Source organism: Nicotiana tomentosiformis, chromosome 8 (genome assembly GCF_000390325.3).
Source record: "Nicotiana tomentosiformis chromosome 8, ASM39032v3, whole genome shotgun sequence".
NCBI classification, from domain to species: Eukaryota; Viridiplantae; Streptophyta; class Magnoliopsida; order Solanales; family Solanaceae; genus Nicotiana; species Nicotiana tomentosiformis.
In genome coordinates this window covers 35898384-35970472 of record NC_090819.1, presented here as the reverse complement: position 1 = coordinate 35970472, position 72089 = coordinate 35898384, and the positions used below count along the sequence as shown (strand labels likewise).

The window sequence follows — 72089 nt, the reverse complement described above, 5'->3', positions numbered from 1 at the left end:
AAAAGAAAGATGGTACTATGCGGATGTACATTGACTATAGGCAGTTGAACAAAGTGACGATCAAGAATAAATATCATTTGTCGCATATTGATGACTTATTTGACCAGCTTCAGGAGTGAGGGTGTTCTCAAAAATTGATTTGAGATCTGGGTATCACCAGTTGAAAATTCGAAATTCAAATATTCTAAAGACGGTATTCAAAACTCGTTATGGCCACTATGAATTTCTTGTGATCTCTTTTGGGCCCAACAATATTTATGCATTTGATGGATAGTGTATTTCAGCTATATCTTGATTTATTTATCGTAGTATTTATTGATGATATTCTGGTGTACTCACGTAGCCAGGAGGAGTATGCACAACTCTTAGGTATTGTATTACAGAGGCCGAGGGATGAGAAACTTTATGCCAAATTCTCTAAGTATGAATTCTGGCTTAGTTCGGAGGCATTCTTGGGACATATAGTGTCTAGTGAAGGAATTAAGGTGGATCCGAAGAAAATAGAGGCAGTTCAGAATTGGCCCAGACCATCCTCAGTTACTAAGATTCGGAGTTTTCTCATCTTGGCCGATTATTATCGTCGTTTCGTGAAGGGTTTCTCGTCTATTGAATCACCTATGACTAAATTGACATAGAAAGGTGCTCCATTCAGGTGGTCGGATGAATGTGAAGAGAGCTTTCAGAAGCTCAAGATAGCTTGACTACAGCTCTAGTATTGGTGTTACCTACAGGTTCAGAGTCTTATACTGTGTATTGTGACGCATGGCATATTGGTCTCGGTGCAGTGCTGATGCAAAACGGTAGGGTGATTGCCTATGCGTCCAGACAGTTAAAGGTACATGAGAAGAATTATCCAGTCCACGATCTTGAGTTAGCAGCTATTGTTCATGCCTTAAAAATTTGGCGGCATTACTTGTACGGTGTCCAGTGTGAGGTATATACCGATCATCGGAGTCTACAATATTTGTTTAAACAAAAGGATCTTAACTTGCGGCAGCGAAGGTGGTTGGAGTTGCTTAAGGATTATGATATCACCATTCTCTATCATCCCGGAAAGGCCAATGTAGTAGCCGATGCCTTGAGTCATAAGGCGGAGAGTTTAGGCAGCTTAGCATACTTACTGGTAGCAGAGAGGCCTTTAGCCTTGGATGTTCAGGCCTTGGCTAATCAGTTTGTTAGATTAGATGTTTCCGAGCCAAATCGAGTTTTGGCCTGTGTGGTTTCTTGGTCTTCTTTGTATGATCGCATCAGAGAGCGTCAGTATGATGATCCATATATGCTTGTCCTTAAGGACACGGTTCAGCATGGTGATGCCAAGTAAGTCACTATTGGAAATGACAGTGTATTGCGGATGCAGGGCAAGCTATGTGTGCCTAATGTAGATGGTTTGCGTGAGCTGATTCTCCAGGAAGCTCACAGTTCGTGGTACTCTATTCATCCAAGCACCGCGAAGATGTATCAGGATTTGAGACAACACTATTGGTGGAGACGGATGAAGAAAGATATAGTTGGGTTTGTATCTCGGTGTTTAAATTATCAACAGGTAAAGTACGAGCATCAGAGACCGGGCGGATTGCTACAGAGACTTAAAATTCCGAAGTGGAAGTGGGAGTGTATTGCCATGGACTTCATAGTTGGACTCCCACGGACTTTGAGAAAGTTTGATGTTGTTTGGGTTATAGTGGATCGGTTGACCAAATCTGCGCATTTTATTTCAGTCGGTACTAATTATTCTTCGGAGCGGTTGGCTGGGATTTATATTTGCGAGATTGTTTGCCTACACGGTGTGCCGGTGTCCATTATTTGAGATCGTGGTACGCAGTTTACCTCACAGTTTTGGAGGGCAGTGCAACCAGAATTGGGCACACAGGTTCAGTTGAGTATAATATTTCACCCTCAGATGGACGGACAGTCCGAGTGCACTATTCATATATTGGAGGATATGCTACGCGCTTGTGTCATTGATTTTGGGGGTTCTTGGGATCAATTTCTGCCACTCGCAGAGTTTGCTTACAATAATAGCTACCAGTCAAGCATTCAGATGGCTCCGTATGAAGCTTTGTATGGGAAACGATGCCGATCTCTAGTTGGTTGGTTTGAGCCGGGTGAGCTTAGGCTATTGGGTACTGACTTAGTTCATGATACTTTAGAGAAGGTCAAAGTGATTCAGGAACCGCTTCGCACGGCACAGTCTAAACAGAAGAGTTATGCCAACAGGAAGGTTCGTGATGTTGTTCACATGGTTGGGGAGAAGGTTTTGCTCAAGATTTCACCCATGAAGGGTGTGTTGAGGTTCGGGAAGAAGGGCAAGTTGAACCCTCGGTATATTGGGCCTTTTGAGATACTTAAGAAAATTGGAGATGTGGCTTATGAACTTGCTTTGCCACCTAGTCTATCAGGTGTTCATCCAATGTTCCATGTATCCATGCTCCGAAAGTATGTCGGGGATCCGTCGCATATTCTGGATTTCAGTACAGTACAGCTGGATGGTAATTTGACTTATGACGTGGAACTGGTGACTATTTTAGACCGGCAGGTTAGAAAGCTTAGGTCAAAGAGCATAGCATCAATAAAGGTGCAGTGGAGAGGCCAGCTAGCCGGAGAAGCTACTTGGGAGATTGAGTAGTATATGTGGAGCAAATATCCACACTTATTTGAGACTTCGGGTATTGTTCTAAACCCGTTCGAGGACGAACGTTTGTTTAAGAGGGGGAGAATGTAACGACCCGGCCGGTCGTTTTGAGTATTATAACCCTGTTCCCCCATTTACTGCTCAATTTATGCTTTATAGTTATTTTATAACTTACCGGGTTAGTGGGTTCGGGTGCGGAAGGAATTCGGAGTGAAATGAGATACTTAGTCTCATAATTGAAAATTTAAGTTAGAAAAATGGACCGGATATGGACCTATATATAAACAACCTCGGATTTGAATTTTTGATGATTTCAATAGCTCTGTATGGTTATTTTGGGCTTAGGAGCATGTCCGGAATATTATTTGGAGGTCCACAGTGGAATAAGGCTTGAAATGCCGAAAGTTAAATTTTTGTGAAGTTAGACCGGGGGGTTGACTTTTTGATATCGGGGTCAAAATCCGATTCTGAAAATTTTACCTCCGTTATGTCATTTATGACTTGTGCGCAAAATTTGAGGTAAATCGGACGTGATTTGATAGGTTCCAGAATTATTTGTAGAAATTAAAAACTTCAAAGTTCATTAGGCTTGAATTGGGGTATAAATCATGATTTTGCACTGTTTTAGGTGCTTTGAGGGTTCGACTAAGTTTGTATGATATTTTAGGACTTGTTGGTATATTTGGTTGAGGTCCCGAGGGGCTTGGGTGAGTTTTGGATGGTTAACGGATCTTTTGTGGCCTTGGTGAGATTGCTGATATATGTTGCTGCATTTTTTTGGATTTTCTCTTTCGCGTTTGCGAGTGGGCCCTCGCGTTCGCGAAGAGGAATTTCAAGCAGGCACGATTTACTCCTCGCATTCGCGAGGAGGTCTCGCTTTCGCGAAGAGGAGCTGGGTTGTGCGTCGCGTTCACATTTGGGGTATCGCGTTCACGAAGGGAAAAATAGTGGGCATGGATTTTTGCCTTCGCGTTCGCGAAGGGGAGCTCACGTTCGCGAAGAAGGGCTCCGTAAAGCATCGCGTTCGCGAGCAGTGTCTCGCGTTCGCGAAGAGCAAATGTTGGGAAGCACATTTTGTGCTTCGCGAACGCGAGGGTCTTGTCGCGTTCTCGAAGAAGAGAGGTCTGGACAAAGAGTTTAAGTTTTGAAAATGGGACTTCGTCCCATTTTCAGTTTTTGACGGATTGGAGCTCGGGAAAAGGCTATTTTCAAGAGTTTTTCAAGGAAAACAACGGAGTAAGTGTTCTTAACTCAGTATTGGTTAAATTACCCGAATCCATGGTTTTTTTTATCATATAATTGGTGAATTAAGTTAGAAAAGTATGAAAACCCTCTTAGTTTAAATTAAAGATTTGAGGGTCGAGTTGGGGTCGGATTTTGATAAAATTGATATGGTTAGACTCGTGGTTGAATGTGCTTTCGGATTTTGTAACTTTTGTCGAGTTCCGAGATGTGGGCCCCACAGGCGATTTTTGAGCTAAAATTTGGATTTTAATGGAAAATTAGCATTTTCTTATGAAGTTAATTCCAATAAATTTTATTGACTAAAACGAATTATTTGTGGCTAGATTCGAGGCATTCGGAGGCCGATTTGCGAGGCAAGGCATAGTAGAGTAAAGAATTTTATGCTCTGAGGTAAGTAACAGTTTTAAATCTGGTCCTGAGGGTATGAAACCCCGGAATTTTATGTCATGTGATTATTTTGGATGTGACGCACATGCTAGGTGATGGGCGTGTAGGTGTGCACTAAGGGAATTGTGACTTGGTCCGTCCCGTGAAACTGTAAAGTTGAATAATTTGTTGTTAGCTATATGCTCTCTATGTGTTGAAGAAATTTGACTATAAATCATGTTAGAAATCATGCTTAGGCTATGTGATAGTACTATTGGGACCCATAGAGGGCACGTACTTATTGAATTAATTGCTAATTTCTATCTTGTGCTCAATCATGATTTTACTTGTGTATCATACCTCAGTCTTTCTTGATATTTGTCGATGCATTATGTTATCTTTGTTTGGGCTGATCTTTGTGATTTCTGAGAGCCCGAGAGACTAGAGAGGTTGAGGACTGAGTAAGGTTGAGGGCCTGTCGGTGAGGTAAGGATATTATGGCACGTGAGTTGTCCGTGCAAGATATTATAGCATGTGAGTTTTACGTGCAACACGTGAGTTGTCTTTGCAGATTATGGCGCTTGGGCTGTAGGAGCCCCTCCGGAGTCTGTACACCCCCAGTGAGCGCGGGTACCTATTGAGTGTGAGTGCTGAGGGTTGAGAGCCGAGTGATGAGTTGAGTGACTGTTTCCTGATAGGCTGTACTTGTTTTGCATTTGTTATTGCACTTGATTGCTATCTGTCATTGTTGTGAAATCTCTGAAAGATTTTATATCCGGATTGCATGAAATTGAACTATATAAAATTGATTTGACTTAAACTGCCAGATTTGAAAGCATGTCTATTCTTTGCTAGAATAAATGAAGGTGAACAGTAACTGTGTAGCTCGTCATTATCTTCAGTTCCTTAGTTATTATTGTTACTTGCTGAGTTGGTTGTACTCATAATACACCCTACAGTTCGTGTGCAGATCCAGGTATTCTCGTACATAGCGGGTGTTGATCATTTCGTGCAGTTGATTTTTAGGAGATTCAGAGGTAGCTGTCGTATTTCGCATACCTTGTCTCTCTTTCCCTATCTCATTGTTTATTGTATTTTGGTCTTAGACTATTATAGACCTTATGTTCCAAATTTGTATTCATATTAGATGCTTATGTACTCAGTGACACCAGGTTTTGGGGAGTGTTCGTGTCAGTATTTATGGGATTTTGTATTGTATTAAATTATTGTATTTTCAAACTTAAGAGAAATTATGGTTTATCGAGATTATCGGCTTGTCTAATATCGAGATAGGCCATCACGATATGTTGGGATTTTGGGTCGTGACAGAAGGAGCTGAAAATTGAAGATGATAATAAAAAGACTGAGAAGAAGAAAGGCAAGAAGGGAGCTGAGAAAAAGAAAAAGGAGGAAACTTCAAGAAGGGAGGAATCTAATGAAGACAGCAAGTATATGTCTGCTTTACCTTTTCCCCAAAAGCTGGATAAGTAGTTTGAGAGATTTCTAGATATGCTGAGACATGTTAATGTAAATTTGCCATTAACAGAAGTTCTCTCACAAATGTCAGCTTATGCAAAAATCTTGAAGGAGATCATTACAAAGAAAAGGAAGGTCGAGGAGACATCAGTGGTCAAACTCACAGAGCATTGTAGTGCTATCTTGCAAAATAAACTCTCACAAAAATGTGAAGATCCAGGGAGTTTTACTATACCTCGCTCTTTAGGCTCTATTAAATTTGATAAATCTTTATGTGATTCTGGTGTCTCAATTAATCTAATGCCTTTGTCTATTTACAAAAAGTTTTATAATGAGATTGGAGAGATAAGGTCGGTACCAATATCTTTGTAGCTGGCTGACCAAACAACTCTGATACCCGAGGGGTAGTGGAAGATGTTTTAGTATGGGTAGATAAATTTGCATTTCCTGTGGATTTTATTGTAGTAAATATGGAGGAGAATAAGAAGGTCCCTCTCATTTTAAGAAGACTATTCTTAGCAACGGGTAGAGCAATATTAGACATACATAATAGAAAACTCATGCTTAGAGTGGGTGAGGGGGGGGGGAGACTGTAACTTTTGAAATGAATGTAGAAACGGGGGTTAAAAAGGAGAAGCCAGTTGCAAGTGTTCAATGGAAAGTGAAGAGTTCGAAAGAAAAGGCTACAACGAGTGGAAAATATAAGGGTGGGGTGTACCCCAAAAAGGCTGAGAAGAAGCTATCTGCATGGATGTGTACACTGGTTCGGGCGTGTGGAATGGAGCCCGACTTCGACTCAGACCCCGACTAGATATTCAGGGAAGTTTTCTCTATATTATGCTTTTTAATTGTATGTCATGGGGACATGCCGCAACTTTTAAAATGAATGTAGAAACGGGGGTTAAAAAGGAGAAGCCAGTTGCAAGTGTTGAATGGAAAGTGAAGAGTTCGAAAGAAAAGGCTACAACGAGTGGAAAAGATAAGTGTGGGGTGCAGGGGCGGATCTACCTTATGAGGTAGGGGTACCACGGCACCCGCTCGCTTCGCTAAAATGCTTACGGTGTACATAATATCTCTGTGAAGAAATGTATAACTGTATAGAGTGGCACCCAGAAGTCACAAAGTGAAAGCGGGTGCCATTGGTTCAGCTTTCCCTTTGAAGGTTTTCCTTGGCCTCATGAATGCAAGTTCAATTCCTTGTTGTAGCAGCTCCTTTGATTTTTCCTTTTTTCTACTTATTTAAGTTTTCCTTTATTTTCAGTTGAGGCCCAAGGCCTCACCTCTTTTCCTTCTTTTTTGGTTCTTCCCCTCCTTTTATTACTTGCTAAGTCTCTCCTCTTCATTTTTTAAACTTTCAGTTCTCATTTTGTTTCTATCATTATACCTTACTTTATGAATAATTATTTTCTATAGGTAATTTGAATTGATTTAAATTAGAATATAATTTCTTTATTTTAAATGAAACGATATTAATTTATATAGTGGAATATAATTATATAATTTGAGCAATATCTTCTATTGGATTTTGAAAAAATATTAAATGGCTTGATTGATAGTCGTTTTGAGTCGAATATCATAGGTTGAATGTTGAAGGTTTTTCTTTGAAAATAATTGTCATATAAGTCAACAATTAGGATGGAAAAATAAACAAAGAACAATACAAGTAAATTAATCTAGTCAAACAAAGAATATATAGTGTAGTTAAGGCACTCTTTAAGCAAATATTTATATTGGAGGCGCTCTTTTATGAAATATTATTTTTCTTTTGCATTTTTATTTAGAATGTGTTTAAACTAAGTGTTAAAATTTTGAACTAAAATCGAACTTATTTGCTCTGTGAATGAAAGGCCTATTCAAATTAACCAAAAACTAACCGAACCGACCTATTATTCCTAATCTGTCTTTGTAGCTACTGACATGTATATTGTATGCATAACATGGTGGCACCCGCAACCTTCGAATCTTGGATCTGCTTCTGGTGGGGTAAACCCCAAAAGGGCTGAGAAGAAGCTGTCTACATGGATGTGTGCACTGGTTCGGGCGCGTGAAATGGAGCCCGACTTCGACTCAGACCCTGACTAGATATTCAGGAAAGTTTCCTCTACCTTATGCTTTTTAATTGTGTGTCATGGGGACATGCCACAACTTAAAGTGTGGGGTAGGGGGATAATTATATGTTGTATGTATGTTAGTTTTAGTTTTTTTTGGTAAAATTAAAAAAAAACATAATTGTTTTTAAAATTTTTGACTTTTCCCGATGATGGATATCATTCGACAGGTTTCTTGAGGGATTTAAGTCGAAAGGAAAAGACAAAAAGATTTTTTTTGTTAGGTAGTGTAATAATTCCCTCTTGGTTTTTCTTTGTGCCGCGGTTCTTTTCCAAGGGTTTTGTTTGGACCGGGTGTAGTTAGTTTTTATTTTTAGAAGTAGGAAACCTTGTGCTATGATTTGAATTGGAACCAATGTCTCTTGACTTTATTATGCCTTGAGAATAGTGAGTGCTTCAGTTGTGACGCTTAGGCTCAGTTTTTGACTCTTGCATAAGCACCTTAAATTGTATAAGTTTAACTTTGCTTAACTGATTTGACTAGAGAGTCTTGACCATCCAATCTTGAGTGAGTTATGTGCCATGTTTGTGAGAGATTTTTGTGTTATTCTATGCATTGACTTTGATGTCTAGAACTTGCCCCGTATGTTTGCAAAGTGAAATAGTAATTTTGTTCAGTCTGGTAAGTGATATAAGCATTTCTTTATTGAGCCAGTTATATGCTTTTACCCACCTAATTGTTATGTATCTTAGTTAACCCCGTTGAGCCTGCAATCCTGTTTCTTTTGGCAACCACATTACAAGCCTTACCCATTTTGTTTGAATTGACCATCTATTTGAACCGTTTACCTCTTGTGAGCACTTGAATTTGGTATGAATTTTGTAAAAGTTAAAGTGTGGGGTGTTGGTTGAGCTTTCGAGTGGAACTATTAAAATAATGAAAAAGGTGCACTGTTTTAAAAAAGTAAGAGCCACTTGAATTGAAGGAAAAAAAAAGAAGAAAAAAGAAAGAGATTAATTGTACGATTGTGAAAAAATATTCCTTGATAGTGGTTACTTATGATGTAATTGTGCTTAAATAAGTTGGGAGTTAATGTATATTGATGTGAAGGTGGAGTTATGATTTTACATAAGTGTGGGGTTTCGAACAATGAAATATATGTATTAAAGTGCTTAGGAAGGTGTAGTCATTCTTATATCTAAATGTATCATACCCGTCCCGCAGCTTATATTACAACCAATAAAAGTCATATTTGATCCTTGACTGAATGGGCTCGATTAGTTGAGTAGTATACTACAGGCAAGCCTATGGTGCATCCTTTGTGGCATATGAATGTTGTTTCTGAGAATGAGTGAATTCTTTCTATCTTGAGTTCCTAATTATTCTTAACTTTTATTATGTGTGGAACTACTTTCTATTATTGTGAGGGCACTAGATTCATGAAGGAAAGGCAATGTTGTTGACCTCTATATTAGAGTAAGTGGGTGAGTTGTAAATAATGCATGGTGCTTTTGAGTTAATTCTTGAAGTGAAGATGTTACACTATTGTGCTTAGTCTATTTTAAATATTCTCGGTGTAATGAGTTAGGAGAGTTGCTTAGTAAGGTTGTGTCTATATAAAGTGAGGTGTGATTGTTCGAGGACGAGTAATGGTTTAAGTGTGGGGTGTTGATGGTAGGCTATAATCTTGTATTTTAGTCGCTTATTACATTCCAATTTACTGTATTTTAATTGAGTTTGAACGTTAATTGCTAGTGTTTTGCACTAATTATGCATTTTATGCCTTGTAGGGGTAATTTCGGGCTATGTAGATGTTATGAAACTAATTCGAGCTAATTTGAGCTTTGAAGTCTGAGTAAAAGCCCAAAGGAATAAGCCATAATCGTGTTCGAGGGTCGAGGATCACTTTTGGGCGTCAAAATTCAAGGAAGAATAATCTGCTTAAAAAATGCACTGGTATGACGCACTAGGCGACGCACAGTGTGACGCATCAGGGTAAAAATCTGTCAAAAATAGCAAACTTCAGAGACTGAGTTTTTGGGGTATGTCAGGAAAAAGCACTAATTCCACGCACAGTGTGACGCATGAAATACAATAAGTTTACAAGTTTTTCTATTTCGACTAAGAAATGGTGATTTCATTTAGGCCCGACCCTATTTGGTATAAATACATGGAAAACAGTGTTTTTTGAACTTTTGATACATCTAAGACCTAAGGAGACTAGAGAGAAGGTGGAGAAGCCAAAGCACAAGGAATTTATCATTCAATCCTCACTCAAGACAAGAGTTTGGATCGTTTAATGCTTTTCTTTATATTTGTGATGAATTACTCCATATCTATGGAGTGGTTCTCTTTAGGGATTGATAGATTTGGTGTTTTGATGATTGTTTGTGGATATTAACTCTAGTTTTTATGTATTGAATTGTGTTGGGTGATTTAATTATTGCATCTATATTCACATGTTCATGTAATCGAGAGAGGCATAACTTGTGATATTTTTGCATCATCTTGTTGGTTGAATTCATTAATTCTTCTTAGTAATCGAAAGAGGCTAGTTGAATTATTGTTTATACCTAGTTAGGAGAATAATTGAAAGAGGTTCTCCTAAAGGCTAGTCCACTATGAATTCGTGCATATCTTCACCGAGCATAAATTGCTTCATATTGTGAGGTTGAGACTTAATCGAGAGAGGAGTTTCTACTAAACGTTTGAACTAATAATTGAGTGCATTTGAGAAACTCATTTGAACATTAGAAGTGCATTAATGAGAGTTAAATCCCAGACAATTATCTTGCATCTATCCAATCAACTCCTATTTTCTCCTATTGATATCTTTTTTGCTTAATTTTGTTCAATTGTCATTAGTCAATTAGATCTAGAGTCTTAGTTAATTTTAGTTCTTAATCATATAATCTCAATTGTTGATCATCTTTGATAGAAATCTAGCTACAAGATACGAAAATACTGTTTAACTCCAATCCCTGTGGAAAGGATAATTTTCTATTCTATCTTTGACTAGCGAGCATATTTAGGTGTGTGTTTTGAGCTCGTCAGGGGGCCAAAGTGATCGAGGAAAAATGTGACTCCCTCCTTGTCATGAACCAAGTCAATGGGACGTTTGTAGTAAAAAGGGAATGGATGCGGAGATACTTGTATAAGTTGCAGGTAACCTTACACCAATTCAAGGAATGGACTCTACAATACGTACATCGGGATCAAAATATCGAGGCTGATGAATTCGACTCCGGAGCAGTAGTATAGTTTATTAAATCGGTGGTAGAAGAAGGTCACACAGAGGTGAACTCAACAAGCTTGACTTGGGACTGGAGAAATAAATACATAGACTACCTGGAGAAAGGAAAATTGCCATCGGATCCCAAAGAGTCAAGAGCCCTACGTGCTAAAGCTGCCAGGTTCGGCTTGGTCGAGGGAAAATTATTCAGAAGATCCTTTTTCGGGAAACTAGCTAGGTGCTTGGGTTCGAGGGAGACCGACTACGCCATGAGAGAAGTACACGAGGGCACTTGTGAAAACCACCCGAGCGAAGAATCCTTGGTTAGGAAATTGATCAGAGCTGGTTACTACTGGAACGAGATGGAGAAGGATGCAAAAGACTTCGTACGAAAATGTAACGAATGCCAAAGACATGCCCTGATGATTTATCAACCAGGGGAAATGCTTCACCCGGTCCTATCGCCATGGCCTTTTATGAAACGGGGGATGGACATCGTCGGTCCCCTGCCATGGGCGCCCGGTAAAGCCCAATACATACTACTCATGACCGATTATTTCTCCAAGTGGGTCGAAGCTCAGGCGTTCGAGAAGGTTCGGGAGAAAGAGGTCATCGACTTTATCTGGGATCATATAATATGCTGATTCGGGATACCGGCTGAGATTGTTTGCGACAATGGGAAGCAGTTCATCAGCAACAAGGTAAGTAAGTTTCTCGAAGACCACAAAATTAAAAAGATCTTATCTACACCTTACCACCCTAGTGGGAACGGACAAGTGGAGTCAACAAACAAAACTACTCCAAAACTTGAACAAGAGATTGACCGATTCAAAGGCAAAGTGAAAATAAATCTTTCCTGAAATCTTGTGGGCATATCGAACGACTTCATAGTCAAGTACCGGTAAGACCCCATTCTCTTTAGTCTATGGTGCGGAAGCTCTAATCCCAGTCGAGGTGGGGGAACCAATCCTAAGGTTCCAATATGCTACTGAGACGTCAAACGGCAAGGCCATGGCCATGAGTTTGGACTTATTGTACGAAAGGCGAGAAGCTGCCCTGGTCCGGTTAGCTGCCCAAAGCAGCGAATGGGGAGGTACTAAAACCGAAAGGCTAACCTTCGACATTTCCAAGTCGAGGACTTGGTATTAAGGAAAGTTACGCTACACACCAAGAACCCAAATGACAGAAAACTAGGCTCGAACTAGGAAGGTCCGTATAGAGTTGCCTGAATAATCATGAAAGGTTCATATAAGCTTGAGTCAGAGAACGGTGTGCAACTACCGAACAACTGGAATGTGGCACACTTAAAGCGGTACTACTGCTAAGGTATGAACACAATTTCCTTTGAAATTTGTTATGCTTTGGACTAACTTATGTAGGTACTCGGTCGAGGATAAATTTGACAATTAGGTCTGAAAGCACGTGTTGTACTCTTTTTCCTTTAGACCAATTTTTTCCGAAGTGGGTTTTATGGCAAGTTTTTTAACGAGGCAACAGTAAAACGTGCTACCTTAGTTTCGAAGACCGGCCTAAGGCCAGAATTGTTGACCACCCATATTGGACCGATAGAATTTGAGCCCTCACAAGCTTAGTCTCAAATACTGGGGGGAGGGGGGGCATTATGCCCTAAGTTAGGATCCTTAGAAGGTGTTCTTATTTGATATTAAAAGCCAAGGCTCGATTATTATAGTTTGTTGTAAGTGTCAAACGGTCAAACGAACTGTACCCATGTAGCTCATTCTTGCCATGGCAGAAAGCTTATGCGCCTCTAATTATGTACTCTACATACAAAGTAATGAAAGAAATTTGCCCTTATATTTTATCACGTCACATGTGCACCATCGATATATACGTTGATTTACTTAGAACAAATAGCAGATCCTAAATCCTAGAGCCTATGGGCCTCCCCGAGTCGGGGACTGTTGTCCGATAATAAGATCGGACAACTCGAGCTATCGAATCCCGGAGGCACCGAGCCTATTAGGCAGGGCCCGAACACGAAAGGCTACGGCCAACTCAAAACGGCTCGGAGATGTCCAAGTCCGTAATCAGAAAGTAAGGTCCTTACATAAGATTAAAACCTATTAAAAGGTCGCCCTCAGCAAAACACCATCGTGTACGATTGAAACATTCAAGTATCTTAAAGTCTTCATTTTTTATCAGGTATTTCGAAGCCTAAGCAACTCAGAGTTGTTATCGAAACCTGACCTCATTCGGGCTTCGAGGGAACATGCACTCTAGATTATGTCCAATTTTATGCTAAGGCATTAATGACATTCTTCAAATAAAGAGTTGCAAATGGATACTGAAAAGTAAAAGACACATTATGGCTGAAGGGAATTTTTTTTTATACATTCCAAAAATATTTACAAAGGCGATAAAACGACCTCAAAATAAACAAAAACAAATGTACAAAAGAAAACAAAAAATAAACTAAGGCATATCCGCCTAGTCTTCACTAGAGCCCAATTCAGTGTCGGAACCCTCTGTCTCATATATCTCTTTAGCCTCGGCCCTTTCAATCTCGGCCGATAGATCGAACCCCCGGGCATGAATCTCCTCGAGGGTCTCCCTCCGGGATAGCCACTTTATGTACTCGGCCTTTGTTATCAAGCGGTCCTCGGCTATTTCCACATTGTTTTTGTATTGGGCCATCATTTCCTCGACCTAGGAGAAATCAGCCGAAGCTGCCTCTAACTTGGAATTCAATGCGGTATACTCTCGGGCGAGATCGTCTCGCTCCGAAACGACCGAACCCAGTTATGCTCAAATCTCATCATTTAGCCGAGACCACTTGTCGGCCTTATCCTTTATCACCCTGAGCTGGTCCTTAACCGATGCCAACTCCTCTTTGATAACCTCCTTTTTCGAGGCCAGGAGGTCGATCTAGCTCCTCAACATCTCGGCTGAAGATTTGAGCTCGTTCATCTCGGCTCGGAGTTGGTCAATCAGGTCTACCTTCTCCTGGACCTGCGAGGTTGCGTCGTTAGCAACTATGCTTAGCTTCTCATTTTTAATCTCAAATATCTTACCTTCTAGACTAGTACGGCATGCTTCTGTTTCACGGACGAAGCCTCCATTTGAGCTTTTTCTAACTCATCTTGGAGAATGGGGAGGTCCTTGAGGGCCTCGTATCTTTGTTCGCTGAGAGCCTTGTACACCTCCTGTCGGACTTGCTCCTTGAGCTCGAACTCAAGCTGGCTCATTTCCATCCGAGACTGAAGGAAGCTTTCATGATGAAGCACCGAGGCCTGAAAAATAAAGTGATGAGATCATGAAGAAACGCTAAGGTTAAATGAGCTACACGAAGGTCACAAAGAAAGAGAAGCATACCCGGTTCAACACCTATTGTACCTCATTGAAAAGGCTCAGTGCGCTCATCTCATTCATCTTCGCCTGATCCTCTTCGGTTACTAAGCACCGAAGATAATTGGCCATGCCAACGGTCCGAACAGTACCCGAGTATCCGCCGGGATCGTAAACACGACCGTTATTTTGCGGTCGGGATCCACGCTCGGAGCAGGGAACTACTTCACCAGCTTCGGTCTCAAACTCAGCCTGCCTGCTTCCAACGGAGCATCTTTTTTTGGGATCTCCAGGTGACCGAACCTAGAGTAATCCTCTAATGCGCCGATGTCCACGCCCTCAAAGAACAGGTTGATGGCCTCATCTGTGGCCCGCGATGTCTCATTTGGTTTCTCTTTGATGGCTTAAGCCTCGTCGAATAAAGACTGTGTGTGGGACGGCGATCCCATGATGTCAATGACACCGACGGCTTCCCTTCGGAGCAGGAGTAGCTTCTCAGGAAGCCGTAACCATTGGTTTTCCTTCGGGCTCATGAGTCAAAGAGGGGTTGACCTTTTGGTCACTTCCCTCGGTTGTTGCCCGCTCTTCTTCATCAACGGCTATCCGATGGGAGACGAACTCCTGGTCGTCATCTTCAGGATAGTCCCTGAGCCGGTAAAGGGATTCAGGGTCCGGTACCTTGGCCCGGGTACTCTCTTCGGGCCCGGACCGCTACCCTCTTCTTCTTGGCCTCGGCGTCCGGGAACTTGAAGACTTCCTTTTTCTTCTCCTTTTCTCCTCCTTCTTCACAGCAGCCTCAGGCTATCCCAGAGCGGATGATTTATCGGGTGAGGACGAAGCCTCGTCCTAGTCCAATGTCTAGAGCTTAGTGGTCTTAGGCAAACCTATGAAATAAAGAGAGGGACTTAGTGAAAATTACAGTTGAATATGAAAGTAAACTTGGCCGGGTACAACACTCACCATGGGAACGGGCCTCCCACTTGCCCTTCGATAATTACACCATTCGCGCTTGAAATACGACAGTTGTGTGCAGATCCCCTCGACCTACTCTTTGAAGCGGGTAACTGTGTTGGGGACTCGGGCAGTCGATGCATGATGATAGAACCATGCAATGAAAAAGAAGAACAAAAATCCAAAAGAAATTCTAAATACTCAAAAATGAGAGGAACTTACGGGCTAGGTTCTACTTTTCAGGGAACGACAAGAACTCGGAGGGAATGAGATCCTCGGTTTTCACCCGAACGAATCTCCCCTGCTAGCCTCAATCCCTATATTCATCAATGCTCGAGAATAGAGCTCTATTTGCCCGACGAACGATCTTGATTAATCCCCTTCGGAAGATTCAGGGACTGTAGAGACGAAGCAAATGGTCAATGGTGAATCAGGGTGCCTCAGTGTTATTAACAAAGTGGCGGAGGAGAATCACGATCCTCCAAAAGGAAGGGTGAATCTGCCCAAAGCAGACCTCATACCTTTTGCAAAAGTCGAGGACTATGGGATCCATCGAGGCAAGTGTGAAGGGGTATGTGTAAACACTTAAATATCCTTCCACATATGTGATGTCCTCATTAGGACCGGGGACGACCACTTCTTTGCACTCCTATTTGCATTCCTCCTGAACCGTAGGGAGCGTGTCCTCGGTGATGGAGCATATGTACCTCCTTAACTCCTCGCCTCGATCCCTTTGACTAGAAGCTTTATCGACCTTGAAATTATTTTTTATAAAGTAACATTCGGGGATGAAGTTCTTTAGAGGAGGTTCCGGGGCCACTTCAGGCAGCATCCGGGGATGAAGTTCTTTAGAGGAGGTTCTGGGGCCACTTCAGGTATGGCCACTTCAACATCCATGGCCGGGTTAGAAGTTGAAGGGACGGTCTGTTGAGGCACGGATTTTGAAGTCTTCGCCATCGAGTTCTGGGAAATATGAATAGGCGAGTATGAAGATTTGAAGACGAGGATAAAAATTTGAAGGTCAAACTTAAAGGTTCAAGGATGAAGTATGAAGATTTGAAGATGGGAAGATAAAGATATGAAGAACAATGTATGAAGATTTGAAGGGGTTAAAAGCAAGTGAAAAGTTCGGGGGTAAATTGAGGAGTTCTCGAATCGGAAAGTCAAAAAAGTGAAAAAAAAAACCCTAAGCTTTTATAGAGAAGAGGTAATTAATGCGTGACGTTTCACATTCTAGGATGGTCAACCGGCGGCTGACACGTGTCCGAAGTCAGAACGACGCGACTCGTGGGACGTTTCACTGACTGGTCGACTCGGTTGTTGCGTACGTAAGAAGGAACCGGGGTCAATTAATCACTTCTCGTCGTTTTGATAGATCTGATCTCCAAAAAGTGAGGGGAATATGTGTGTACGAGTAAAATTCGGGACAATGTTACCCCCGATTACCCAATAAAGAAACGAGAGGGAAGCACAGTCCAAGAAACTTCAAGCGAAGCCGAAGGGTCCCTCGTGTCGGAGCTCGGGAGGGATGAACAATGCATCTAGGATCGGGCACGGCTAAACAACGGATCTGGACCAAGTATAGTTTCGAGACCACGGGAAAAAGTTAAACGGTTGAGCATGACGAGTAGGGAGCCATAATATTTGCTCTCAACCGGATATTACGGCGCAAATCCCGTCTGATATAAACTGTAGATCGACATTTACCGAAAAAAGAAGATTTTTACCTTATTTCGACTTGTACTAGGATTAAAATTCCCCTATTATATAATTTTTTCATTTTAACACAATGTTGACATGCATATCAAAGGAATAAAAGTTTATTTTTGTCTTTTAGCTATTATTCAAAGTGTTCTTTAGTTACTCTCTTCTTTAATTGCAACCGAGCTCATATCGAGGGTTCGATCGAGGCCGGGTTTTAGTGTTCAGCTTAAGACCGGGCTTGATTGTTCCATTACGATTGGTTTGATAGTTCATTATGGTTTGATAGTTCATTCTCACTTTAGTCTAATTATTTGTTGTTCTCGAATTAAATCACGTATCCTTTAAACCGCGTATAAATTCAATTGTTACTCATTTTTAAGGGTAAACAAGTTTATTTTTCGTATTGTTAGTGCGTGATATTATAAAATGACGGTAAATAATATAATATATCCAAATGTTGTATTATCCGACCATACATTACAATACCATATATTATAACCATGCGAACAAGCTGTTTAAAAAAAAAAAAAAAACTAAGTGCAAATTTCACACAGCGTCGACCTCTTATGGTTATCATCGATTCTCAAATCTCATTCTACGTTCCCACAGAAAATACACACCATTGGAATTGCTATAGGCTTTACTGCCGATGGAAATCGTCAATCCATTTGCATTTTCAAGTCAAAGTCTGATGGAGCAAGTGCGTATATAGTTGGGTGCCCCTCTTGTTTTGATTCATTCAGGTAAAACTCGATTATCTCTCAGATTCCTTGTAACAATTTAGACACAGATGAGTTGATCTTTGATGAATTTCTTCAATTCATTGCACTTTTAGATTTACCGAACAGTCCGAGTCAAGCTACTGGGTTTCGGATGAACCCATACATTGAACTCTACATCTGCCCTTGGGTGGGAGGCATGAAGTCAATAGTAATTCAAAATATAAAGAAGAAAACATACCATGAAGTCAAAGACATTCAACATCTACATGTAATTTTCCGGCGCCCATGCATGAAGTAGGAAGATCTTTTGGTCTGCTGTGGACGTTCAATGCTGGAAACTGTTAAGTTTTTGTTGCTCAAGCACAATGCTTTTTTAACTCTATGGAAAATCAAAGTTCTGGGGTAAAGTCCAGAGCGGAGCCAAAATTTCAAGCTTATGGGTTCGAGATTCTAATCATTTTAAGTTACTGGTTCAAATTAATTAGTTGTACATAATTAGTGAAATTTTAAGATAAATACATGATTTGAATAGCTAATGGTTTCGGCCGAACTCGTAACCCACACTGTGGCTCCGCCTCTAGGGTAAACCTCTCAAGGCTAGAGTAGATGGACTCACACTGAGTGTTTTAATTGGGATTTGAGTATCGAATCTCCATGTTGTTACTTCTATGCCTCTATCACTCACCTATCCTCTCCTGATAATTGGCTCGATAATTTGTTAACTGTTTATTCGGAGTTGAGTAGTACATATATATCAAAAATTGCCTGCTTATTGAACTTATACTTTTTGTTTGTTACTACCCTCTGATAGTAACACGTGAGAATTTTGGAAGTTTCTTTATTTGCGACATCAACTTAACCTCTCTCAAAGTGAAACTTAGATTACACAGATTTTTTTGGTAACTTCAAGAACAAAAGTAATTCATGGTTTACAAATGTTACAGAATTTTAATGCTAGGGGTGTGTATCCTTCTTCATATTGCGTGCAATGTTCTTTCAAATAGAGAAGCTTCTTTACTATACTGAAAGCTTACAAAATTTCAACTCCCTATGAATGGTGATTGGTGAACTAAGCTTACAAAAGCACTGTCAGGGTGCTTAGTTGACCTCTACAGTAGGCTAGTAGCTGAGGCTGATATAGACCTTTTTGAGAAGCAAGGTCAAGTCTGTAATTTAGCTAAGCTGTTAAAACTTTTGGATCTCATTGAATACTCCTTTATCAATTTTGAGAAGAAAGAATCCTCTTTTTCCAATAGCTTTGCTGGTGTGTCATATTCGGCTATTCTTCCTGTTAACAAGTGAAGGAATTCATATAGTTAGAATCAAGAAGTTAGCAGCTTATTCAAATCAAGAGGATGGAGAGATATTAGATGTATTCAAATATTTACCTTCATTCAAGACTAAGACAAGATCGCTATCGATGACTGTATGGATTCTGTGAGCTATTGTGACAACTGTTCGATTTCTGAATTCTTGACTGATAATCTTTTGTAACACTGCATCAGTTGCAGCATCAACTGATGCTGTTGCTTCGTCCAGAACGAGAATGCTGCTTTTCTTTAGCAAGGCTCTTCCAAGACAGAAAAGCTGCCTTTGACCGACACTCCAGTTCTCTCCATTTTCAACCACTGTTAAACTGACCGCATTAGTAGCTTTCAAGAAGTAATACGCGATTGCTTTCATAAAAAAAAGCCGAGTCTTAAATTACTATATTTAATCAAGAAATTTCTAGTCTCACCTGTAGTTTCCAGCTTTTCTGGCTTTGCACGTATTATATCACCAAGTTGGCATTTGTCCAGAGCCTGACAAAAGAAGATTACTGCACATTATTCACAATCGAATCACCAATATTTAAGTTAATTTCAACTTTTTTCTTGACTACATATAGAAGTTGGTTAAAGTTTATACCCAGTCATTTAAACTTTGCAAAACAAGTACAAGACCTACCAGAGGGTTAACAAGTTTTTTGTGCTTTTAGCTTGTTACCATGCAAAGATGACTTATAAGACAATCTGTCAATTTAAGTGGTCATTTTTGCATAATTATTTGTGCAATACTCGGTGCAATAAGTACCTCCCAGATTTCAGTATCAGAGTGCTCTGCTAGTGGATCTAAGTTTCCTCTAACTGTTCCCTCGAACATTGTTGGGTCCTGAGGAATAATACTTAGCCTTGACCTCAAATCATAAAGACCTATCTTGCAAATATCTATATCATCGATGATGATGCTTCCTTCTCTTGGTTCTACGATCCGGAAAAGGGCCTGAATGAGGGTTGATTTACCACTTCCTGTTCTGCCCACAACACCGACTTTCTTACTTCCTGGAAATGTGCATGTAATGTTTTTCAGAACAGAAGGGAGGTGTTCAGCATAACGTATCTGCAGAGAGAGATATGGTGATGATATCAGAGGGTTGAAACTTTCAGCCACGCAAGCTAAAACTTTTTTTTTAAAACATGTATATAATATTGCTGCCAGTTTTCGGTAAATAGAGCTTCATTCCCTTCATGTCAGGTGTTCAAACCTCAGAACTGAGTCTAGTTTGATCTAAGCTATGTGACACTATCATTACCTGCAAATTTTTGAAGGAAATTGTTCCAGTTTCTGGCCAAGTGCTTGATGGTCTGCTATTTTCAATCACAAGAGGTGCTTCACTCGCAAGGTTTGAATACTGGAGAATCCTTTCAACTGATATCATTTTGTTTTCAGCATTGCAAATATTCCATATTACTGAAGCTTGTAAAACATTCAGATTGATTCCATACGTTACTGCCAATCCTGCAATGCCTGTAGAATATAAAGCGACATCAGTTTTGTGCTTTTAACGTCTTGGTTTTCCTACTTGTGCTCTACATAATAACATGAAGGAAAAGCAATTTCTGATACTTACTTGGATTTATAATTCCTTCAGGGAGTGTGACTAGCAGAACAAGGGAGAAGGCAAAAACAAAATTAGATAGCTGGTTCAGTCTAAAAGAAAGCCATTCCATTGCTGATACATTGTGGAACCATGGCCTTGAATGACCATCTATGAGACAAAGGTTTGCAAGAGCAAATCGATCTTTTTGGTTGAAAGCACGAATGGTTGCTGCTCCTGCGAGTGATTCTGCAAAGTGATGGAGGATTGGAGCTCTTTGAACTCCAGATAAACGAGCAAGCTCTCTTGCAGTTGGTATGTAGTATTGCTGGCATTTTTAACAATAATATCTTAAAATAACATTCTACAAAAATTAGAAAGAATCTTTGTAATCTTCAACAAACATAAAGTTTGTTCATCCTTTGATCTTTAAATATAATTTTACTAATATTTTCCCAAACTTCACTTGATCATGTATACAAAAACTCTTCTATAAGGTGGAGATGAGAACTTATTTTAGCAGCAAACTTGGTTTTATCGCCGTGTCAGCCTCCCCTAACTTGACCACTAGAATTCTTTGCCCAAAACAAACCAGCATCTTCTTGTTTTAATATAATTAGCATTTAGAAATCTAAAACTTGTACATCTTACTCACCTGGTACCAAATGCAGACTGCTGTTACTGGAATAAAGATGACGAATACTTCCCATGCGACCTGTGACATGACTGCAATTGTCCCAAGAAGCTGAATAATGGAGAAGGCGCACCAACCCAACTTGGTTGCCATTTCCAAGTCTAAAACACTTTGGTCTGTGGATACCTGTTCATGTAATAATATGTTCTTGAGTGATTGATCCAATGGAATTGCATCAATGAATAAACTGAATTTCAGCCTTAAGTTCTTTAGGTTATGGCTAGAATTAGCTCACTGTGTTTTTTCATGGTATTATCTTGATTTTCTTATTCTGATACTTTTCTGTGGATTAACTTATGAGTTACACATTCAGATACCGCATGACTGTACAGTGAAAGATCCTACTTGCTTTATGCGGTAATGAGATATAACTGATATGTATCCTCTGACTTATCATTTTAGTATCTGTCTTTGATCAGTTTTCCTTCTCAGAGGCAAATTGCAGTAGTGGAAAAACAAAAGAAGAGTTGTTATCATGTCTGGTTTCTTACTAGTTAATTCTTTTTGACATTTATCAGCGATCTAATGGTGAAGTACGTAGCTGAATCCACACTTCTTCAGATCAAGGGAAGTATACTACAGCTGATCTGCTGTCCCCATGTCCAATCCCAATCAGCTAAATTTGAGTTACTTACGCGGTTTAAGATTCTTCCAGCAGGAGTAGAGTCGAAGAAGAACATAGGAGCACGAAGGATGCTGTGCAGCATGTTGCTGAAGAGCTTTTCAGCTGTTCGAAGGCCTGTTATAGCCACAAATGATGACCGGACTAGAACGCAAAGGGAACTTCCAACAGAGAGAAGCACATAGACAAAAAGTATGAAGTTCATCTTCTCAGCTATTGGTGCTGCATCACCTGTGGGACATGACCATGCCATCCAGTAGTTGCTGGCTATCTGAAGAACTTGAAATGATGATTGTGCAAGAAGAATTATTGGAACAAAGGCACCACCTTTCACAATGGACAAGTAAGAAAAGTAAACTTCTTTTCCAATGCTTCCTTTTTCTCTCTCCTCATCCTGCACAAGTCTGCCGTCCTTTTCTGTTATCTCTACGCAGAGATTGTGTTCTGAATCCTGCTTTGTGACTGGAAATTCTGCATTTGTGTTACTTTCTGTATCAAGCTCACCATCATTAATTGCATGTTCAGATACTCTACTTGAGCTTTCAACTGTTAAAATTGAATCTAAAGCCTGGTTATGTGCTCCAACTAGAACTTCAAACCCAATATTTTGTTTCAATAGTTCTCCAAAAGTACCAGCTTGTGCAATTCTTCCGTTTTGCATCACCTGTTGATATTAAGGAGTTATATTTTGGAATTAATTTTTTCACATCATAGTTTTGAATGTTGTTCAAAATTCTGCAAATCTTAAGATGCATCAAGTATTTTCCATAAGAGTCTAGGTATTACTATTCAAAAGAGTCTTCCTATTATTGTTTAAAATGATATTGGCATCCTAAATAAGCAACCTCCAAATACTTGGAAAGGTCTAACAAATTCAAGCTTGTTTGCACAGTGCAACAAGTATACAATTGATTAAGGAGTAGATCTTTTTATTTTGGGATTTTCTAGAGTTTAAAAATGACTGTCCCAATTTTTCTTTTGCTCAGCCCATAACTAAAAGGCCTGCCTTTTCAGGATTATAAGGTGTATTCGAATATGAAATCCCTTCTTAAAAGGACTTTGATGTGTTCATATAGACAAGTATATATAACTAAAGCGTTCGAAATTCTTTTATCTGATTCATTCTCAGAGTCGCTGTACAGGCAGGTCATTGTTTTGTGTGGGTGATGCCTGAATTCATAAATTATGCAGATGCTCTATCAGTTAAATGACATCAATTGGGTGCAATAATGGAACAAATTGAAACTTATGCTGTTTTCCTGCATACCAGAATGAGATCTGCTGCAGGAAGAAACTCAACTTGGTGTGTAATATAAAGTATTGTCTTGTCCTTGAGAACGCCCATCAAGCACTCCTGTGCCATGAAGAAAATGTAAATATTAGTACTTAAATACCATAACATTACCTCACACCAGATGGATAATGAGGTTTGAAAAGCCAACACTAGAATTGCTAGTTGATAGACCTGCTTAACAACCCACCTGAAAGAGGTGCGTGCCTGTGTGAGCATCAACGGCACTGAAAGGGTCATCAAGCAGATATATATCAGCATCTTGGTAAACCGCACGAGCAATTTGTATTCTCTGCTTCTGACCTCCGCTCATATTTATCCCTCTTTCTCCTATTTCTGTAAGATCACCAGCAGAGAATAGTTCAAAATCTTTTTTCAGAGCACATGCTTCAACTGTTCTGTCATACTTGACACTCTCATAAGGTTTTCCAAATAGAATATTCTCCTTGATATTTCCAGTCAATATCCAAGGAGACTGAGGAACATATGCCACTTCGCCGCTGATCTTCACAATCCCTGACAGTTTTGGCATCTCTCCTAGTACACAAGAGAGCAAGCTTGACTTCCCTGATCCAACAGTGCCACAAATTGCCACCTTCATTCCCCTCTTTGCTTGTAATTCTATTCCATCAAGGGTCGGGGTTCTTGATTCTGTGTCCCAGCTGAATTTTCCACTCTTTATCTCAACCCCAACTTGCGTTTCATGTTTGGGAACAAATTCAACTGCATCGGGTTTAATCTCATCTTCCTGTAAGAATGAAGCAATTCTATCAGCAGAAACTTTTCCTTGTGCTATCACATTTAGCAAATCTGGCAAATTGAATATAGGATTTTGAAGCATCCGAAATGTAGCCAATGCAGATAAGACCCGCCCTGCAGTCAGTGGAATGCCCATCATAACGCATCCGGAAAAAGTTGCCACTGAAATAAATGTAGGTGATCCCCAGAAGATAAAAGCAGTTAGGGCTGACAATCTCAGTGACTTCCATAGCCAATTATGTTCCACTTTTCTTAAGATTTCCAGCTTCTGGAGATAATAACTATCCCATGCCTGAAGTTTGATAGTCTTCATATTTCGAAGAATCTCTGAGGTGGATTTCATTCTTTCATCCTTGGATTCCATTATCTTAGTTTGATAACCTTTTTGGATCCTTGTCAGGGGTATGTTGCCAGTCATCACTATCAGAGTTGCTCCTAATGCAACAAGTGCCCCCTTTCCTAGATTCATGTGTAAAATATAGATTGCCAATGATATCTGGATGGGTAGCATCCATATTGTGTTAAGGTACCATATAAAATCCGTAATCCTTTGGACATCTACGCTCATGTAGTTGATTATCTCTCCGCTGGTATAGCTTTGGCGTGATTGACTTGATAAAAGCAGGCCCTTTTGGTAAATGTGCGATATTAGAGCAGCTCTGAGCCGAAGGCCTAACTGCCGAGCTCCAAATATCCACTGCCTTTGTGCTATTGTCTCAACCATTTTTGCACCAAGAAAGGCTAGTGCAAGAAGATAACCACTTCTTAACCCCCGAAGTTTCTTTTCATTGAGGAAATTTACAAAGTCATCTATGAGGTAGGGACCTACATAAGATGATCCTGCACTAATAACTGCAAAGAGTGCATTGATTGCTGCTTTTTTCCTTGCAAATACATAAATGGCCTTATAGATAGATGGGTTTGTGGTTCCATCCTTTTCCTTTACATACTTCAGGCTTTCATCAAAGGAATCAGATAGAAATCTTGCAGAGTCCCTGAAGTCGACATCTGGGACTTCATCCTGGTCAAGGGGCTTCTTGACTCCAACTTCAAATAGTGGGTTAAGCCAAGAGAAGGTGATCAGTTGGATAAGAGTAGCTTTTCCATATGGACTGTCCCTTTTAGCTTCTGAATGCTTTTCATTCTTTCCATTTAGAAGTGGTTCAGTTGTGCTGTCTGAGATGTCAAGAATTATGCCGGTTTTCCCTCTGATAGAGATAACCAGAAGACAGGCAGATGCAATAAGACCAAGGATATCCACATAGTCAGAAAGTCCGAGTTGTTCGTCACTTGTGATGACAAAATGGGCATCTAGAGTGGCACGAGCAAGAGACAGAAAGAAGCTGGAAATCCACCAGATTCTAAGGACCCAGGGAAACTTGATGTAATTCCTATTTAGAGTTCTGCAGAGCACGACAAATGAGGCTGCCCATGATGTTGATTGCAGAATCTCAGATGAAAGAACTGGAAATTTGAATTGGCAGTGAGCACCGTTTCTCCTTTGCAGCATCAAGAGCATTATGAGATGAGTGCTCAATAATACAGTCGTGCAAATAATGCTAAACATGTAAGAAACACGGGCTTTTGTTCCAAAAGTGTACTTCTCGACTGTCATTGCCTTCTTTCTGAATTTGCATAGGAGTGAATTCACCAGTAAGATTCCGAGGAATCCAAGTAGGATAATGATGCTGGCGTCCTCCCACAAGCAGCGTGATGTTGGCTGCACCCACGCAATCTTTAATTCAGGGGAGTTTACATCTGCCACTGATCAAAAGAAGAAACATAATATCATCAGATTAAAGGATTCACCATTGCTACAGAGAAGCAAACTCTGTAGCAGATGTTCTCGCTAAAGCTGCAAGTAACATGCAAAATGGAGATGCTGTTTTTTTCTATAACTGGAAAGACCTTCCAAGGGATGCTAGAGGTTGCTCAAGGACGGATCAATTCCAGATGCCTAATTTTAGGATCAAGAGACGAAGGAAAGGGAATTTCTTGTAAGTCTCCCAATTCTTTTGGAAATTTAACTTCTTTAACCTAGTTTTCTTTGCACTAGGATCTCTCTTTGTTCTTGGAGATGTTACAGTACATGATGTGGAGATAACATGTATAATTTTGTCATTAAAAACATGTATAAAGTTAGGCATGCCTAACTTACTTGATGTAGATGGAGAGGTAAGGTTTTATGTCCCCTTCTTCATGTGTTCTCATTTTGGATGCTAATATACAGGTCTGGGGTTATGCCTAAACACCCACCGTCAAGGTGAGTTTAAAAAAAAAAAAAAAAAAAAGATTAAAAGATTCACCAACTAGCATCTCTTCTCTGCAGTCCATATGAAAATTTCATCAATTTCTAGTCATCATTATTTGGTTCTGTTCAGATAAATGTACTTCTCTTTGCGTATAGCTTAAACAGAAGAGAGATTAATGTATTCATGAATTTTACTGCTTTTATATTTAGACTCTACAATGCAGCTTCTTGATTATGTCTTATCTCAGGTAGAACGAAACTGCTAATACTCATCTGGTCATGCATCTTTAATTTACTACTTTGTTTGAGTCTACCTTGCATGCTAATGTTCATTATAATTTGTTAGGGAGAGGGTATAAGATCATACACGAAGTCGACCTTCCGGTGAGTTGGCATGCTTTAGTTCTCCAAAAAACGTGTCAGTGGCACCTAAGGATATAGCCTAGTGGGTCAATGAAATGGGTGAAAACCATTAGAGACTAGGGTTCAAATTTCATCAGAGACGCTAGATGATGTCTTCATATTTGTCTCGTAGTGAATCTACCATTCACAAACCTTAGGTTATTCTAATTGTCCTAATGCAGCTCTAGGCTTCAGCAGACAGATTTATCTGGCTCTTGATTTGTTGTACAACTTCTTTTGAATGGCATTTAAGAGTGATTTGTTCCATCACCTTGGAAAATAAAGAAATGCTGAGTGGTTTTTTTTTTCGTTTTCCTTCTGAAGATCTAGAGTTTATCAATATGGTTTTACTGAAAACGGATAAATATATTGCTCGATGGAGTAAATAGATTTTGTAATGGCGTAAGGCCATTTTTCACTTCTTTTTGTAATCCAACCATTCAGCTAAATCTAGAAAATTGAAACAGTAAAGAGCCAGAAGTTGAATAAATCAGTAAAAGTAAACTCAAACTAGATCTGGAAATGTAGCTGTCATTGAAGTGAAAAAACAAAATATGGAAAAGGTCGTATAACTCCACGCATTATTTTGAATAAAATGCAGGGCACTCTCTAATATAATTTTGTTCTGAGCAATGGCGTGTCCAAGATTTAGACGTGAGTTCTAGTTCTAGTTTAAGATGCAGGCTTTATATCTATACTTTTTCGTCACTGGTTCTGACAGTAAATGGAATTATTTTAAGGTATAATCTAATCTTGTTCTGTACTTGTAATTATTAAAAGATAGTATATATTAAGGTAATCTTTTGAACAATGTACGTAATAATTCTGACACATTCTAAATTTACTGTCAATCTGTATCAAGCTCGATAATAGGAATCTCTAACGAATCTTACCAGATCTAGATTTGAAAATGGTATAGATAAATGTCTGTTCACTTGTCTGGCTCCTGTGCTCTCTTTGCAATCTTGCACATTTTCTTCACCTTTTCATTTTTCACTCACTCTGGTTTAACTTACTTTTTTTTTTTAATAATTGTTATGTTCAGGCGAACTTACTTGCACACTAATTCTTCCAGCGGCATAAATATCGAGTAATTCTTTCCGTCAAGGCTTGGACAGATAGAAAAAACCATCTAGTTTTTGTCTTCGTTGGAATTGAACGTAAGACCTCATCATTTTCAATACACTTTATTGACCACTAGACTACACCTTAAGTGTTAAAATGTTATACCAATTCGATCACTGTACTTTATTTTGTTCTTCTCATTGCTCGATCAACAAGACGAAGCCGAAGAAATTTTTACTGGCTTTATCAGTACCCTAGAGTTACAATAAGCCATAGTCACCCTAGAGTTAAAATAAGTGACGGATAAATTTGTCGTAAGACAAAACTACTATAAAAGAGAAAGCATTATGATACAATACGAATTGTTCATATAACCTTACCGTTTCAATCACGTCTCTATAGTGCCAATCCTTATCTATGTAAAACTTTTTCTTTTATTTTTGTCTTTCTTCTTAAACACACAATGACCTAATACAGCTTCCTCTTAATCTCTCTTTGAATTGCTGGATAAACAGAAGGCGGATTTAGAGCGAGTTTTGTGAGTTTTACTGGACTATTGTTTCCATATGCATTTAATAAAAGATGAGAACTAACCAATTTAGAAGAGACAAAGTAAAAGCTAAAACCGCATCTTATAATAACCTGGTGAATTGAATGCCCTTGATTAACCATAGTCAGGTGATAGAAGAGTTTACAAAAGTCACATGTCATGTTACTATTAATTTGGTATAAACATCGGGGTAAATTTTTATACCATATATATGTCTCTTTATTTTTCTGTAACAGCAAATTACTTTTACCTTAACTTTATGATATATATATATATGAAGTGGTGTCAATGGAGAGTTTGGCTTGTACGTAGACTTTCATGCAGTTGAAAACTAACAAATTCTTTTGGATTTGGAATACTAACAAAGTCAATGAAACAAAAGACAGAACTCTACTCTAGCTAGCAAGAAAAAAAGAGAAAGGAGAAAGAGCTTACTTGCTGTATAAAGGAGCTTGGAGATAGATTCTAACACCATAGTTTCCTTCTCCAGTCTCTCTTCCACTCGTTGAAGAGAGATGTAAAGAGCTTTTGAAACTCTAGGATCCAATTAGCTACCTTTTAAAAGAAAACATGCCTCCAGCCACTTATATTATACTATGTATTTTTATACTCGACTAGTCACTTAAAAGATATTTAATTGAAGACAAATTAATTCAGTTAGAATTTGGTATTTGTTGATCTTTTTAATTCATATCTAAACACAATTTATAATCAAATTCATATAGAATAGATTTTTCAATTTCTAGTTAAATTAGGTTTTTACTTTTTACACTAGCTATTTTTTGAAGTAGAGAAGTGTGGAGAAAATTAAAGGCGAACTGAGATTTTAAGTGAATTATTTTTTTGGAGTATTTGTATAATTCAAAAGGTTACCGTCCATTCAATGTTAAGATGAAAAATAAGATAGATAACCTGTAGAACATATCGAATAATACTTTCTCCGGTTCACTTTGATTGATTTTTTTGGTTGTTTTCACACATGTTAAAGAATCCAACTTTTAGCATTAACTAATAATAAATTTGACCATATTAATCTTAATTTATTTATTGAAAATAAAATAAATATTCCTAGGCTCTTTACTCCAAGGATAACATTGGAAAAAAGAAGTTAATTACTTCTTGATATCTAAAATAATCAAATATTGTCGACCATCAAAAAAGGGCCAAAAAATCAATTAAAATGGACCTGAGGAAGTACTGATAATGTAAAAATTCATTACACTTCTATGCACATAAATTAAATTCAAAGTTATATTGGATTAAGAGCCACATCATCTGATCATATGGAAGAATTCAATTGCATTGGAAAATGAGGAATTTTCAAAAATTACTATTGTTTAGTAGCTATTAATTTCATATAGCTACCATATACATAATTACTTCATATAGCTACTATTCAGTTGTTACAATAGTGTATTCGATATATTCGTGCTGCTGTATTCATGAATACAGCAGCAAAAAGCGCCTAAAATCATGGCAGTCCAGTTGTACGCGCATGTATTCATATGTATTCGTGTCATGTATTCACAAATACAGTAACTGCAATCACCTTAAAAATAGCTATGCCCATTTGTCTAATAACAGAAATAATATCAATTAGCGTGATACACTCCTAATATAACTCAACAAAATCAATTCTAACATGCCTCATCATCAACCCAATTAATTAGAATGATTTTTCAGTTGTATATAACTATTGTATTTAACTTTTGTATTTAGTGTGTTTCAATATTTATTTTTACTGTTGCATTCATTAGATTCGATGTTTGTATATACTGTATTCGCTATTTTATATTTAGTGTATTCAAATATATTTGTATTAACAGTATTTTAGTTATTCCTAATACATGTTATTGCCGCTGTATTCAACATATTTTATTGGTTGCATTCACTGTATTTCTATTTGTATTCAATATATTTTACTGTACTTTAAAATTAAATGTATTCATTGTTTATATTCTGTTCTATTTTAATATTTGTATTTAGTGTATTTCAATGTTTATATCCTGTATTCATCCATACTGTATGTACAGTATGCATGAATATAGGTGTATTCAGCTGTATTAAAAAAATACAGATTTTTGAAATACATAAATACAGGCAAAAAAATATATTTATATAAAAATACAACGTGTGTGAGTAGATTTGTACATAATACAATGTATTTATATTATTGTATGTGACTAAAATAGCAAAGAAGAGAAGAAAGTTCGTCGGAGATGGCGTTTTCCAGCCAAAAAGAGAAGAAAGTTCGTCGGATCCGTACAACATTCAAGTGGCTATAAGTGAAACAAGCAAAAAGTTTGGCTATAGATTAAGTGAGCATTTGGACATAAGAATTGTGAAATTTTGGAAAAAAATGAATTTTTTTAAGTGAAAATGCTATTTGAAAATTAGAATTGTGTTTGGACATGAACATAATTTGAAGCTATTTTTGAATGTTTGTGAGTGATTTGAAGTGAAAATTTTGAAAAATAGCTTTTTGGAGTTGTTTTTTTCTTTTTTTCCTAAAATTTTAAAATTCAACTTCACGTGAAATTTTCATGGCCAAACATCTATTCTGAAAAAAGTAAAAAATAATTGGTAGAATAGCCTGATAGACACTTGTAGTTGTACTGTTTTGACATCCCGGTCCCTCTACTTTACGAAATTTCAACCGGACACTTAAACTCGATCAAAACATGCTACCTTTTATATTTTATAGAAAAATAGATATTTATGGTATATACTACCATTGAGACATGAAATACGCTATTCTATAGCTACTATTTATGAGTTTCCTCTCTCTTTCTTTCAATTAACACAAGATTCTTTCTCAGATTTTTTCTTCTTTCTCTCTCTCTTCCTTCTCTCTCTCTTCGAGCAACTCAAGTCCTAGTATTGATGATCGACGAGAAAGAAGAATCTCTTTCTCTTCGATTCTCTCTCAGATTTTTTCTTCTTTCTCTCTCTCTTCCTTCAACTCAAGCCCTAGTATTGATGGCCGACGAGAAAGAAGAATCTCTCTCTCTTCGATTCTCTCTCAGTTTTTTTCTTCTTTCTCTCTTTCTCTTCGAGCAACTCAAACCCTAGTATTGATGACCGACGAGAAAGAAGAATCTCTATCTCTTCGAGCAACTCAAGATACATGCCCTAGTATTGATGGTCGACGAGACATTAGAATAGAGCAGAAGGTAGCCAAAAAACAAAAAAGAGTGAATTTTTCGAACGGAAAGGAGCAATGTGATAAACTCTTATCATAAATTTCCTTATTGTATCCATTTCTCAATTTGTATGTATTATTCTTATTCTTATTTGGATGAATACATAGAGAGCCCTTTTAACTTTTCCCGACTCTTCATCTTGATTCCTTAATAATTACTTATTCTTGTATCTCCCGAGCCTTTACCAAATTCATGTTTCACTGGGGAAAAAGTTTAGAGCAATGAGGAAAAAAGCCAAACTCATTTTGAAAAAGTTTAGAGCAATGAGGAAAAAAGCCAAACTTAAAATGAGTGTCCTCTAAAGAATAAGAAAAAAAATCATCAGGAGACAACCTCTCACTACCGGCGATAAAAAAGAGTAGTTCAGTGCACGAAACATCTCGCATTCTCACAAGGCTCAGAGAAGGGTCACACTTCAAAGAGTATGATGTAGGCAATCTACCATGATACAAACATCAATGACTGATTCAATAGCTCGAACTTTTGACGAATAGATCACACAGAGACAATTTTACCGTTGTTCCAAAGCTTCCCTTCTCTAACCTCCACAAGTCCACTATAACATAACATATTTCATATACACAAATTTGCTATATGCAAGTTGTTTCCTATTTTTCATAAATTAATGTTATCAATAAATTTACAAAGAAAACCAAAAATGAAAAGTATAAAGTAAGTGGCCATATCTCGCTTTATTTTATGGGACTTTTTCGTATATATACAAGATATTAAATTTATTTATCCGATTTATTTAAGTTTTTTTATTTATAAAAAGTAACTAAATCTTTTTACAAAATATATACAAATCCGGTCAAAATCTATAATTTATCTGCAATTTAAATACAATTATTTTTGTATAGAATCCGGCCAAAAATTATATTTTATATACAATTTGTCTACAATTATGTTAATTGTATATATCTTGTATGTCATTTCTATACCAGATATACAAAATATATACAATTTGTTTATGTCTTCTTCTTCGAGTTGCAAACTAAAATTTTAACCAAAACCATCTCAAATCTTTACCAAATTCTCTCAAAATTGAGATATAAACTCCAAATAGTATTCTTTATTATTTGCATCAGCACTCAATCCAAACATATAACAAATTAACAAAATTTAATTTTCGAATTCAAAGCTTAAATACTTTTTAATGGCTGCCAATAGAGTATAAACTCTTAACTAATCACATCAATTTATTTATCAATGTCCTATTCTGAATAATTTATTTAATCATGGTTGTGTTTTTCCCTTTTATCAAATTTTCCACATGTTGTTTGCAGTAGCATCACTCTCCCTATAATAGTGTTGCAAGAGGCCATTTATGGACTCCAGCTTCCTCTTAATTTCCATCACCAAATTTGTCATTTTCCATGGGTTTGATGTTTCTTCTGTATCATGTCTACAACCATCAGTGGATGTTTTTCCAATAGAAGTTTAAAGATGCATTGTCAATGCAAATGCATTATTTTGTATATAATTGTTAAATTATATATCATTTTGTAATTAAATTAAAATTTTAATATTGAAGATAAATAAATTTCAAAAATAATATACATAAGTAAAAATCTCTTATTTTATTGTATTACGAAACCCAACATCCTTTTCCTAAGAATGATATCCAGTGCCCACATTCTCCTTTTTCATATCTTGCTTTACTTTACACAATAGGACAAAGAAAAGTAAAGGTGTAAAAATGATCAGAACCAAAGTGGGTAGCGACACAGAAATTCCCACCTAAGTCTAATAAAACTCAGACGCCAGTCACTTTTTTTCCAAAAAAAGAATTGTCTTATCATGTCAGCAAAATGTAGTGGGATGATAATGTCGTACACTTAATCTATAGCCAAACTTTTAGCTTGTTTCAATTATAGCCACTTGAATACCTTTCCCTTACTTTGACCCATTTCTCATTTTGTATGTATCATTCTTATTCTTATTCTTATTTGGCTGAACACAATGAGAGCCCTCTTTAACATGTCACGACTTTTCATCTAGATACCTTAATAATAGATACTACTACTTCTTATTAGACACATAAAATATACTTAATCTGTGCCTATTAATTAAACATAATTTTCTCTTCTTTATTTCCTCCAAGCAAATCATAATTTTCAAATCACCTTCCATTAAACACTCACTTACATCACTGCCACTATCGTCGTTACCCTTTCTCTGGTTTAATTAATTAGATGTAACAAATAAAATCAATCAAGGAAACAAAAGAACCTCAACAAAGAAAAAAAAATAAGAAAACGAACAAGGCTTATTCTCAACAGAGTTTCATTGAAGATGATTACAAGTAGTTGTATGTGTTGGTGTATTATTTTAATTGAAGATGAAGGATTAGAAGCAGTTGTAAAAAATTGTTTTTCGTTGAAGATTATTTTGTGTGTGGTGTGATAAGCCCATTTTCTTTTTGTGATAGAATGCTATGTGGTTAAAATGAAGAGGAGAAAAAATATATTAAAAAGAGTCACGTGTTGGTCTTTCATTTGATGTTTTAGCCACATAATTTTGCGTAATCTGCACGCGCTCAATTTTTATAAATGAGAGTTAGTAAGGTAACTCAATAGGCACACTTTCAATATACTTTAGGAAACACCAAGTTTAACATGTCCAAATGAAAAATCATAGACAAGTTATAAGGGGACTTTCTATGTATTTGGCCTTCTTATTTTGTATCTATATATTCACCATATTATCAATGCTTCTAAAATGGTGGCGGAACTAGAGTTTAAGGTATGTGTTCAGTCAAATTTAATAATTGTAGTTTAAAATTTATATTTTTCTTAAGAATTAATCCATTTAATATGTACTAACTATTAATTCAGAATCATGTAACTTAAAAGAACTAAAATTCTTGAACTCATAAATTTCAAATATTGACTTCGCCATCTAAAGTCTCGTCAAAATTCAAAAATGACGTTTACAATCCAAAATCTAATCCTACTTATTACTATGATCAGTCACCAAGTAGTTATCTTTTAGTTAATATATAGTGTAAAATTCTTTTTATATTTGCCAATATATAAAAGTTAAAAGCAAAATAATGTTCATTGCCACGATTAAGCAATGTCTTGTTGGACTAGAGAGCCTTAAGGCTCTCCTATTTATTACCTTTCGAATGGTAGGAAGTTATTCTTTGTGCATAGTATTTACAACATCAAAGATTAAATCATCATAAGCCATATTTTTTTATCTGTTTAAAAATGAAGGCCGTACAATTTAACTTTAAACACTATTATACTTTATTTCAAAAAAAAAATTCATATTTTCTTATTTTGAAATAATTTAATTTTAAACATGACCACGTAAGTAGAGATGGAGGGAAGTATTTATTGTTGCAACATCTCTTAACCTTTACCATTATGTTACTGTAATTAAGGTATCAGATAGAAGAGCAATGGATCGAAACCATAAATGAGTATCCTTTTAAAGATAAACCATCACGTGATAACCTCTACCTCTTTACGTCGAGTTCATTACTCAAATGACCACTCAACTATCCCAAATTATCTGCTAAAGTTACTTTTCTTTCTTTTGTAACAAAGTCATTTAACTATGCTTATAGCACTCAGAAGGTCACTCAATTAGATTTTCCAAATTTTGGATTGTCAAATACTTATTTTACCCTTTAAATTATAAACATTTATCTTTTTTTTTTTTTTTAACTTTTTAATATTATGATTTTTTTCTTTTTAATTTATATTATGGACTTACCTATATAATAAATAAATTTTATTTATAAATTTAAAAATAAAAAGTATTTAAGCATATATAATGCTGGAATAACAAATTTATGAGCATAGTAAAAAAACAATAATTAGAATAATTTGTTAGTAATAATTTTAGTATTAACAACAAAAAATTAAAAAATTATTTACACAATCAAGAATTACAGAAAATAAAGGTTGTAAAATATATATTCCATGCACATAGTATAAAAATAATTATTTAAATAAAGGTATTTTTTATAATATACATTATATATGGTTGAAAATTATGCTCAATTATATTATTATGTCGTCATTATATGAGCTGAAACTATTTTTTTATTTTTTATTTTATAAATAAGATAGATTTTTCTATAGGTAAGTCCACAACGTAGATTAAAAAGAAAAAAAAATTATAATATTTAAAAAGTTGAAAAGAATTAATAATTTAGAGGGTAAAATAGGTATTTGACAATCAAAATTTTGAAAAATCTAGTTGAATGACCTTCTGAGTGTTATATGCATAGTTAAGTGACTTTGTTGTTAGAAACGAAAGAAAAGTGACTTTAGCAGATAATTTGGGATACTTGAGTGACCATTTGAGCAAAGAACTCTCTTTACATCTAATGATAACATAATATTACTCCCTCCGGTCCACAATAAATTATTTTTTAACTTTTTTTTGTGATCCAAAATATCTGAATTTTTCAGATTTCAAGAATAAATTAATTATTTTTTCCTACATTGCCCTTGTAATAAATAGTGTAAGAGTATCTGTTAAGAATATTTATTTTTCAAAGAAATTTTACCTCCTGTGGCAAAGGTCTATACCATATTTTTGTTCTTCCCCGCACCCCGTACCCCACCCCATATGTTTTTCTTATTCTCCCTGTTCCTTCTTCTTCTTTCCCCCCACCCCACCCCCATTTCTAAAGGAAGGAATATTCTCCACAGCTCCACAAGTATTGAGGTTCCGAAAAATACTAAAAGCTCCATTGGAATTTCTCTTGCTCTTATTAAATGTTGGTTTGATGAACTTGTTAATTTTTCTGTAATTTTGGCACTGTTTTTTTGTTCATTTTGATTGTGAGGGAGGCGGAAGGTGGTGGAATGAAAAAGGAAAATTAAAATTTTCAAAATAATGTGAAAATAATAATTAATAATGATGTATTATAGAAAATTTGATATGGACACTAATGTGTCATCCATGCTAGAGATTTGAAGAACAGCGCGAGGTAAGCGGGGTTTAAAATACCAATCTTGAACAACTATAAGTATCTAGATGAAACTTTATTATTTATAGGGACCGAGATGACAAACGCGACAAAGTACAAGTGTCTATTAGACTATTCTGCCAAAATAATTTATGGCCAAACGGGCCCTAAGTGTATGACATTATCCAGTGCCGGCTCCAACCTTGTGTGGAATAAGGCTTGTGCCTTAGGCCCCCAATTTTAGGGGGCCCCATTTTATAAAAATAATAGGTTCATAGGTATTTAAAAAATAATATTTAGTATTTTTAATACAAAACTAGAGTTTTTAATATAAAGGAAAGAAGACTTTTTAGATATATAAATAAAATAATAATTTGACTTGCTTAAAAATGCGTAGATGAATAGTTTTCATAACTTTTAGTTTTTTATTTTTTACTCCTTCATTAAAAAATTTGCTCTTTCTTCCTTAATTTGTCCAAGTCAATTTTTCTTTTCTTTTTTCCAATATTCTCTTCATATTTCAGAAAAACCCTACATATTTTTTTTTGTTTCTCTTTGATATTCTTACTCACTTGTTTCTCCAAGATTTCATTACTCACCTTCTTTCTCCAAGATTTCACTAGTTCAAGTATTCAACAATACTTTTAAGTTTCCAATAGTTCTATACTTATATTGCTTTGTAAAATCTTATCTAAGATCAACAATATCTCAAGAAAGATTAAATAAGTTGGCTATATTATCAATTGAACAAGAATTATTAGAGAAAATTGATTATAAAAAAATTATTAATAACTTTATATCTCAAAAAGTTAAAAGAATGACTTCCAATAAAAATATATCTAATAATTTTCTTTTAAAAACTTAGGCCTCATATTAAACTTTAGCTTTAGGCCTCGTATGTGCTTGAGCCGCCCTTGACATTATCATCCCACTATATTTTGCTAACATGATATGACAATTTCTTCTTTATTTTGTTTTTTTTAAAAAGGTGACTAGCGTTTGAGTTTTATTAGACTTAGAGCCCGTTTGGCCAAGCTGCCAAAAATTATTTTTGCAAAGTAGCATTTTATGTTTTTCCAATTCATTGAGTAGTGCTTTTTGCAACCAATTTTGTTTGGCCAAGCAGCTCAAAAAATACTTTTGAGTATCAAATTACGCAAAAAGACCGAAATGTTCAGTTTACAATTAGTATTATTTAAAAGAGATAAATAAATTTAAATATTTATTGTAATAAAAATATAATTTAAAATTTTCAATAAATATAAAATATAGTTATTCCAAAGCGATAATATTGGGGTATCTAGTATTACTGATTATTTACATGATGGTTTACATATATCACTCAATATAAATTAAAAATATTCTTATAAATCACTATATAAGAGAAGAGATTTATTCATTGTAAAGAGAATATTCCAAAGAGAAATAGGAGAAAGAGAATAAAAATATGATAGAATAAAAAAGAAAAAAATGTATGGTAAAAAAAGAAAAAGAAAATAGAAATGTTACATTAATAAGGAATAATAAGAAAAATATAAATTTAGTGTAATGATATTTTTATTTTGAATAAATTAATTTTCTGTTTCTGCTTCTTGAAAAAAGGTAAAATTTGTAGCTTTTCCCCAAAAACAGAAAAGCTGTTTGTGCTCCTACTCAAACTTACTTTTTTCATTTTGACCAAACATTTTAAATTTTTCAAAACTTATTTGACAAAAAAAATAAAAAAATTGCTTATAAGAAGCTTGGCCAAACGTGCTTTATGTGGGAATTTCTGTGTCAGCTACCAACTTTGATCCTGATCATTTTTACACCTTTACTTTTCTTTGTCTTTTTGTGTAAAGTAAAGCAAGATATGAAAATGGAGAATGTGGGCACTGGATATCATTCTTAGGAAAAGGATTCATAATACAATAAAATAAAGCGATATATGGCCACTTACTTTATAATTTTCATTTTTGGTTTTCTTTGTAATATTGTTGATAACATTAATTTATGAAAAACAGGAAATAACTTGCATATAGCAAATTTGTGTATATGAAATATGTTATATTATAGTGGACTCGTGGAGGTAAGAAGAGAAATTTTGGAGCTATGGTAAAATAGGTCACAAGTTAGAGCCATTGAATCAGTCATTGATGCTTGTATAAAGTAGATTGCCTATATCATACCCTTTGGAGGGCGGTCCTTCTGTGAGCCTTGCCAAAATGTAAGATACTTCGTGCACTGAATTGCTCTTTTTTATCGTCGGAAGTGAGAGGTTGTCTCTTGATGATTTTTTCTTTCTTATTCTTTAGAGGACACTCATTTTAAGTTTGGCTTGTTTCCTCATTGCTCTTTAAAACCTTTTCCCCAGAGAAACATGAATTTGGTAACGGCTCGGGAGATGCAAGAATAAGTAATATTACTAAAGGTCATGTGTTATACACATGTGATTTGAAAAAACCTTAAATGCATATCTAATGAGGGACAAATATAACATTTTCTAACACCCGGACGTGTAACCTGATTCTAAGATTTACTTGGGCATTAATTGATATCTTAACAAAGTAAAATTATTTTTTAGCTATATAAGTTCGTGCATGATGTTTTTAAGGTAAATTCATGATTTGATGTGTTTGCTGAAGATGTATTAAGAGAGCATTTATCTTTTGCTTCAGGGACAAAACCTGGCCGTATAATCAACTCTTGATACTTCTCTTATGTCATATATTTAGTGGTAAAAACAAATCAGAATATAGACTTATTTCATTGATCTATTCATGATCGAAATAAGGGAAGATTTATGTACGCTACGCTACGATTTTGAATCAGAAAAAAATTATAAAAAATAATAAATTTATTTACTTTATCAATAATCGAACTGGATCTTATATATGTACTGTGAGGGGCGGTGGATGACAAGTTAATCCACCAAAAGCATCATGATGAGAGGTTGGAGAAGACTTAACTGTTGCAAGTCAAGGAGAGGTTAGATAAAAAATAACCATTGATCAGCAGAAGAAAATGATACAATAATATCATAATCGTCTAGAAAAAAATCAAAAATATTATTTTCTTTATGATCCTATTCTAAATAAATTTGAAGTACTAAATAATTTAAACTAAAATAATTGGAATAAATTCAATTAAAATAATCAAATAAAAAAAATTAAAGATTCTAGTGACAATTCAATTTAATAATTTATCAATGACTTATTTCTATAAACAAATTAAAAGAGAGTTTATATAACTAACCACCGGCTACTGATGGAAATAGAGTAACTATCAGAGATATTCGTGCTATTTCGTCTGATTTTTCCCGAAATTTATTTCAGTAGAGCGTATGATGTCGATGACCCGAGATAGAGTAATCAATGGGCGAGGATGACCTCATTTAGCCTTATCAATTCCAAGAAAATTTCAAATACATGCTTAGATCATTTGTACAAACAGTTTGTTTGGGTGCTAAGGTTCAAAGTCGGTAGAAAAACAAAAAGCATACGCTTAGGGAGAAAACATGAATTGTTTAATAAGGCTCACATAAAACTAAGCTACCATAGGTAGGAAGCCCTAAAAACTTTTACCTAGGACGCACTATAATTTGGGGAGAAGTTCGCAAATATTCAATTTTGAGGTAGTAATCGGAGTTATACCCGTATTACATAAAAAATTATAAAATTTATCCACTTCGGAACATACTTCAAAATTTGTAATTGATCAGTTCAGAATTCGCATCTAAAGTTACAAATTTAGGATTTCAAAATCGGATCTAAAGTTTTTTTATTTTTCTAATGCAATTTCAGAAAATCAAATTTTAAGTAATTCTTTCTCCCTAATACAACTTCAGAATTAGATCTAAAGTTCTTCTATTTTTCCAATGCAACTTAAGAAAATCGGATCTTAAGTAGTTATATCTCTTCAATGCAACTTAAGACATTAGATCTTAAGTTCTTCTATCTTTCCAATGTAATTTCAAAAAATCGTATCTTAAGTAGTTCTATCTGTTCAATGCAACTTCAGAAATTAGATCTTAAGTTTTGAAAAAATTTCAACAATTCAACACACGATTCAAAGTCCAAATCTACTCCAAATTAGCTCAAATTTAAAACATAACTTTCAAATATCATAAAGTACAAACCCCAATCATCAAATTGTCAATATAACAATAAATCTAACAAACACATTTAACAACTAAGAAGAAGAAAAAGAAATCCTAAGCACAACCTATAATGGTATTTTATAATTAAGAAGAAAAAGAAGAAACTAAATGGCTTCTGGATACATGAAACTTGAATACAAAGAAGAAGAAAGTAGCAGCGAAGAAGAAGTGAGAAATATATCTGAAGTTACTCAAAAATTGGGTATTGGTTATTTTTTTTTTTAAAAGTGTACATATTAAATGGGGATGAACAAATAGGATGTCCCATTAAAGTTTTACCAAAAATTCTCATAATGAGCCCGTTATAATACGAATTCACATTAGTCGGATTAGTAAATTTCGAATACTAGATAACTAAATGTTTTTTTTTTAAAATTAAGCAAACAATAATTTATTCTTATGATCTTATTTCATCTTACTGTTATTCCTACCTGTTGCAATTACCTTTTCTTTTTCAGTCGTTCTCTAGCCGATGGTCTATCAAAAACAGTCTATCTGCCCTTCCAAGAGTAGGGGTAAGGTTGCATACATCTTACCCTCCCCAGACCCCACTCGTGGAAAATTACTGTATTTGTTGTTGTTGTTGTTGTTGTTGTTGTTGTTGTTATTGTTGTTGTTGATTACTTTTTATATACTTTGTAGGTGTTTGGACATAAAAATTTAATTTTTGAAAAAAGTAGTATTTGGAGTTAACTTGAAAAATAGTATTTGAAATTTGAAATTATGTTTGGACATGTATTTTACTTGAAAAAATGTTACCGTTTTGTGAGTGGGGAAAAAAGTTTTTCTGACAATTTTGAAATTGATTTTTGAAAAACTCACTTTCGATAAATTTTCAAAAACTTACAAAAGTTCATGGACAAATATATTTTTGACAAAAATTTCTTTTATGGACATACGGGCCTTATATTCTTCCTTCTGTATTCTCATTTTTACCAAAAACTTGGCATGTAAGAAATCATTTGTTTCATCCTTGATGTGACATGACAATGATATACACAGCTTCAGAGGAATTTACATGCCACTTAAATTTTCTTCACATCAAACGAACGTGGAAAGCAATCTATTAGGTCACGCTTGAGTTATTATTTGAAACTTTTCTCTTTTTTCCTTTTGAAGAAGGGTGGAAGGGTAGGGTGGGTAAGGGTTACACTGAAGCAAACGTTGAAGTAATGAAAAAATAATTTTACCTATATATATTTATAATATTATTTTTTTACACTATTAATTAATGTGTTTTAAGTAATAGGTAACATGCATTACCCTTAAGGCTAATAGTAATTTTTATGAACGTTATATGTAATTATCATATTAATGACATGATAGTAGAAATCAATGTATAGTACAACGTAACCTCATTTAATAAAGAACAAGGTTGACTACCTTGCTTCTCTTAATTCCTACTCATATAGTGGGCAGAAGACAACGAGAGAAGAAGAAAAATGGCATTTGAAAAGCATCACTTTATACATATTATGGTAACAAATAAATAAAAAAGAAACATAACAGAATGATCTACTGATGGAAAGAGATACATTTTCTTAAAGCATGATTATTTGCATGATTGACCATGTGCCTTATGGCCATTGATAGCGCCTGGAGCAAAGGGTAAGTGATTTTAGTTTGAGTTTAATTAATATATGTTGAGAATTTGACATTCTAAAAAAAAGGTTTATATAAAGTTAATATGGGAAGGATGACACAATTGTGTTAGCAATATGAATTTTGGTGATCCCTTGCTTGCAACTGAATCCACAAGCTATTTATGCTACTCCCTCCGTTTCATATAAGTGATTTTTTGGCTTTTTTATTTTGGTCCAAAATAAGTGTCCTTTTACATAATCAAGAAGGAATTAATTTTATTTTTTCAAAATCTGCCCTTATTTACATATCCTATTGTGTCAAGGTAACAACTAATTAAGGATAGTTTAGTAAATACATTATTTTTTTCTTTAGGAGTTCGTATTTTCTTAGGGGGTGTGCCAAAGGTTAAAATATCACTTATTATGGACCGGAGAGAGTATTAGATTTATGTTAATAATATTTGCGTATTTAATGAATTACTTAACATATAAATAAGGTCCATACTAAAGCTGCTAGGTTCTGTCGAACATGTGCCATATACTGTGCCCGCCCCTGATGGCCAAGGAAGCCACCGAATTACCCCTTATGACTGCAATGATAATTAGAACCCGTTTGGACATAAGAATGTTTTCACTTTTTTTTCGAAATCAGTGTTTGTCCATAAAATTTTTAATTTTTATTTGAAAATGAATTTTGTAATTTTTCAAAAATTTGAAAAACTCCAAAAGGTTTTCTTTTTAAATTTTCACTCAGATCACTCACAAAACTTCAAAAACAACCCAAATTATATTCATGCCCAAACAGAACTCTAATTTTCAAATACTATTTTTGCTTGAAAAAAAATTTGCCTTTTTTTTTTTGGAATTTTACAATTCTTATGTCCAAACGCCCACTTAATCTCTTGGTTATCGATGTTCCACTTTTGCATAAAGCTTTGTATAAAATATAGTATATGTTATTGCGAGAAATTTTGTGTCATTTACAATGGTAACATAGCCCACTATTTATAGCTAGGCCTAGGGAAAAAGGTCCTAGGATCGTGCCCTCCTTTAATGCCAATTATGAGGGTCATTGATGAAGATGTAACGTTGAGCATAAATGCCAAATTCTCTGTAACGGACCGTCACTATTAATGTTGTAGAATATTTCTTAGTAAATGCTACCGGGCGCAGGGCATTTAATATATTTTTATGGACGTTATCCGTTCCAGTGACAAGCGAAGTGGCTGCGTTCGGTCCTCAGCCATTCCATCTTGGATTTCACGTGTCCTCCTTTTAGTCAGCCACGTGTCATATCATATTTTACCATATACAGATAGTCCCCCTGCTTTCCGTTGACATAAATTTGTGTTACCGGGAAGTTGGTAGAGATACCTTTTTGGCGGGAATTACTATAATTCCCTCTGAAAGTCTCTTACAGTTGATTAGACGCACATCTATCCGCATTTAATGCCCCGAACACGCGTCGTCTCATGATTCAGCACAACTTTTTTCGATTATCGAGGTAATCATGGCCATGAATTTATCCGCCAAAATTTTACTTATACACAACTTTCTTTTCCTTAGCGTTTTACAAAATGCTTGAGCTTCTGATTTGCATCCTTGTTCTCCATCCTTTTTCTAATTTTCTCCAAACATAAACTCTTTACCTTCTTCTTTTCTAATGGATTCTTCCTCCAAACGTGGTGGTCCAACAAAGAATAAGAACAAAACCGAGGATTCCGTTCCTCCAATAGTGGATTCCTTCATCCCAAGAAGTCATAGCACTTCGAAGGATTTTGAAAAGAAATTTTCTAATGCTAACCCTCGTACATGGGCTGTTAGTAGGTACCCTTCTTCCATTCGTCTTTCTAGTATTCCTGTTGTGAAGGAGGGTTGCCGCTGTAATGAGTTGAAAATTATCGCTCCTGATCTATCAGAGTGAGTGACCCTTCCCAAGGAAGGTTGTATATACTTTTTCACGTATCCCTTTACTTTGGGCGCGTTTTCTTTGAGCGGAGAGCTTGATTTCGTGATTGTGGAGTTTTGCCTTCGCTACCAGGTAAGTTTGGCACAGGTAAGTCCTTCAGTGTAGAGGACGATCGCCTGCCTCCGACGCTTGTTCCAAGAAACTGGAGAGGAGCTAACCTTAGCTCATGTGATGAATCTCTATTCCCCCAAAATCTTCTGCTAGGGAATGATAAACCTTTGCAAGCGTGACTACCATGCTGATCCTACTGATGCAGCGAGGCTGCTTCTAGAAGCACTTACTCGAACAGGTATCTCCGGTCCTGTTTCGGGTGCAAATATCTCTTTACGGAGTCCCCAGTCGTAGGATAAAAAAACAAAGAGAAGACGCTCCACCGTGGCCGGGGAAAAGAGTAAAAGGGCAAAGACGGATGCCCCCGAATCGTCTCCGGTAGCGATGCTGACTGGTCCTCCTTTTGGACCGGTCGTAGACACCGTGATGATTGATGATGATGAAGAAGCTGTTGATGAGAGAGCTTCTTTACACAGAAGGCGACGATCCTCATTATCTCAACAGGATGCTCAGCCTGTTGAGATAGTTGCACCAACTGAAGACGACGTCTCTGCACTTTGGGGTGAATCTGATTTAGTACAATATGCCAACTCCCGCTTCCAGGCCCCAATTGTTGTAGCTGGTGCTGCGAGGCTGGGTACCGGGTCCTTGTCATCTTTGGTTGGTGAGCATCAAATAACCAACACTGCATTAGATGCAACTGCTTCTCACTCTTCAACCCCATCAGCTTCATCTCCACCTTCACCAATACCAGCAACTGCTACATCATTTCCATCTTCGTCTACTCTTCCACCAGCGGTTGCTACACCATCTCCATCGGCCGCACCTGACCATGAAGAAGGTATTCCTCTTCCACAATCCCCAATTCATGGGATTTTGGGGCAAAATTATGCTGCTCCTTCTGAAGATCCACAAAGGAGGAGGAACATCATTCTTTTGGTCTCTACCGAGTGCAACCTGCTTTCACGGCCGGTGGAGCTTGCTAATTACCTGAAGCCTTTGGCTTCAGAAAAATACTGGGAAAAGATTCAAACACTCTCGGGAGAGTGTTTGTTGAACAATGCTATGCATAATGCCGCATCGGTACATTCCTTCCTTCCTCTATTATTTCTTCTACTTTGAACGAATGTATTCTAAATTTTACCTCTTCTTATTTTATAGGCCAACTTTTTTGCTTTTGAGGGCCTTCAAAGGTTGATTCGTGAGAAGGAAGAACTTACTTCTGAATGGGATCAGCTTTTGGCAAAACGGGACCAGACTGTTCTCCGCCTCTCGGAACTGGATACCAGAGCTGCTGAGGCCGTTATTTTGGAGGCTCGTTTGTATCAAAGCGAGTAAGAAGTGGTAACCCTTAGCCAAGAAATTAGGCTGCTGAGGGTTAGATTTCATGAGGCCAAGGCCAAATGGGCAGAAGTCCAGAACATCGTTCTTGCTGTAACCGACCGCGAGGCTGCCTCCGCTGAAAGAGTGATTAACTTGGAATCAACCTTGAACTCCAAAAGTGAAGAGCTTGCTGCCATGGAGGCGAAACATGCCCAGATGGAAGAGAAGTATAGGAAAACTATTGAGCATAATAGGCTCTTTAGTTCAACTATCCATGAGCTCGATGTCAGCCTCCAATCTGCTAGATCCGCCCGGGAAAACCTTTTCGCCGAGGTTACCCAACTCAAAAAAAACTTAAATGCCAAGCGGCTTCCGTCATTGTTGAAAAAGCTTATTCCATGTATAACATGAGGAAAAAAACCTTTGAAGAGGCCAAAGCTAGTATCATTGATGTTGATGCCGAAATTGCTAAGGCCCGAGAGTTTGAGTTGGCTACAAAACATTGACTCCCGCAGTCTGATGCTCCAGGTTCTTTTGATTCTGGTTCCAAGTTTTCCGAAACTGAAGAAGGATCGGAAGGCGATGAGGCCGAAGGCAAAACTCGAGAAAGCATTGAGCCATCGGCGGAACTAACTACTCTTTCTGGCAATGCAGATACTTTTCTTCCTCCTGGTCCTGGAGGCGCTGCAATTTAGCTTTTCCTTTCTTTTCTCATTTTGTACTTGTAACGTTTTGGCTCGTTCTTGTAAATAAAGACACATTTATTTGTTCAAGTGTTGTTTGAGTCTTACTTTCATTTGAATATCCATGCACGCCTTTAACTTTTGCATTTGCTCGAGCATTCTACCCATGTTATTCAATTCGCACTTTACTATGTATAGTCTCAGATGCCTTTTCTTTGAAGCATTTTGGTTCTGAGTATTATCCCTTTTACTTGAGGTTTTTTATAAATATTTGCACAAGTTTCCCTTTTTTACGAGGGTTTCTATGAATATTTGCGCAAGTTTTCCCTTTTACATGAGGATTTCTATGAATAACTGCGCATTTTTTGTGTCTTTTTCATATGCGGCTTCGGGTGTATTTTTTCCCGATGGCATTTTGAATTTCGGACATTGATTCTTCCGGAACCAACCCTTTAATGTGAGGGTTTTTATAAGAGAGGGCCCTCTTATGTTTACGACACTCTTGAAGAGGACGTCTCCTGTTCATTATGACACTAACATTTGAAGTACTTATTTAACTTTCAAATGATAAAATCAGCTCATCGTTTAGACAAGAAACAAGATAAAAGCAAAAGGATTATATTTTATTCTTTCAATTTTCAGAAATTACATAAGCATTTTTCTATGTAGAAAAGAAATTGCCATTACTTGTGGCTATCTTGTACAACTTATTTCTACGGTGCTGGCTACGCAGTCCCCGGCCTAAATGATGCATTTTGTTTCCGGATTTTTGTTCCTGGTTGACGTGGCAGTCATTGTTTCCGTATCCTCATATCATTCACCCCAGTGTTCTAATGCGAAGGATGCGAATTGGAATACGGGAAGTCTTGTATCTTTGAAGGTCCCACCAATGAATTGCTAGGTAATCCTTCACTCGGCAACATATATTGTTTCCCCTTAGAAATCCATGCTATCGAGCGAAAGAATACCTAACGGTCCTCTAGTGGTTTGTGCTCGTGAATGATCGGGTAACCTCTGTTTGGTAGCAAACTTAACTTCTCGGTGGGAATTTTCTATCGAACTAAAGATTACCTAATCATCCTCGAGTGGAAGCTTGTTCGTTTGCCTTGCTATCAAAGGTCTTATTGCTGTTGTCTTTGTAGTATGCTTTTTGTTGTTGCCTCGTTAAAAACCTTGCCAGAAAAATCCAATTGGGACAAAAACTGAACGAAGGGAAAAAGTGTGCAGCACATACATTCTGTTTGAGTGTTGTTCATCAGCAATAATATCTTTTGAGGTGTGCCACGTTCCAGGTGTTGGGAAACTTGTCCCCATTTTGATTCTCCAACTCGTATGAACCTTTCCCAGTGACAGCTGAAATCCGGTATGGACCTTCCCATGTTGGACCTAACTTTCCCGCATTGAGCTACTAGGTATTTTATGTTACTTTCCTTAGAACCAAGTCTCCTACTTTGAAAAAACAGAAATTGGCTCTTCGATTGTAATATCGCTCCATCCTCTGCTTATGAGCTACCATTCTTACATGCGGCAAGTCCCTGCATCCCTCAAGCAGTTCCAAGTTGATTAGCATTGCTTCGTTATTTGATTCTTCATTTGTCTGAGAATATCTCAAGGTGGGTTCGCCCACTTCAACCGGGATTAATGCTTCAACACCGCATACGAGGAAAAAAGGAGTTTCTCCTGTACTTGATTTGGCCATTGTTCGGTAGGCCCATAGAACTACGAAAAACTCTTCGGGCCATTTGCCATTTGCTGCTTCCAACCTTTTCTTGAGGTTTTGAATGATCACTTTGTTTTTCAAGTCTGCTTGACCGTTTGCGCTTGGGTGATAAGGCGAAGATGTGATTCTCTTAATTTTCAAATCTTCGAGGAACTTTGTAACTTTTGCACCGATAAACTGTGGCACATTGTCGCATGCTATCTCTTTTGGTATTCCGAACCTATAAATTATATTTTCCCACAAGAAATCGACCACTTCGCATTCTCCGATCTTTTGATAAGAACCTGCTTCCACCCATTTAGAAAAATATCAGTCAAAATTAAAAGAAACCTTACCTTTCCGAGAGCCGGTGGAAACGACCCGACGATGACCATCCCCCAATTCATGAACGACCATGGGGACAGAACCGAATGTAAGGTTATGCCGGTTGATGTACTAGTGATGCGTAGCGTTGGCACTTATCACATTTTTGTACGAAATCTTTGGCGTCTTGTTCCACGCGAGGCCAGTAATATCCATGATAACGACTAATCGAGAATCCAAACTAGAGTAAGAATTTAAAAAGTAAATGCGAAAGCAATAACAATAAGGAATTGAACAATAAGAACTAAAGAGCAGAAAATAAAAGATATGGAAAAATTCAAGGAAATAATTCCAAGAACTTCCAAGAACGCAAGTTCTATAGCCTTGACAAGATCAAAGCAATAACGTCTTGATTTATTAAAGAAATCAAACGCCTTTACTTAAAAGCAAATCAAAACAATAGATTCGGATCTTGACCGCTTTACGAGTAACTTGAGATAACAATTAATAACTAGTATTAATCGCCTTCTAAGAATACCACAAAGGAATCAAAGATATCATAATAGAGAAGTAATCTTACTACCTTGAACTATGAACTAGTAAAGATTGAAAGATAAATCTCAAAGCACAAGTAACAAAGGTTTAAAAGAACTCTCAAAGTATGATATACTTAATCAATAATAAAGTCTCTCAATGAATAAGAAGAACTCCTTATTTATAGGAGTACTAAGGCATAAAAAGTCATTACAATTAGGTAGGGTGGTTGCTAAGGAGTAACAAAAGTCATGAAATTAGGCAGGGGCTGCTAAGGAGTAACAAAGTTATCAAAATTAGGTAGGGTGGTTGCTAACAAATAAGAAAAGCCACAAAATTAGGTAGAGGGCGGCCAAATCCCTTTGGGACAGATTTGGGCCTTAAAACTACTAGTTTGGGCCATTGGTTTGGACTCCAATTGGGCTCCATTTCAAACACCCCCATTTGGACCTCTTTTAAGCTCATTTTGGGCTCTTCTGGATGCCCTTTTGCTAGATTTCAAGGGCCGAGTTTGAGACCCAATCTTCCTCCTCTTGGACTTCAATTTGGGCCACCAAATAATTGTAAAACTTGTATAATTTATCTCCTTTGGTCTTGAGCTCGTCCTCCGCAAATAAAAGCTTCTTTATTTGCACTTGAAGTCTAATGGCATTGTTTTGCTACTCTTTAGCTTGGCATATTGTTAAAGGCCATCTTTGAGATTCCAAAGCTTCTTCCTTGTCCTTGAATAGAGTTGAACTTCCTAGGATGCTATCATTCCCCTCTTCTTGAAGAAAATTCGTCCTCGAATTTCGACCTTGCAAGAAAAAGAAAACACGCAATAGTAAATGGCATCCACTAATCTGAAAAAAGTAGTATGAATAAAACAAGATAGTGACCATGTGTCCATTTAACCCAATTAATCCTAATAGGTGTAAATATTCCCTTATAAAGCATATGTACATTATCATCCCAACAAAATTTATGCCTACCTAGATCAACACAATAAAAACCTCTCTTAGATGTGCCGTGCAATGGAACTTGTAATTCGATCTTGTCAGTAAGGTAGTCCATAGGTATACATGACAAAGAAATTATAAAAGATTGACCACACATCCATTTAATATAAGTATCTCTACCACATGTATCAGAGAAGATACTTTCATGATATACCCAACTATCTACAATTACAAATCTCATGGATTCCTCTACATGAAAGAGTATTTGATTACAAGTGTTACAACAATCATGCATATCATCTTTACTAGTAACAAATACTTTACAAGCTTACAATGAACATGACTTGAAGAATGACTCCCCATCATACAACAAAAATTACATTCTAGCAATTTATCACATGAAAACTCATTAGCCACGTGAATAAGAGAAGAAGAAATATTTAACTCATTCACAAGCCTCTTCTCATAAATTTCATGCCTCTTCCACCAAGTTGGAATACATAATCATCTATCATACACAATTTCAAAAGGAAGCAAATTACTCTTGCACTTTAACTTAGATATTACAGTTAATGACTTGATGTGCATCAAAATATCATCATCCACAAAAATTATAAAGTCACCAACATAAGAAATAAGAGTATAATTCATTACCTCCAAAAATACCTTAGGTGTTCTAGAAAGTCCAAGAATGCAAATAAACCAATTATACATACCATACTTGGACTTAATTACCAATGGAACATCATCACCTTGTATTCTTTTATTCAATGGATCCAACTTAGCAATGCTTTTAGGTAACTCCATGTCATAAACTTGTAAATAAGGATCAAAATAGTCAAAAGGTTCAATAACAAAGAATTTAACCAAGCTTTTATCTTCCACCATCCAACAAGAATTTATTTTGCCAAATTCATGTTGGAATCCAATTGGATCCTTTGACACCATCTCTTATGCCTTACCTTCACTTTCAAATGGTCTTTCAACATGTGGCCGCACAAAATCACAAGAACTAATACAAGAAAAAGTTAATGGGTTAGGAAGTAAAGAAAACCTTTTCTTACTTACACTTTCTTTGGATTTTATCACAAGACTAACTTTCTCCTCACTCTTAGCCTCTTTTCTCCCACTAAAGTTTTTTTTCTTTTTCTTCACTCAAACCCTCTTGTTTTTCTCTCTCTACCCCACATACTTTTGTTATCTCATTGCCTTCTCTCTTTTCGTTTTTCTCAAGATCACTCTTTACCTCACTTGACATCCCACTCTTTTCACTCAAGACAACCTCTCCTTTTTCCTCTCTTGGAATGTCAACATGCACTCCCTTACTCCTCTCATTCTTTTCTCTCTCATATTTTTTTATATTCTCTTTAAAAATCTTTTCATCTTGACAAATTTGTGAGGGAGTCAAAGGCCCAAGAATGAGTTTCTTCCTATTAACCTCAAAAGAGTATCTATTTTTTTCTATACTATATGAAGCCCTTCTGTAGACATACCATGGCCTTCCCAACAAGATATGAAAACTATTCATGGGAATGACATCACACCAAATCACATCCTCATACCTTCCAATTGAGAATTGCAATAATACTCTTTTATCTACCTTTACTCCTTTCAACATGTAGGGTTCAATATGTTCAACACAAGGCAAGTTCAATTTCTCAACCATATAAGTGCTAATTAAGTTATAGCCAAATGCTTTGTCAATTCTAAGGGCATAAATTGAAGACATCACTTTATCTCTTGTTTGAAAAATAACTTTACCATTGTCTTCCTTTCATTCGTTATACTGTAAGTTTGGCTTTTCAAGTTGTTGAGTCATATCTCTCCTCTTTCCACTGTAACTACTTGTTGGCATAGATTAAAGGAAATATGTATCTCTCAAATTTGGCTTTTTTCCTATAATGCTCTCACACACACTTTGCCTTTTGTTTTTCCTTTCGAAATAACCTTTGAACAAAATACTTTGTAGATTTATAGTTAAACCCAACTCGTATGAAGTTCTTAGTAGTAAAATTCAGATTTTTGGGGAACTAGTGAAAGAAGAACCAAATCCTAGAACTATTAGGCTCGGTTGAAACAAGATACGAACAAAAAGGAAATGATTATATATTTAGATTAGAAAGAGTAAGAAAAATTGAATTTTTGACTTATCTTTCAAATCTGGGATCCCCTCTTCTTGTTTCCTTTGATAGTTTTTGGAAACAAATTAGATACAAAAGAAGTTTCCTAGAGAGCAAGAAATTCTTTTTTTAACTGATTTTCGTTTACTTTTTCTATTTTTTTCTCTTTTTGCTCTTAGTATTCAAGAAATCCCCAGAATTATCAAGAATGAAACCTTGATAGAACCGCTCTGATACCACTTGATAACGACTAGTCGGGAATCCAAACTAAAGTAAGAATTTGAAAAGTAAATGCAGAAGCAATAACAATAAGGAATTGAACAACTAGAACTAAATGGCAGAAAATAAAGGATATGGAAAAATTCAAGGAAAGAATTCCAAGAACTTCCAAGAACGCAAGTTCTATAGCCTTGACAAGATCAAAACAACAACGTCTTGATTTATTGAAGAAATCAAACGCCTTTACTTAAAAGCAAATCAAAACAATAGATTCGGATCTTGACCGCTTTACGAGTAACTTGTCACAACAATTAATAACTAGTATTAATCGCCTTCTAAGAATACCACAACAGAATCAAAGATATCATAATAGAGAAGTAATCTTACTACCTTGAACTATGAACTAGTAAAGGTTGAAAGATAAATCTCAAAGCACAAGTAGCAAAGGTTCAAAAGAACTCTCAAAGTATGATATACTTAATCAATAATGAAGTCTCTCAATGAATGAGAAGAACTCCTTATTTATAGGAGTACTAAGGCATAAAAAGTCATTACAATTAGGTAGGGTGGTTGCTAAGGAGTAACAAAAGTCATGAAATTAGGTAGGGGGCTGCTAAGGGGTAACAAAGTTATCAAAATTAGGTAGGCTGGTTGCTAAGAAATAAGAAAAGTCACAAAATTAGGTAGGGGGTGGCCAAATCCCTTTGGGGTAGATTTGGGCCTTGAAACTAATAGTTTGGGCCATTGGTTTGGACTCCAATTGGGCTCCATTTCAAACCCCCCCATTTGGACCTCTTTTAAGCTCATTTTGGGCTCTTCTGGGTTCCCTTTTTCTAGATTTCAAGGGCCGAGTTCGGGACCCAATCTTCCTCCTCTTGGACTTCAATTTGGGCCACCAAATAATTATAAAACTTATATAATTTATCTCCTTTGGTCTTGAGTTTGTCCTCTTGTATTAAAAGCTTCTTTATTTGCACTTGAAGTCTAATGACCTTGTTTTGCAACTCTTTAGCTTGACATATTGTTAAAGGCCATATTTGAGATTCCAAAGCTTCATCCTTGTCCTTGAATAGAGTTGAGCTTCCTAGGATGCTATCAATCCTGCCCGTATCAATTTCAGCACCAAAGACTCTGCGCCTGAGTAATTGTCGCATATCCCTTCGTGGATTTCTCTCATGACATAGTCAGCTTCTGACGCTCCTAAATAATAGACCAGCGGGCCTTGGAAAGATTTCCTATACAATTGGCCTTTCCTGAGGCTATAACGTGCACCTTTGGTGCGTAACGCCCATGATACTTTGGGATCTCCGGGCAACTTCCTGTGCTCGAGGTAGTTGATTATTTCGTTCCTCCAGTCCTAGACCAGACTAGCCGAATTCACCTCGTAGTAAACATCCATATCAAGGACTGAGCTCATTAGTTGTACTACCATTCCAGACTCCGATCCCTTTATTTCCGTCGATGAACTTAAGTTTGCTAATGCATCTGCTTCTGCATTATCCTCTCTCGAGATATGAGTTATTGACCACTCACGAAATCGTGCCAAAAGAGCTTAGATCTTTACCACATATTGTTGCATACGTTCTTCTTTGGTACCAAAGATCCCGTAAATCTGATTTACCACCAGCCGTGAGTCGCATTTAATTTCTATAACCTCGGAATCAAGTCCCGAGTCAAATTCGAGCCCTAAAATCAAAGCTTCATACTCTGCTTCATTGTTAGTTAAAGGGATCGTGTTGATGGCTTGCCTTAAGGTTTCCCCCGAAGGCGCGATTAAAATTATTCCGAGCCAGGACCCTTTAATGTTCGAGGCTCCGTTTGTAAATAAGGTCCAAATTCTTGATGTCGATTCCAACACCAGTACTGCCTCATTGGGGTCTAGAGGCAGCAGTCCCGGACAAAAATCAGCCAAGACTTGTGACTTAATTGCAGTCATCAGTTTATATTATTTGTCGAATTCACTCATTTTGACGGCCCGTTTGGCCAATCTTCCCGAGAGCTCGGGTTTATGAAGGATGTTCCGTAAAGGAAAAGTACTCACCATATCTATTTGGTGGCATTGAAAATAGGGCCTCTGCTTCCGAGCAGCGACTACGAGAACTAAGGCCAGTTTTTCCAAATGTGGGTTGCGAGTTTCTTCTCCCGTTAAAATTTTGCTAACGTACTAAATAGGAGACTATGTACCTTCATCCTCCCGGACTAAAATCGCACTTACCGCAACTTCAGAAACCACGAGATATACTAGCAATATTTCGCCTTCGTTTCGAGAGCAATAAAGGGCTTGATAAGTACTTATTCAGGTCCCTCAAAGCCTGCTTGCACTCCGACGTCCATTCAAAATTATTCTTCCTTTCTAGCAATGTAAAGAAGCGATGATACTTTTTCGACGACCGGGAAATGAACTTGCTCAAAGCTGCTAACCTTCCTGTGAGTCTTTGAACTTCTTTCACGTTTGATAATTGATCCGGGATATCGTCTATGGCCTTGATTTTGTCGGAGTTTACTTCAATTCCCCTTTGTGAGACCAGAAACCCCAGGAACTTACCGGAGCTGACCCCGAACGCGTACTTCTCGGGGTTAAGTTTCATGTTATGCTTCCTAAGAATATCAAATGTTTCCTACAAATGCTTAAGGTTGTCACTTGTATTCAAAGACTTAACAAGCATATTGTCTATATAAACTTCCGTGGTTTTTCCAATTTATTTTTCAAACTTCTTATTTATGAGTCGATGATAAGTGGCTCCGGCGTTCTTCAACCTGAAGGGCATTACATTGTAACAATATGTACCGAAATTCGTTATAAACGAAGTCTTTTCCTGATCTTTGGGGTTCATATTAACTTGGTTGTACCCATAATAAGCATCAAGGAAATTCATTAACTCATGCCAGACCGTGGAATCAATCATTTGATCGATATGCTGCAGCGGAAACGAATCTTTCGGGCACTCCTTATTAATATCTTTATAGTCTACACACATACAAAATTTATTGTTCTTCTTAGGAACTACTACTACATTGGTTAGCTAGTCTGGATATCTTACCTCTCTAACTGAACCAATTTTAAGCAAGCATGTTACCTCTTCTTTGACAAATTTATTCATGGCCTCGGCAATAGGGCACTTCTTCTGTCGTACCGGTGGTATATTGGGATCCAAACTCAGCTTGTGCACAGCTATATCTGTCACGATACCTGTCATATCCTCATGCGACCATGCAAAATGATCAGCGTTAATTTTAAGGAATTCAATAAGACCAGGCCTGAGCTGGGGCTGCAGTCCTATTCCCAAGTGAAAGTTTCTTTCTAAAAATTGTACGAACAATGCCACTTGCTCTAACACCTCTGCTGTGGATTTTGTTGCGTCCGTTTCTTCAGGAACTTAATAATTTCTCGGCGCATGATATTGTTTTGACGATTCTGCCCCTGGAATAACCTCTTCTAACTCGGTATTATGCACCGATTACTGTAATTACTATGCCGTACGCTCCTTCCCTTTGCTGTTGGAAACTGAGATTGCATTCATCTCCCTTGCTGCCGGTTGGTCACCTATTATATGCTTGATTCCTTCGGGTGTTGAAAACTTCAGTAATTGGTGATACGTCGAAGGTACGACTTTCATCTCGTGTAGTCACGACCTTCCTAAGATGATTTTGTATCCCATATCACCATCCACTACTTCGAAGAGAGTTGTTTTCATTACTCCTTCAGCGTTCGTGAGCAGCAGGATCTCTCCTCGGGTTGTCACGCTTTCATGGTTGATTCCAGCGAGGAGTTTTGTTGCCGGAATAATGCTTCCGGTGAGTTTAGCTTGTTCCAATACCCTCCATTATATGCTATAAGCCAAACTTCCTGGATCCACTAGAACATACTTAATTTTAAAATCTAACACATTTAAAGAGATTACCAGTGCGTCATTGTGTGGTAACAATAATCCGTCTGCGTCTTCCTCCGTGAAAGTGATATCATCCTCCCGGAGTCTTTTGCTATGAGTTATCGATACTTTAGTCTTCTTTGCCGCCGAAAAGGTAACCCCATTAATTTCGTTCCCCCAAAAGATCATGTTGATCATCTGGCGTGGGGCTTCTTCTCCTTCTCTCGAAGATTCCGCGTTGTTGCGATCGTAATTGTTCTTAGCTCGATCACTCAAGAACTCTCGGAGATGACCATTCTTTAATAGCGTTGCCACCTCCTCCCGAAGATGTCGGCAATCCCCTGTCCGATGACCTTTCGTTCTGTGGTATTCGCACCATAAATTGGGATCCCTCTGGCTGGAATCGGACCTTATAGGTCTCGTGAATCGTGCTTCTTTAATGTTCCTCATAGCTGACACGAGTTCCACTACACTGACATTGAAGTTATATTCTGACAACCTGGGGTAAGAAAGGTCTCGAGGCCCCGATGTTTGTTTATCTTGAAGAAATCTATTGTTTCAGTCCCTCCTCAGCGGTGAACTTGTTTGCTGCTCGAAAATTTCTTCCACGGCCTTCAATACGCTCGTATAGCAAAAACGGACCACCGAAGTCCGCCTATCCGAGTCGTAGTCATCCTTTGATTTTTCTCTATTCTTCTCCCATCCTTTGGCTGATGATGTAGAACCGACCTGGTCATCTTCTATCCTTATCTTTGACTCGTATCGGTTGTGAACATCTACCTAAGTTGTTGCTTGAAACTCAAGCAGACATTCCTTCAGCTTCTGGAAAGCGTCTGAACTTCTTGGATTCAATCCTTTGGTGAATGCTTCAGCTGCCCATTCATCCGGGATGGTCGGGAGCAACATTCTTTCTTTCTGGAATCGGGTGACAAACTCTCATAACAATTCCGATTCTCCTTGTGCGATTCTGAATATGTCAACCTTCCGGGCTTACACCTTTCTGGCCCTGGCATGAGCTTTAATGAAAGAATCCGCGAGCATCTCAAAGGAATCTATGGAATGCTCGAGCAGTAATGAATACCACGTTAGGGCTCCCCTTGTGAGAGTTTCACCGAATTTATTTAAGAACACATATTCAATTTCGTAAGGAGCTAGATCATTTCCTTTCACCGCCGTTGTGTAGGTGGTAATATGTTCCTATGGGTCTGAAGTTCCATCATACTTTGGAACCTTAGGCATTTTGAAATGCTTCGGGATCAGTACTGGTGTCGCACGTGGCTTGTACGGTAATTGAACATACTTCTTCGAGTTCGAGCCTTTCAATACTGGTGGTGCGCCCGGGATTAGATCCATGCAGGCATTTACTTCCCTCACGAACCGTAAAAGCTCATATTTGAATGAATCGTTCTCGTTATTAAGACCTGATCTGCTCCCCCTAGCCCCATCGGAGCCAACTTCACCCCTAGGAGTGTTGTTATTTACTCTCTGTGTTGTTTGGTCTGCGGGAACAATGGGAGGAATCAGATCATGCATGTTTGCATTATTCAAAGCACCTGATAGCGCCTGCTTAAGTTCCGTCATAACCTGATCCTGCCGCGTGAGATGACCTAGAATGATTGCCTGTTGCTCTTGCAGGATCCTCACAGCATCCTCTACTTGCTCCTCTTCAGCATCATCGGGAGTTCTCTCCCGAACCCGTTGAGGGTACCGTCTGTCATGCATCTATGTGGCGTCATTCCCCTCATTGCGGGTGTCACTGATTGAGTCCTCGAAATGAGGCTGATCCTCTCGAATTTCAGGGTTGTGTGCATCGTTAATAGTATTATCTGCTATTTTTTGCGATTTGTGTTTTCTAAGACAAAGTAGTCAAAACACGTTAGTAAAAAAAAAAGCAAGGATCAATTTAATTGTACGGCTGTCTAGGCCCCACGGTGGGCGCCAAACTGTTTACCCATAAAATGGTATAGTTGAATTTATACGTGGTTTCTAGACAAGTAAACTAATTTGATCCTGAAATAATATAATAATTGAAGAAATACACAATACTTAGCCTTAGAATGTTGATGAGATAGCAAATATGATGATTCTGTGAACACGGTTTTCGAATACAGCAATGATGAGATCAAAAAGCGAAAGAGTGAAATTGTATAAAGTTTTGTATAAAATATAGTATCTATTCTTTCTAGAAATTTAATGTCCTTTATAATGGTAACTGAGCTCAATATTTATAGCTAGGCCTAGGAAAAGAGGTCCTAGGATCGTGCCCTCCTTTAATGCCAATTATGAGGGTCATTGATGAAGATGTAACATTGAGCATAAATGCCAAATTCTCTATAACGGACCGTCACTTTTAATGATTGTAGAATATTTCTTAGTAAATGCTACCGGGCGCAGGGCATTTAATATACTTTTATGGACGTTATCCGTTCCGGTGACAAGCGAATTGGCTGCCTTCGGTCCTTAGCCATTTCGTCTTGAATTCCACGTGTCCTCCTTTTAATCAGCCACGTGTTATATCATATTTTATCCTATACAATATTCAGTCAAAAGAATTTAGGTAATACTTTCAAAGTGAAGCTCGACAAGAGAATCAAACTATTCATGAAGAATCACATCAATTTTTCAATCATAACGAAGTAGATCCGTTGTAACATGTAAAAATGATATGATAATATAAAAAACTCTTCCATGTAGATGTATATAATTTAAGTTCATATTTAAATTGGGTCCAGCATGCATCAAATTGGGCCAATTTTTCGCGCCTAATTGACACTGTGCGGCAGCAACCTGACACTCAAGTTACTCAGCCTTTTCCAACACTTGGCCAACTTTTCAACAAGTTCGGCCTTAAGCAAAATTCGGTAGCAACATAAAGAGAACACAATCAAGTATGGGAAAATCCCAACCTTTGTATTAATATGAAAATATACAAAGGACCCCTCACTTTGCTATGAACACAAGTCGTTCATAGCCCACTTCGACAAGCCAAGATCACAAGTCGATCTTGTCACACTAAGACCTGCCCAAATGCCTAGCCTTAGCCCACTTTTGAAACACTCAGAAACCCTCACGTTTCTTTCTTGTTTCCCACTTTACTATGAACACAATTCGTTCACAGTCCACTTCGTCTAAGCAAAGATCACAAGTCGATCTTGCACGCTAAGACCTACCCAATGCCCAGCCTTAGCCCCCGTTTGAAACACTTAGAAACCCTCACATTTCTCTCTTGTTTCCCACTTGGAAGTCTCACAACAGAACTTCCTTTCGAAGACACTCTTCTTCTTTTGAAGACCCTCTTCTACTTCTTCTCTCTTGAATTCCACACGAAATTCCCACCTATTTATAAGTATAGGTGCTGCCACTGGCAGATATGAAGGGACAATATTACAAAGGGGCAGTTAATTCTAGTGCTTGTTCCACTTCAAGCACTAAATCAACACCTTGACCACTTAATGGGGCATTATCCACGAAATGGCCTTCATCAGCATGCATTGTGGAGCACTTGGCCCTGTTTTCTGGAGCACTCAGCTCTTTGGTGGAGTACTGGCCCCACCTTCCACTGAAACCTGCCTTGTACACAGCTTTGCTAAATCTGTCCTAACATTGTAGTTGACATCCCCAACTATTTAGGCTATTTTTCCCACACGAAATGACATTACATACAAGCATTAAACGGACATAGATACAAGTCATTACAAAAATACAACGGCCCACTGCTTTGGCATATGCACTGCATGTGCCCCTTTTGTTGGTCAGCTATTGCACGCCCAAGGCTGGCATTGCGCCCAGCCTTGGCTGATTTTGACATCGCTCCGCGCCAATGTCTTAGTCCGCAACCTGCTGCCCATGATTTGACCGCATACGCCCGGCACTCTTTGCCGCCCGCACATTTCCTTTGCCGCATTTCTGCCTTGTATTTGTCAACACTTGTTTCACCCATGCCATTGCTTGTATTTTGTCTCACATAGCTTTGCCTTAGCTATTGAAACCCTTTGCCATCATTCCATGCCCCCGCAATTTAGCTAAATGTCATGGGCTGCTTTCCATCATCGATCCATGACCCCTTGGACGTGCCCCGTGGTGTCCCGGCAAGCCTCCTAACACCTAGCGCCACGGTCGGCCCCGTGGTCTCGGCAGCGCCAAGTGACAAGCGAGCATGCGCCACTGTCGCCCCACCGATAATCAATGCCAGCGCCCAGCGGCTGGCCAATGCCATCAGTGCCGCGCGCACCGACAATGCCGCGCACACAAATCATCATGTTGCCATCAGCGCCGCACACCCAGACAGTGCCCTGCGCGCAGACCCAATGCCAAGCACCAGCGCCCAGCCGCTGGCAGATCCAAATAGTGCCGCGCGTGCCCCCAACAATGCGCGCACAGACCCTGCTGCTCAAGACAAAGTTGCTGCCATCAGACTTGCTTCCATAGAAGACTAAGTCCTTTTCATTGTAATTATAGAGTAGTTTTACTTCATTCATTTTCAGTGTGCTTCTACATCTTTCTTAGGTTAACTCATGTAACTTTGGTTTATTTTTTAAAGCATTATTAAGGGGGACCAAAGCATTCAAACATTCAAACATTCAAACAATTCTCTGTACTGGTGTCTCTCCCCCGACACCGCATTTCATCTTGTAATAGCTTTCATCATCATCAATACAATCATCAGCTTTCATCATCAATTGCTCATTTTCCGCTGCTCAATTGCTCACGACATTGGTTTTCCCGTACGACACTGACAATCTAGTCTAGCGTACGGCGAGGGCCTCAGTTGGCGCATAGCAACCGTACTGACATCGGTTGCTTAGCCTTACGTCGCCTTTCCAAGGAACTTCAGGAAGGCGCCGCGTAACAGTTGGTATCAGAGCCTAGGCTCGACATCGGACGAGGGAACTCATTGCCATCATCATCACCATTTCTGACCATGGTGAATCACGGGGATCGCATCACGACCCTAGAAGAGACGGTTGACGCATTACGGCCCATCGTGCATACGTTGCCTGATCTAAAAACCAGCCTAGTGCAAAGGTTGGACGATCTGGACCGCAGAATGCGGCAGGCCGAAAATGACATAGCAAACATCAGTCAAGACTCTGAGGAAGACCGGCAAATGGCTGCCGTCGAGGCAACCAAAATTCATGGCCAATTCGAGGACCTCCAACAGGAGCGTGCCGAGGATTTAGCCCATTGGGAACTAGAGGCAGACAGACTGACCGTCATGCAGCAAACCATAGACAACTTGACAGGCCAGCTCAATGTTGTCAATGCTGCCCTTCAAAGCCTGCTCAAAGAAGGCGAAAACCACATCAGAGGTGCCATGAACATTGGCCCCATTCCACAAAAGTTTAAAATTCCGGAGCCCAAGCCATACAACGGAGCCCGGGATGCTAAAGAAGTGGAAAACTTCATCTTCGACATCGAACAATACTTCGATGCCGTTGGACATTTGGAAGAATCCAAAAAGGTAGCAACTTCTGCCATGTATCTTCAGGGTGATGCAAAACTCTGGTGGCGAGTCAAATACGAAGCCATCAGGGCCGGTGAAGATACTCTCCAGACATGGGCAGAACTGAAGGCCGCCCTACGCCTACAGTTCTTCCCCGAAAATGTGGAATACAATGCACGGAGAAAGTTGCGTGAACTCTGCCACACCAGGTTGGTGCGGGACTACGTGCATGAATTCTCCGCACTCATGCTAAACATACGGGATATGGGGGACAAAGACAAACTGTTCGCATTCATAGAAGCTTTGAAACCTCATGCTCGTATGGAGTTGCAAAGACAATGGGTAGATACCCTGCCCAAGGCCATTCAAGCTGCAGAGTGCCTTGGGGATTATCAGTTGGAAACTCAGAAGGATAGGCCCCAGCCGCCTGTCCGAGGGGGATACAACGGGAGCCAACCTAGCAACGGTGGCCCCAACAGAAACGGAGGAGATCGAGGTGCATCCAAATCCAAGACTCCTTCCTCAAGCAGTAACACTACTGCATCAGTCAACAACAATCAGGGGAGAAAGCCCCCATCAGAATGCCATCATTGCGGCGGGGAACATTGGAACAATCAATGCCCCAATACACAAATCAACACTCAACAAACTATTGACGATGACGAGTCAGATACCGACGACTCAGACGGCGCCGATCAAGTAGGTGCCTTCAACGCATTTGTCGGCTCCATTCATGATACCTTGGCGGGAACCAGTGCTGGCAACCCCAAGAAGAAGGCATTCCCAATCGACAAGAAAGGGAAAGGAAAGGCGAACGAGAGGCCTCCCACATCACAAAAGAGGACCTTAATGTTCGTTGACATGAAAGTAAACGGCAGACCTATTCGGGCATTGATAGACACGGGTGCTAGCCACAACTACCTGGCCTCAACTCAGGTGCAACGCCTCGGTCTAGCAGTGCAAAAATGCAAGGGTCGTGTCAAGGCTATCAACTCTCCATCTCAGCAAGTGAGTGGAATAGCCAAAGAAGCGCCAATCCAGCTTGGCCCATACAAGGGAATATTCGACCTACGCATAGCTATCATCAATGACTTCGAACTGATAGTGGGATTGGAATTCCTCAGGCAGACCAACACCATCCCGGTACCATATGCCAACATGCTCCTAATGATGGGAGACAACGGGGCCAAACCCCACACCATACCGTGCATATCCAAGAAGATGGCCGCTGGAAACATCACGGCCATGCAGTTTAAGGAGGGAACCAACAGACCTGAACCCACAGTTCCGGCTGCCCTCAACATCATCAAACAGGCATCACATCATCGGGGTCCAACAGCTCATGGCGCCCCTCATTGTGTGAAGACTTGTCAAGCATTCCCAAAGGACAAGCCGGATCACCCAGCACAAGCGGGACTCTTGGAGCCGCTACCTGTCCCACAGAGACCTTGGGAAAGCATTTCCCTGAATTTCATCACAGGATTACCCATGGTCGGAAATCATGCAACCATCATGGTGGTAGTAGACCAATTTTCCAAGTATGCTACCTTCATCGCAGCCCCACAGAACATATCAGCAGAAGATACAGCTCAGCTCTTCTTCTCTCATGTTGTCAAACATTAGGGTATGCCTAGCAACATCATTAGCGACTGCGACCCACGCTTCACTAGCAAGTTTTGGACCCAACTCTTCAGTTGCCTCGGATCCAAATTGAGTTACAACTCAAGCCATCATCATCAGCAAACACATGATCAAACAGACCGGTTCAATGACATGCTGGAGGAATATCTCCGCCAATTTGCAACCGGGTCACAAACACATTGGGTGAAGCTTCTGGATGCTGCTCAGCTGTGTTTCAATTCACAAAAGTGCGCCCATACAAACAAAAGCGCTTTTGAAATTGTTACCGGACAGCAACCGCTACTCCCACAAAATGTGAATGCACCAGCCATGCCATCATCTCATCGAGCTGCCAGTTTCTCTACAGAATGGGAACAAACTTTGAAGATAGTGCGGAGCTATCTTGTCAGTGCCCAAGACAGGGCAACGAGGCATGCCGAACAAAACCGTCGCTTTGCCCAACATCAAGCAGGGGACAAAGTGATGGTAAGAATCCCGAGACGGAACTTGTTTGCAAAGAGGACCCAAGATCCTCGCCTATTGAAAAACTACATCGGGCCTTTTTCCATTGAAAGGCGCATCGGGAAATCCACATACAAGCTGAACACACCAGCCTGGTGGAAAATCCATCCAGTCTTCTATGTCAGCCGCCTCAGGCCAGTTCAGAAAATCATGGAAGATCATTCAGAAAGACATCTCACAACACCGAGGGGAACAGACCTCCCAGCCATCAAGAGCCTGACCAATCATCATCATCCTGCAGGTAAGGCTCCGAGGACGTCGCCAACTCAGGTGGGGGAGAATGTCATGGGCTGCTTTCCATCATCGACCCATGACCCCTTGGACGCGCCCCGTGGCGTCCCGGCAAGCCTCCCAACGCCTAGCGCCACGGTCGGCCCCGTGGTCTCGGCAGCGCCAAGTGACAAGCGAGCATGCGCCTCTGTCGCCCCACCGATAATCAATGCCAGCGCCCAGCGGCTGGCCAATGCCATCAGTGCCGCGCGCACCGACAATGCCGCGCACACAAATTATCATGTTGCCATCAGCGCTGCACACCCAGACAGTGCCCTGCGCGCAGACCCAATGCCAAGCACCAGCGCCCAGCCGCTGGCAGATCCAAATAGTGCCGCGCGCGCCCCCAGCAATGCGCGCGCAGACCCTGCTGCTCAAGACAAAGTTGCTGCCATCGGACTTGCTTCCATAGAAGACTAAGTCCTTTTCATTGTAATTATAGAGTAATTTTACTTCATTCATTTTCAGTGTGCTTCTACATCTTTCTTAGGTCAACTCATGTAACTTTGGTTTATTTTTTTTAAGCATTATTAAGGGGGACCAAAGCATTCAAATATTCAAGCATTCAAACAATTCTCTGTACTGGTGTCTCTCCTCCCCGACACCGCATTTCATCTTGTAATAGCTTTCATCATCATCAATACAATCATCAGCTTTCATCATCAATTGCTCATTTTCCGCTGCTCAATTGCTTACGACATTGGTTTTTCCGTACGGCACTGACAATCTAGTCTAGCGTACGGCGAGGGCCTCAGTTGGCGCATAGCAACCGCACTGACATCGGTTGCTTAGCCTTACGTCGCCCTTCCAAGGAACTTCAGGAAGGCGCCGCGTAACAGTAATCGATTCCTACTAAATCACATTTATCAATACGAAAAATTGTAATGCGACCCACAAGAGACGATAAAAGAAACCATTTTAGAATGGGCGGTTAAATTCTTAGAAAAGATGGTCATGACTAACTATAACAAATTAAAATATATCGATAATACAAAAGTCAATACAATATCCCGATATATAAGGTGAATCCTTTGAATATTAATGTGGTCAAGCTGTAATGCATTGCATTTTATCACTTTTGATGTGGCTCGTTATTGACAAATCATTTGTGTTGTTTGTGCATCATCTTGGAAAAACGGGGGTGGGGGTGGCTCTCTATGTACTTTTTGGTGCGACAATAATTAAAAATGCCTTTTTTTTCTTTAATTTAGCCCGCGCCAAAAACTATTTATATTCGCTAGTCTAAAAAATATATAAAATTTATATAATTTTTATATATAACATACAAAATATATATATATATATATATATATAAATATATACTTTTTCTATATATATACATACATAAAAAATATACAAAAATTATATATTTTTTCGGCTATTGTTTTGAGAGCGGCTATACAATATTATTTTCTAATTAAAAACCCCAAATTAGTAGTACTATCATTTTTTGGAGAGAACAAATACCCACATATTCAGTTTTATATTAATCTAATAAATTACTTTACACTATTACTTTCTTTGTTTCAATTTATATAATTTTTTTTTTTATATTCTGTTCCAAAATGAATGGTATCTTTTTATATTTTAAAAAAATTATTTTAATTTTTTTTATTTTGTCCTCACATGATGATTTATAGACACAAAAATAATTTCTATGAAATGTTTTAGCATACGTTTTAAAACTTTTTGTTTTTTTCTTGTTTACCCTTAAAAACGAGTAACAACTAAATTTATATACGGTTTAAACGATACGTGATGTAATTCAATACGAATGATCTGAGAACATCAAATAATTAAATTAAAGAAAGAATGAACGATCAAACCAATCACAATGGAAAAGTCAGGCCCGGTCTTAAGTTAAGTACTGAAATTCGACCTCGATTGGACCCCCGATATGGCTCAGTCGCGACTAAAGAGAAGAGTAATTGAAGAACACTATGAATAAAAGCTAGAAGATAAAAATAAATTTTTATTGCTTTGATATGCGTGATAACAGAGTGTTAGAATGAATAAATTCTCCCCTTTATATAGTAGGAGAATTCCAATCCATTTACTCTTTCCCGTGGTCTCAAAATCGTACTTGGCCCAGATCCGTTGTTTAACTGTGCCCGATCTCAAATACATCGTTCATCCTTCCCGAGCTTTGATACGAAGGGCCCTTTGGCTTCGCTCGAAGTCACGTTGTACCTGCTTCCCTCTCGTCTCTTTATTAGAAAATCGGGGGTAATATTATTTCCGATTTTACCCGTACACAATTTTTAAACTGTGTGTTCAATTAAATACCATCACATAAATTGAAAAGGAAGGTGTAAGTTTTTTTTTCTTTTTGGATCCATGAATTTCTAGCAACCGAAAGGAAAACCTAAAGTGCGGTCGACTTTATTTTCAAAACAGAAAAATACCATATTTTAGTCATATTTGCACATGCACCCCCTAACTTTAGATTCTTGATGGATAATGTATAGGGTAAAATATGTTCATATTTAATGCTCGCATGATAAATCGATACGTGGAGCCGAAAATAGAAGACAATCAAGGCCGAAGGCAATGATCTCGCTTGTTACCGAAGGAAATGGTATTCACAATGGTAAAGTAAATGCCTGCCACCAGCTATCATTTAATGGAAAATATTTTATAGCATTAAGTACATGGTCCATTATGGAGAATATATCATTCACTGCCTACCATTACACATTGTTCAATAGCCCTCATAATTGTCATTTACGAGGGGCTTGATCCTAGGACTTTGTTCCCTAGCTGCAACTATAAATAGTGAGCTCTACAATCATTGTAAGGGACGAATTTTCTGATAAAGCTGATACTACACTCTGTTGAAAAGCTTAATAATATTTTAACTTCTTCCTTATTAATATTGTTCTTACTGCATCCGGAAGCTCTATTCCCGGAATCAAGATTTCATCTATTTCATCTTGATTTTCAAGGCTAAGTCTTATATTCTTGTCTAATTTATTTATCATTTTAAGATCAAATGGATTCACTTGTCTATAAACCACGTATAAATTCAACTATACCGTTTACGGGTAAACAATTTGGCCCCCACCGTGGGGCTTAGATAGTTGTGTAATTGAGTTAATCCTTGCATCTATTTCTAACCTGGTTGATTCTTTGTTCTTAGCAAAAATCACGAAAAATGGCAGATAATGATGTCAACAACGCACATAACGTCGAGGCCCAGAAAAACCAGCCTCAGCACGAAAATTCCATCAGTGATACCTGCAACGAGGGGGGTGAGGCCACGTCGGTTCATGAAGGACAATATCTACGATATGATCTAGAGGCAACTCCTGATAATGTTGAAGACGAGCACGTCGTTGAAACAGTAAGGATCCTAAGGGAGCAACAAAAGGCCATTATGGGCCATCTTTCACGACAGGATCAGGTCACGATGGAATTGAGGCAGGCGTTGTCGGGTGCTTCAAACAACGTGAATGGATGAGGTCCAGTATCTCCCGATGCTCCCGCAAATCAAACAACGCTGAGGTTCGAAAACAACACCCTGAGGGGCTAAGTCGACTTTGACAGGGCCGGGGGTAACAATAGCGGATTCGGTAACAACAATGAGAATGATCCCTTTAAAATCAAACTCATGCGGTTTGTGAGGGAAATAAATACCCGAATGGATCAGATTCCGGGTGCACCACCAATATTGGAAGGACCGGATTCAAAGAAATATACCTAATTGCCGTTCAAACCAAGCGCGACACCAGAATTGATCCTGAAGAGGTTCAAAGATCCATACGTGCCAAAATATGATGGGACTTGGGATCCTCAAGAGCATATCAACACCTATACAACAGTGGTGAAGGCAAACAATTTAGCTCCGCACGAGATTTGAGTTAGTCTTATTGAAGAAATTCGGGGAGACCCTCACGAAAAGGGCCCTGACATGGTAATCGCTTTTACTCGAGCACTCTAAAGATTCCTTCGAGATGATCATGAACTTTTTCATCAAGGCCTATGCCGGGCCAGGAAGGTATAGGCCAGAAAGCCCGACCTTTTCAGAATTGCACAAAGAGAGTCTGAATTGTTGCGGGAGTTCATGAACCGATTCCAGAAAGAAAGGATGTTTCTCTTGGCCGTACCAGACGAATGGGCAACAAAAGCATTTACTAAAGGGCTGAATCCGAGAAGTTCTGATGCTTCCCGGAAATTGAAAGAAATTTTGCTCGAGTTCCAGGCAACAACATGGGCGAATATTCACAACCGGTATGAGTCAAAAATAATAATTGAAGATGATCAGCTCAATTTTTCGGCATCAACCAAAGGCCGGGACCGGGAAAAGAATAAGAAGAAATTAAAGGATGATTTCAACACAGATCGACGGATGTCTGAGATCAATTTTTGCCCTATGAAAGGGGCAAAGGACACGGCAGAGGATTTCGGTCGGCGGATAGATTCGCTACCTATAGGAGAACTGATCGCGGCTAGAATAATAGGTCATTGTAGGACAAGGAGATATCAGGTTCTCGAGATTCCTTCTACCCCAAGCTTTCTGAATATAACTTCAACGTCAGCGTAATGGAGCTGGTGTCGGTTATGAGGAACATTAAAGAAGCACGGTTCCCGAAACCAAGCCTTCCATCCAACAGAAATGGACTCCAGAATGTCAGCAGGCTTAGAAGGATTTGTAAAGTTATTTGTCAAGCCCTCCATTACTGTCAAAACCGGAGGAAGGCAAACAACTGCTAATCTATTTAGCGGTCTCGAAGGTAGCGGTAAGTGCTGTTGTAGTTCTTGAAGATTAAGGTACGCAATCTCCTATCTATTATATTAGTAAAATTTTAACAGAAGCAGAAACTCGCTAACCACATCCGAAAAAATTGGCCTTAGCCCTAGTAGTAGCCTCTCGAAAACTAAGGCCTTATTTCTAATGTCATCCGATAGCCGTCATGACGACTTTTCCCCTGCGAAATATTCTTCATAAACCTGAACTCTCAGGTAGGCTGGCTAAGTGGGCAGTTAAAATGAGTGAATTTGACATAGAATATAAACCTAGGACTACGATTAAGTCATAAGTTTTGGCCGACTTTGTGGCCGATTTCAGTTCGGGACAGTTACCTTTGGCTACCAAAGAAGCAGTAATGCTACCAGAATCGACATCAGGAGTTTGGACCTTGTTCACAAGCGGAGCTTCCAATGTGAAAGGGTTCAGGCTCGGTATAATGTTAACCACACCCTCAAGAGAAACCCTAAGGCATGCCATAAGAACCGTTCCTTTGACTAACAATGAAGAAAAATATGAAGCTTTGATTGCAGGACTTGATCTAGCCCGGGGACTAGACTCTGAGGTCATACAAATCAAATGCGACTCCTAGTTGGTAGTAAATCAGGTCTACGGGATCTTTGAAGCCAAAGAGGAATGCATGTAACAATATGTAGTGAAAATCCATGCTCTACTAGCTCGGTTCAGGAAATGGTCAATTACGCACATCCCGAGGGAAGAAAATACGGAAGCAGATGCACTAGCGAATCTTGGATCGTCCATGAAAATGAGTCTTATGCGATAAGTCCACGAAGGGATATTCGGAAATCACTTGGGCGCGGATTCCTTATTGTTAAAATTAATTACGGCAGGATACTACTGGCCCCAGATGGAACAAGACGCTAAGACTTATGTTCAAAAATGTGATAAATGTCAATGTTACGCACCATTAGTACATCAACCGCCAGAGTCATTACACTCAGTTTTGTCACCATGGTCATTCATGAAGTGGGGTATGGATATAGTAGGTCCACCGCCCTCAGTCCCCGGTAAGGTAAAATTTATTTTGATTTTAACTGACTATTTTTCTAAGTAGGTTGAAGCATGTCCTTATCAGAAGATCGGCGAATGCGATGTGGTAGGCCTTTTTTTTATTAGAATATAATTTGCAGATTTGGGATACCAATAGAGATAGCCTGCGACAACATGCCACAATTTATAGGCACAAAGGTCACGAAGTTCCTTGAAGAATTAAAAATCAAAAGGATCACATCGTCACCCTTTCATCCGAGCACAAATGGTCAAGCAGAATCAACAAACAAGGTGATTATACAAAATCTCAAAAAGAGATTAGAAGCAGCCAAAGGCAAATGGCCCGAAGAGCTGCCAGGAGTACTATGGGCGTATCGAACAATGGCCAAATCAAGCACGGAGGAAACTCCTTTCTCTCTTGTGTACGGAGCAGAAACCTTGATCCCGATGGAAGTAGGGGAACCTACTTTGAGATATTTTTGGGAGGATGAAAAAACAACAATGAAGCAATATTAGATAAATTGGAGCTGCTCGATGAGCGTACGGACTTGGCGCATATAAAGATCATAGCCCAAAAGAAGAGAATGAAAAGATATTACAATCGAAGAACAAACCTCCATTATTTCAAAGTAGGAGACTTGATTTTAAGGAAAGTAACTCAGAACACCCGAGAGCTCAATGCAGAGAAGCTAGGTCCAACATGGGAAGTCCCCTACTGGGTTTCAGCTATCACCGAGAAAGGGTCATATGAGTTGGAAAATTAAGACGGAGTAAAGTTACCGAGCAATTGGAATGCGGCACACCTCAAGAGATACTTTGCTGATGAGTCTCGCCTATACTGAAAGTATGTGCTACACTCATTTTCCCTTCGTCCAGTGTTTGTCCCAAATGGGGTTTTCTGGCAAGGTTTTTAACGAGGTAGCAATGGAAAGCTTACTATGAAAGGAGCTTCGTCAGCAAAAATAAGACCTTTAAATGACAAGGCATACAATTAACGAGCTACTACGGAGCGGTTAGATAGTCTTTTGCTCGGTAGCAAAGTTTCTATCGGGAAATAAAGTTCGCTGTCAGACAAAGATTACCCGACCATTCACAAGTTCAAGCCATTGGGGGATTGTTAGATAATCTTTGGCTCGATAGCAAAAATTCATAAGGGGAAGTGAAGTTTACTATCGAACTAAATATTATCTAACCATTCACTAGTGAAATCTTCGAAGGAACAAAACTTTCAGTGTTCAAATTTGCATTCTTCGCATTCGAACAAAGTGGGAGGGGGGAGGGGGGATGATATGAGAATACGGCAACAATGACTGCCATATCGACCGGGAACCCGGAACCCGGAACCCGGAAATAAAATTGTATCATCGGGATTGGGGACTACACGGCCAGCTCCGTAGAAACAAGTTGTACAAGTTAGCCACAAGTAATGGCATTTTCTTTCTAGCACAACGAATGCTTATGTACCTTTGAAAATAGAAGAAATAAAATAAAGTCCTTTTATATTTATCTTGTTTTTTGTCTGAATGATGAATTAATTTTATCATTTGAAAGTTAAACAAGTACTTCAAATGCTAGTGCCGTAATGAACAGGAGACGTCCTCTTCAAGAGCACTGTAAACATAAGAGGGCCCTATGTTATGAAACCCTCATGTTAAAGGGTTGATTTCAGAAGAATTTATGCCCGGAATCTAACTACTATCGGGGAAAAAGCATGCCCGAAGCCTCGCATATCTCGACGCAGAAAACTTGCGAGAATACTTAGATAAAAAATGCAAAGAGAAAAACTTGCATAATACTTGAATGAAAAAGCATTTCTATTTATAGTAAACGTGCCAAGAAGCACGAGTACAAAAATATAGAAAAGAAAGTGGAAGGATAAACTACTGCATCCCTGGAATTCGGAGGAAGAGAAGTATCTGCGCCCCTAGGAGAAGTGGGCGGATCTACCGCCGACTCAATATCTTGGCCTTCACCATCTTGGCCTTCATAATCATCACCTTCCGGTTCTTCTTCAATTCTCGAAAACTCGAAATCGGAACCAGAAGAGTCGGTAGCATCGGGCTAGACCCGGAGACCCCTTCGGGCAGTCGACTCCATCTCGCGGGCCTTAGCGATTTCGGCATCAAAGTCAATGACGCCCGCTTTGGCCTCTTCCAAGGTTTTTCTCCTCATACTATACATAGAATATGTTTTTTCAATAATGAGGGAATCCACTCGGTGCTAAAGTTCTTCTTTAAGATGGTCAACCTCGGTCAAAAGATGATCCCGCTCAGATCTAGCGGCCTAGAGAATGACATGAAAGACACAAACAATAGAGTTAAAAACTCTATTGTGCTCAATGACATTATTATGCCTCTCTTCCAACCAGGCATAATTCTCCGTAGTAGTTTTGAAGTTCAAGGCCGCCTCTAAGTTATTCAATCTTTAAGTAGAGACAGCCTCACGATCGGATGCAACAAGAATGACATTGTCGACCTCAACCCACTTTGCCCTAACTTCTTCAAATTGTACCCTTAGCTGGGCGGTCTCTTAGCTAAGGGTCACTACCTCTTGATCGCTTTTCTGCAACCGAGCCTCGAACTCGGCATCCTCAGTAGCTCGTGCTTCTAGTTCCAGGAGACGGGCATCAATCTGATCCCACTCGGCCAACAACTGATCCCGTGCAGAGGTAAGCTTTTCTTTATCAAGGATCAATCACTGAAGACCCTCAGAAGAA

The 72089-nt window shown here is 38.3% G+C and overlaps 2 protein-coding genes and 1 long non-coding RNA gene across 6 annotated transcripts; 1 reads left to right on the top strand and 2 right to left on the bottom strand.

The window, feature by feature from the left end:
* Positions 1-17483: 17483 nt before the first annotated feature.
* On the top strand, positions 17484-22232 carry LOC104084732 (uncharacterized). Of its 4 annotated transcripts, XR_011410271.1 has the most exons (6): positions 17485-17704; positions 17797-17951; positions 20198-20345; positions 20595-20855; positions 21212-21591; positions 21753-22232. It is a non-coding gene; the product is annotated as an uncharacterized lncRNA (long non-coding RNA). The 4 variants fall into 4 exon arrangements; XR_011410270.1 differs by having other exon boundaries at positions 17484-17704; positions 17797-20345; XR_004503872.2 differs by lacking the exon at positions 17797-17951 and having other exon boundaries at positions 17486-17704.
* On the bottom strand, positions 18539-28762 carry LOC104084733 (putative ABC transporter C family member 15). Its single transcript, XM_009588681.4, has 11 exons — positions 28610-28762; positions 23338-25670; positions 23124-23210; positions 21870-22520; positions 21196-21360; positions 20574-20868; positions 20256-20470; positions 19757-20062; positions 19422-19485; positions 19072-19311; positions 18539-18971 (listed from the first exon to the last, which is right to left on the bottom strand). Exons 1-11 carry the CDS (start codon positions 28647-28649, stop codon positions 18844-18846), a joined length of 4524 nt encoding a protein of 1507 aa, XP_009586976.1. The 5' UTR covers positions 28650-28762; the 3' UTR covers positions 18539-18843.
* An 18712-nt stretch (positions 28763-47474) lies between these two features.
* LOC138897321 (uncharacterized) lies at positions 47475-50500 on the bottom strand. The gene is made up of 2 exons (XM_070183286.1): positions 50269-50500; positions 47475-48061 (listed from the first exon to the last, which is right to left on the bottom strand). Exons 1-2 carry the CDS (start codon positions 50498-50500, stop codon positions 47475-47477), a joined length of 819 nt encoding a protein of 272 aa, XP_070039387.1.
* Between the last annotated feature and the right edge of the window lie 21589 nt (positions 50501-72089).

Excerpts from the sequence above, each read along its gene's own strand:
- LOC104084733 (XM_009588681.4), bottom strand. The coding sequence starts at position 28,649 with ATGGTGTTAGAATCTATCTCCAAGCTCCTTTATACAGCAA. Across the intron at positions 25,671-28,609 it reads CAAGCTCCTTTATACAGCAA|TGGCAGATGTAAACTCCCCT; the intron begins GTAAGCTCTTTC and ends TCTTTTGATCAG. Across the intron at positions 23,211-23,337 it reads CAGGCACGCACCTCTTTCAG|GAGTGCTTGATGGGCGTTCT; the intron begins GTGGGTTGTTAA and ends TTCATGGCACAG.
- LOC138897321 (XM_070183286.1), bottom strand. The coding sequence starts at position 50,500 with ATGGTGTCAAAGGATCCAATTGGATTCCAACATGAATTTGGCAAAATA. Across the intron at positions 48,062-50,268 it reads GGTAATTAAGTCCAAGTATG|GTTCTTATCAAAAGATCGGA; the intron begins GTATGTATAATT and ends GGGTGGAAGCAG.